General features: G+C 44.4%; 5 protein-coding genes across 9 annotated transcripts in view; 2 read left to right on the top strand and 3 right to left on the bottom strand.

Moving 5' to 3' along the window:
- Positions 1-10,680, bottom strand: part of LOC143362866 (uncharacterized) — an 18,683-nt gene extending 8,003 nt beyond the window's left edge. Inside the window, exon 1 of the mRNA XM_076803365.1 lies at positions 10,532-10,680. Within this exon, the coding sequence (XP_076659480.1) occupies positions 10,532-10,550 (19 nt within the window). The 5' untranslated portion in view covers positions 10,551-10,680. The remainder of the gene's footprint in view (positions 1-10,531) is intronic.
- A 3,751-nt stretch (positions 10,681-14,431) lies between these two features.
- Positions 14,432-16,579, top strand: Pbp49 (proximal sequence element A Pbp49). 2 transcript variants are annotated; one of them, XM_076806272.1, is made up of 5 exons: positions 14,432-15,183; positions 15,253-15,439; positions 15,514-15,783; positions 15,855-16,099; positions 16,164-16,579. In XM_076806272.1, the coding sequence occupies exons 1-5, from the start codon at positions 14,987-14,989 to the stop codon at positions 16,432-16,434; spliced, it is 1,170 nt and encodes a 389-aa protein (XP_076662387.1). In that variant the 5' UTR covers positions 14,432-14,986; the 3' UTR covers positions 16,435-16,579. The 2 variants fall into 2 exon arrangements, with proteins under 2 accessions (XP_076662387.1, XP_076662388.1); XM_076806273.1 differs by having other exon boundaries at positions 15,050-15,183; positions 15,270-15,439.
- On the bottom strand, positions 16,359-20,668 carry LOC143365775 (protein O-mannosyl-transferase Tmtc4). Of its 3 annotated transcripts, none has more exons than XM_076806269.1 (12): positions 20,570-20,668; positions 19,371-19,634; positions 19,065-19,290; positions 18,811-18,994; positions 18,554-18,733; positions 18,010-18,470; positions 17,561-17,941; positions 17,389-17,496; positions 17,132-17,273; positions 16,949-17,063; positions 16,710-16,892; positions 16,359-16,638 (listed from the first exon to the last, which is right to left on the bottom strand). In XM_076806269.1, the coding sequence occupies exons 2-12, from the start codon at positions 19,429-19,431 to the stop codon at positions 16,502-16,504; spliced, it is 2,178 nt and encodes a 725-aa protein (XP_076662384.1). In that variant the 5' UTR covers positions 19,432-19,634; positions 20,570-20,668; the 3' UTR covers positions 16,359-16,501. The 3 variants fall into 3 exon arrangements, with proteins under 3 accessions (XP_076662384.1, XP_076662386.1, XP_076662385.1); XM_076806271.1 differs by lacking the exon at positions 20,570-20,668 and adding an exon at positions 19,738-19,831; XM_076806270.1 differs by lacking the exon at positions 20,570-20,668 and having other exon boundaries at positions 19,371-19,770.
- Positions 20,669-20,912: 244 nt separating this feature from the next.
- LOC143365777 (protein FAM76A) lies at positions 20,913-25,011 on the top strand. Of its 2 annotated transcripts, XM_076806274.1 has the most exons (7): positions 20,914-21,477; positions 22,060-22,124; positions 22,209-22,422; positions 22,489-22,625; positions 22,806-23,052; positions 23,425-23,662; positions 24,286-25,011. In XM_076806274.1, the coding sequence occupies exons 1-6, from the start codon at positions 21,382-21,384 to the stop codon at positions 23,656-23,658; spliced, it is 993 nt and encodes a 330-aa protein (XP_076662389.1). In that variant the 5' UTR covers positions 20,914-21,381; the 3' UTR covers positions 23,659-23,662; positions 24,286-25,011. The 2 variants fall into 2 exon arrangements, with proteins under 2 accessions (XP_076662390.1, XP_076662389.1); XM_076806275.1 differs by lacking the exon at positions 22,060-22,124 and having other exon boundaries at positions 20,913-21,477.
- An 8,335-nt stretch (positions 25,012-33,346) lies between these two features.
- Blimp-1 (PR domain zinc finger protein 1) lies at positions 33,347-47,358 on the bottom strand. The gene is made up of 8 exons (XM_076803356.1): positions 47,301-47,358; positions 45,572-45,742; positions 41,653-41,772; positions 41,096-41,221; positions 40,885-41,011; positions 37,036-38,952; positions 34,225-34,566; positions 33,347-33,718 (listed from the first exon to the last, which is right to left on the bottom strand). The coding sequence occupies exons 2-8, from the start codon at positions 45,734-45,736 to the stop codon at positions 33,558-33,560; spliced, it is 2,958 nt and encodes a 985-aa protein (XP_076659471.1). The 5' UTR covers positions 45,737-45,742; positions 47,301-47,358; the 3' UTR covers positions 33,347-33,557.
- Between the last annotated feature and the right edge of the window lie 22,879 nt (positions 47,359-70,237).

The following is a 70,237-nucleotide window of genomic DNA, read 5'->3' as shown; positions in this document are numbered from 1 at the left end:
TAAAATCGATGGCATAGTTTTCGAGATATTCAGCCGTTACGTGTGCCACCCTGCATAAGCGTGACTGAACCAAGTGCTCAGACGCTTAAATGTAAAATATTTCAAAAAGCCGAGTTAATCGAGTTGGCCACGACAAACATTTCATTCGTGTTACCGCGTTCGCGAGCGTTTAGGATTGAACGATTGCCCGGTTAGCAGGTGGATCGAGCGTTTCGGTGTTCCGTGTCGTCCGATCTTAAAAACCGAATTCCCAGGCAGCGAATTGCCGGGATGATTGGGCGCCGAGGACGAATTAGCGACGAGCAAGAGTTCCGATGTCCCGGGAGGAATCCTCCTTGTGCGTGGCATGTGCGAGAAGACGGTCCACGCACACGAGCTCGCCAGCCCCGTCTCCTCGGTCTTAAATACGTGTATTACACGCGTGTAAAATGACTACACAAGTCGGGCCCTTTGATCTCGGCCATTCATCACCGTGCGCGCCCCGAGAAAAAGTCTAATAATATTGCGTGCACGGCGACGTTTCACGCGTGTGCGTGCGTGAAATGCTGTTCCACGCGACGATCCGCAGATCTATGCGGCCACTCGATCTTCCGGCAACGATTTATTCCTCCTCGATTCGGCGGGATCCGCCGTGGAAACTCGAGAAAGAGCCCGGTGTCCCCGAAGCGGAAGGGAGAGGAACAGCTCTTCGCTTTCCGAGCGGATCAACAGCGGGCGCATTGTGAGAGGATCACCGGCGGACTCCCCGTCACAGACGGTGAATTATGCTCGCGAAATAGCGGGAGTCGGCACGGTGCTCGCGATCCAGATTGATTGCGGTAATTTCACCGTGACGGTAATTGATAACGTTCGGGCCCGCGATGTTGCGAGACGTTTAGCGCGCTTTATGACGAGCGCGCCCCTTTGAGAACGCTGAATCCGCGGAGATTTCCGAAAATTTAAGGCGACAGGTCACGTGCGCTTGCTCTCCTCGTCCCGCGCCGAAACGGACCAAAGACGGAAACGCGTTGATGTCGACCGGTCAGGTCCCAAAGGCGTGATTCTACTATTTTCTGAAATGCTACTACTACGATTTGAAATGCGATCGATAGAAAATTTCGACCAACAAGACTTGATTGTATAGCGAACCGGCGTAATTCGGTGGCTGGAAATCGGCGAAAACGATACCGAGGCGAGGGGCAAAACAAATCGTCGCAGGCAAAAGGACGACGAAGGAAAGGGCCCGGATATAAGTAGAAGAGTGAACGGCGAGGCATCGTCCGAGACGTGGGCGTGCACGGAACGAGTGATGGATGTCAGTGTCACCCTCGAAAACACGTGTTTCACTTACGTAGATGCCCCGAACGCGACCAGTGTTTGTCTACCATTCTCACTCGCTAATTATCGGCCCCTCGGGCACCGTCCCCTTTGTCGGCCTCCTCGCTACTATAGAAACGGATCTTTAATTTAATTTCCGCGGCACCGCGCATATGTCAGTGATTAGTTTGCCGGCGGCGTCGCCGCGTCAGAAATTAAACATTCTTAATTCCTCGCCGCGAACCAGAACTCGGAAGCTAAACGATTCCCGGAACGATCCAGACTAATGTAGCGTTAAACAAAACGCCTGATACCAGATACATCCAGAAACTAAAAGCTTGACTTTTTACCATTTTCAGGAGCGAGATTGATGCTGTTCGTCCGGAGTCACAACCCTTGGTGCCCGGCGGTAATTTAATTTCTCCAAGTGTTGCAATTTTTTGGGGAAACGAGCCATTTTGCCCGCGGTTCCATGGAACGTCCGTGAAAGAATGGTGGCAAGAGGCACCGTTATGGATTTGTGCCACCGTGTATCCACGGCTTCGAAATAGTCCTGTCAAGCTTCATCATTATTTCCAGTAGCCTCGTAAACCTGGGCCCCGGCCAAACGGCCGTTATCTTCCGTCGAAAAGGATTCTTGGCAGCCGGACGCGATTTTTGAACGTTCGCGGCTAAAATCGTACGGAGCCGAGGCTCTCCGAGATTGTGTTATCGCGTGGCCCGACAATGGCCGAGCCACCGCGCGAAAACCTACAATTAATCGAATTCTTTGTACCGCTTCGAAGAAGTTGCCCGGCGATATCGTGGAAAGTGTATGGACGTCTGCCTTTTTCCTTCGATCTCCGATGGATGTATTTATAGCTGCGAAATTTATGCAACTTGACGCAAGAGGAAATTAATTATGCGCTAATCGCGGTACATTTTTCACGATAACCGTCTGACCTCGTTCAATTTCATCGCAACTCCGCCACTTTCCAAGACGCGTCTGCGTGCGGCTCCGACCGCGAATCGAATTCTCTTCTACTACTCCGGAGTATCCGCGCTTTTTCTTTCTGGTGGATTTTTCGTTTTCCAAATCTTTTCCAAAAGGAGGCACGATCGATTTGTTGCGCCCCCGAGTCGCGAAACGTCAGCCGAGCTTTCACCAGCTCGGCCCTCTAATTCTTTCCCCCTTTTTCATCCCCGCGGGCCGCACCTTTCTTCGTGCACCTAAAATACATCCGCGCGAAATTTATCTCGCGCGTATGTGCAGGAGAGAGCGCGCGCGCGAGAGCCCGCTCTCACATCTGGAATACGCGATGACAGTGGGACCGAAATATATCCGATCGACGAACAAAAAACTCGCCCGCGGCGTAAGCGTGCTTCTGCTCTTTTTCGTTTTCGATCCCGGCGAACGACGGTCCCCCCGCGTCTCGCGAAACGACGAAAATCAAAAGCAGAAGCCGATACGAACACCAGTGGTAATAATAGAATCGATCTCGCAGCTCGGGACGCTCGCAAACTTCCGCTTAGGAGGACCGTTCCGGATGAACCAACGTTTCCTGTCCCACCCAAAGAAGAACAAACGCGCCGACGACACGGAACACCGCAAAATTCTTCGCAACCTTGCACAGGTCCGAAAACGTCTGGAACTTCTTAAAAGGTTCTATTTCAAACGTGGAAAGCGTTTCTGAAGCGTGGAGAGCGATTTTTAAAAGCGTTCCTGATCGATGGGATTGCATCAAGACAGATCCTTGTAAGTAAAAGCTTCAATTTTAACGAATCTGACGAATTGAAATGTCCACAGGTGCAGCAAAGCGTTCCTGATCAATAGGATTGGATCAAGACGGATCCTTGTAAGTAAAAGCTTCAATTTTAACGAATCTGACGAATTGAAATATCCACAGGTGCAGCAAAGCGTTCCTGATCAATGGGAATGGATCAAGACAGATCCTTGTAAGTAAAAGCTTCAATTTTAACGAATCTGACGAATTGAAATGTCCACAGGTGCAGCAAAGCGTTCCTGATCAATGGGATTGAATCAAGACTGATCCTTGTAAGTAAAAGCTTGAATTCTAATGAATCTGACGAATGGAAATATCCACAGGTGCAGCGAAGCGTTCCTGATCAATGGGAACGGATCAAGACAGATTCTTCTAAGTAAAAGCTTCAATTTTAATGAATCTGACGAATTGAAATGTCCACAGGTGCAGCGAAGCGTTCCTGATCAATGGGAACGGATCAAGACTGATCCTTGTAAGTAAAAGCTTCAATTTTAATGAATCTGACGAATTGAAATGTCCACAGGTGCAGCAAAGCGTTCCTGATCGATGGGAATGGATCAAGACAGATTCTACTAAGTAAAAGCTTCAATTTTAACGAATCTGACGAATTGAAATGTCCACAGGTGCAGCAAAGCGTTCCTGATCAATAGGATTGGATCAAGACAGATCCATGTAAGTAAAAGCTTCAATCTTAATGAATCTGACGAATGGAAATATCCACAGGTGCAGCAAAGCGTTCCTGATCAATGGGAATGGATCAAGACAGATCCTTGTAAGTAAAAGCTTCAATTTTAACGAATCTGACGAATTGAAATGTCCACAGGTGCAGCAAAGCGTTCCTGATCAATGGGATTGAATCAAGACTGATCCTTGTAAGTAAAAGCTTCAATTCTAATGAATCTGACGAATGGAAATATCCACAGGTGCAGCGAAGCGTTCCTGATCAATGGGAACGGATCAAGACTGATCCTTGTAAGTAAAAGCTTCAATTTTAACGAATCTGACGAATTCAAATGTCCACAGGTGCAGCGAAGCGTTCCTGATCGATGGGAATGGATCAAGACAGATCCTTGTAAGTAAAAGCTTCAATTTTAACGAATCTGACGAATTGAAATGTCCACAGATGCAGCAAAGCGTTCCTGATCGATGGGAATGGATCAAGACAGATTCTACTAGGTAAAAGCTTCAATTTTAACGAATCTGACGAATTGAAATGTCCACAGGTGCAGCGAAGCGTTCCTGATCAATGGGAACGGATCAAGACAGATTCTTCTAAGTAAAAGCTTCAATTTTAATGAATCTGACGAATTGAAATGTCCACAGGTGCAGCGAAGCGTTCCTGATCAATGGGAACGGATCAAGACTGATCCTTGTAAGTAAAAGCTTCAATTTTAATGAATCTGACGAATTGAAATGTCCACAGGTGCAGCAAAGCGTTCCTGATCAATGGGAATGGATCAAGACAGATTCTTGTAAGTAAAAGCTTCAATTTTAACGAATCTGACGAATTGAAATGTCCACAGGTGCAGCAAAGCGTTCCTGATCGATGGGAATGGATCAAGACAGATTCTACTAAGTAAAAGCTTCAATTTTAACGAATCTGACGAATTGAAATGTCCACAGGTGCAGCAAAGCGTTCCTGATCAATAGGATTGGATCAAGACAGATCCATGTAAGTAAAAGCTTCAATCTTAATGAATCTGACGAATGGAAATATCCACAGGTGCAGCAAAGCGTTCCTGATCAATGGGAATGGATCAAGACAGATCCTTGTAAGTAAAAGCTTCAATTTTAACGAATCTGACGAATTGAAATGTCCACAGGTGCAGCAAAGCGTTCCTGATCAATGGGATTGAATCAAGACTGATCCTTGTAAGTAAAAGCTTCAATTCTAATGAATCTGACGAATGGAAATATCCACAGGTGCAGCGAAGCGTTCCTGATCAATGGGAACGGATCAAGACTGATCCTTGTAAGTAAAAGCTTCAATTTTAACGAATCTGACGAATTCAAATGTCCACAGGTGCAGCGAAGCGTTCCTGATCGATGGGAATGGATCAAGACAGATCCTTGTAAGTAAAAGCTTCAATTTTAACGAATCTGACGAATTGAAATGTCCACAGATGCAGCAAAGCGTTCCTGATCGATGGGAATGGATCAAGACAGATTCTACTAGGTAAAAGCTTCAATTTTAACGAATCTGACGAATTGAAATGTCCACAGGTGCAGCGAAGCGTTCCTGATCAATGGGAACGGATCAAGACAGATTCTTCTAAGTAAAAGCTTCAATTTTAATGAATCTGACGAATTGAAATGTCCACAGGTGCAGCGAAGCGTTCCTGATCAATGGGAACGGATCAAGACTGATCCTTGTAAGTAAAAGCTTCAATTTTAATGAATCTGACGAATTGAAATGTCCACAGGTGCAGCAAAGCGTTCCTGATCAATGGGAATGGATCAAGACAGATCCTTGTAAGTAAAAGCTTCAATTTTAACGAATCTGACGAATTGAAATGTCCACAGATGCAGCAAAGCGTTCCTGATCAATGGGAACGGATCAAGACAGATTCTTCTAAGTAAAAGCTTCAATTTTAATGAATCTGACGAATTAAAATGTCCACAGGTGCAGCACACCGTTTGAAGAAAGAACTTCTCAGACTCGGATTTCGATTGGGACGTAGAACCCAATGTTTTGGACACGTGATTTCGGATAGGATTCCGAATTTTTGGGACGCGTTATTAGAAGGTATCCCGATGGCGGTCCGCCAGGTTTCCCCAGTCACGGGACAGGTATGCAGAACTCTACCTCCAAATCGTGCAAGTAATAACTTGTCGACAATACATCTCGGGATCGTCTCGCCGTGGGATCGTTGCCTGTAGACGAAATAGTCCATGCGATACGTTCCACCTTGTCGCGGTCCTCAGCCAACTTCTGTCACGCGATCGCACGCGATCCAACCGCGATCTTCGAAATATCTTCAGCCAGAATGTCCTGTACAGCTTTCAGCTCGGAGCTGATTTACAGCTCGCAGTCGGTCGAAGCCGCCGATAACGCTGCAGACAGTTTTCTTTCACACTAAACCTACCGAGCCTTAAAAGTATCCGATACATGTTGTCTTATAAAAATGACGAGATTGAATTTCCCGCGAAAGCATTTTTATAATTTCAGTAATTGTAGAATAAAAAATCTGGAACCGGTCATTTTGATCGAGCCTGGGAACCATCGAGATTCGGATAACACGTTTTGATCATGAATTTGAATTATGCCAGTATCGACATCGACGGTGTGTAACGAGTAGACTGCGGATGTTATGCATTGCATTATTTTCTACCAGGCTGGAATTTCTTGCAATTGATGCAGAAAATTTTTATTTCGCATTAAGATCCGCAGTCTAGCAATTAGACGTCGTATAACATTGAAAATAAAACGATCGAGCGCATCGGGTAGTTGCTTAACATTGCGATCAACGGATAGATGGTCACCCGCGTTCCTGCATGATTTATGCTCGGCCAACCGCTTCATGCCCTCGGCGATACCGTGTGAGCACAGTTTTAACTATACTTAAACCTATTCTCTTCGTTTCAGGAACGAACCCAGACTTCGGACACCGCCAGAAGACAGAAGAAATATTTGGGATGCCTCCCGGAATAATTAGTAGCTTTCAAATTTATTTAACAAGAGCGCTCGACTCTCCGAGAGACTAACAAAATTAGCGACATCGAATTGTCCTGGACCCTTTTAAAGTTTCGAGAGGTTGTTGGCATGTAACATCGTGAAGAGGAGCAAACGGGCAAACGGCCCGTAGGTAGCTCGGGACTCGAGAGAGAGAGAACTCCAGAAGCTAATACAACTATTTGCGCAGTCCTTTGTCAACCGGACCCTTTAAAAGCCGGCTTCCTTGTTTAGCTGGAACAAACGCTACTAATTGAACGCTAATGAATCTGTAACCGCACATTTCCCGGCACTGTCAACACCGCCTCGTCGTGGAACTTCTGGCCGAGAGTAATCTGATAATCGACTTAAATCGACGGGTAGCAAACCAATAGCCATTTGATTAAAAAACGTCAGAAAGACCTGACGCCAATTATTAGATTGGCAAGAAAGTAATTTCGGTTTTCACTAATCGATGCCTTTATGTTTTGTTTGATTGACTTCTGTTAACGTTGCATTTGTTTTCTTTCTGAAATTTCATAACTGCATCTTTTAGGTTACTTTTGAAGCAAATTGCACGTAATTTTGATTAAAATTGTTAGTTCCGTGTCAATTTGAACATGGAGTGCAAAAACGAACATTATAGGCACATATTGCTTTTTTATTTCCGTAGAGGTAAAAAAGCTGCCGAGGCTCACAAAGATGTATGTGAAGTTTATGGTGTGGATTGCTTTACAGAAAAATTCCGTTCTGGAAATTTCTCACTTGAAGACGACCAACGTTCTGGTCGACCATCCGAAGTTGATGATGACCAAATGAAAGCCATTATTGAATCGGATCTTCGTATAACTGTCCGAAAGATTGCAGACAGGTTAAATGTCTCGCATACAACTATAGAATATCGTTTAAAAAGCCTCGGAATCGTTAAGAAGCTCGATATTTGGGTTCCACACGAATTGAAAGAAATTCACTTAACGCGACGCATCAACATATGCGATATGCATCTCAAACGAAATGAAATCGACCCTTTTCCGAAGCGAATCATCACTGGTGATGAGAAATGGGTTGTTTACAATAACACAACTCGAAAACGATCATGGTCGAAGCGTGACGAATCAGCCCAAACCACGCCGAAAGCTGAATTGCACCAAAAGAAGATCATGTTGTCAGTTTGGTGGGATTACAAAGGTATTGTGTATGTTGAGCTGCTCCCAAGGAACCAAACCATCAATTCAGATGTTTATTGTCGACAACTAACAAAACTGGACATAGCAATCAAAGAAAAACGGGCAGAATTGGCAAATCGCAAAGGAATCGTGTTCCACCATGATAACGCTAGGCCACACACATCTTTGGTAACACGTGAAAAGTTATTGGAGCTTGGTTGGGAAGTGATGCCACATCCACCGTATAGCCCTGACATTGCACCATCAGATTATCATTTATTCCGAAGTTTACAAAACTCTTTGAATGGTAAAACTTTCACTAATGATGATGGTCTGAAATCGCACTTGGATCAGTTTTTCACCGAAAAGGATCAGAAGTTTTATGAGCGCGGAATTATGAAGGTACCAGAAAGATGGCAAAAGATCATAGAACAAGATGGAAAATATTTTATCTATTAAAGTTCATTGCTTTGATAAAAAAAATTGCTTTCTTGCCAATCTAATATTATGCTATCCTCGTGTACGGGAGTTCGCTCGGCATTTTGCGGGTTCGCGTCCCGTTCGCGATCGTCGCAATTCCATGCCGGTTCGTGGAAAATAATGCAGAAACATTAACGTTAATCGGTTCGTTACAATGTGTCGTGACAAATTTTTATTGTCGAGCGTATCTCCCGCCTGGAAGAGTACGATCGGACGGGTTTATCTCGGTGTGTACGTTTCCGATGTATCGCGTTCACATATCAAGGTCTTGAACCGTGCGCGGTTACGGCTGTATTGGTGTCAATGACTCCGAGGGACTGTCAACGTCATCCGAGGGGAATAAAAGAAGTGGAAGAGATCTCGGACGCGGGCCCGATAACGCGAGGCGCGTTTTAAACCGCGAGCGTATTATTTTCACCCGAAGCTCACAATACTCACGGTCGTTCCGCAAAAGTAAATCCGGGGACCACCTCGCTTCCGAACGTTCATTCCCGGACAAAGTTCGGCCGTCCGTTTTTATTCGGACGATAACGGGTCCGTCAGAATTTCTCGAAAGATTATCTGTTCACGCTCGGGTTCAAGGCTCCTGTTCCACGACTCTTTCTTTCTTTTTTCCTCATCGCTTCGATACCCGAAGAGACCCGCTCGATTTCGAATAATTCGTACCGGCGACGCGTGTCCGTCGACCGATTAAGCGTGGCAAAGCCACCGAGAGATTGCCGCTGGGATGACGTTAGATCTGGGTCATCGGCAACGTTTCACGCGTCACAACAAACGTGGCACATCTCCGTGATTAATGATCGCGTTACCAAAATGTAGGTCATGATACGGACTTGCTCCGGCACCGCCATTTCCCAGTTAATGATAACGCCGTTCTTCTTCGCAGGGTGGGCCGAGCTTACGAAAACTCCCGTGCCTTCGGGGGCCGAGCGGATCAACGAATCGCTCCGTTCGTAGAAGATATCGAGGAAGAGTTCGAGGAAGTTTCACCGTAAATGTACCGCGGCCTGCACTGGTCGCTTTCGGAAGTATGGCGAAACTTTCGGGAAGAGTATAAATATACCTTGCTGGCTGGACGCGGGCCGGTGTCCGGCGCATAGATCACGCGAGCCGAGCGTTCTCATCGGAAACCAGCTATGAAACAGGCTCGTTAGACCGGTCAGTTTCGATATTCGTGACATGGTTGTTAAACGATGATCGTTCGGCTGGGCGCACGGTATCGACGTGACGGCACGGGTCCCGTACGGTAGCGCGGTCTTGTCGAGAGTTTCAAGAAAAAAGAAGACGTAAAGCCGGGCGATAAGGGGCGTGATGGCAGAGCGGGGACCCAGCGAGGTCGAAGGTTGCCGGAGAAATGTGAGTGCAGTCGAAACGCTGTCGATTTTCCATGAATGGGAGCTGTGCCCGCGCGTAGGCATAGTCCGCGCGATAGACGATAGTCAGCTTTCCTAACTGTTTTTCCGCCGCAGATTAACCTTCGAGTTCGCTCGAGAGCTGTCACGGTGCGCGAAAGGATCACCGGGCGTCTAATGAATATTCAAACCAGGAAATCGACGCGCGATGCAAGCCGGAGAGACTTTAATGAGACGGTTTATTGCGCGTTCATCGCGCAGAAGGCCGCCGGTGTAGGCTCCGTTAATTGGAAACAAGAAACGACGAGAAAACGGGCGGCGAGCGGATTCTCCACTGTTTCCGTCGATGGTCCGTATCGGGTGATAATAATTGCGCCAGCCTATCCCATTATCGTGCCACGCGAAATTAATAAGTGCGACCGGCCGACGGCGCCACGAGATACATTCGTCCGAGCACCGCGTCTCATTTAATTATAAATTCAATTAGGTCGAAGTTGATTGACACGTACATACACGGCGCGCGCGCGATCGACGGATTCAATCTATCGTCGTAGAAAACGCTGCGAACAAAAAGGAGAAGCCACAATAGATAATCGGGTAACCGTTCGATCGATGTTCACGCTGCTCGTTGCAAGTCGATCACGATGACGCGTTCCGCTTGTTTCGAGTACCGTAGACGTCTGTTATTCAACGTTCGCAACCGGAATCGGCGCCGAGGATCTCCGCGAGCGGATTCTCACAATCGCGTTACATAATCAGGCATCGCTGCAAAATCTGCGGTATTTGCATGGCCGCGTTTCGATACGAAAGAGGATCGCTCACCTAGCACCAAGGGATCCATCGGGAAGAGCAAGCTCGCGGCCGACGGCCACGCGCGACGTTCCCCCGCGATTCCGCGGACCTCGAGCAGCTCGATCCCTTCCGCGGAGCTTGCGATCCAGAAAAATCTTCTCTCGAAGCTGGATCGAACGCCCGAGTCTCCGGGTAACTGTTGTATCGCACCGAGCGGGTCTCCCTCCGTGTCCTCTACACTGTTCTCACGTGGCACCACCGTGTTCCCTCGCGCGCCGGCATCCCCTAACTTTACATTTTTCCGTAGGAGGTGTCGGGCATGATCGTCGGTTCACAATCGCGACGGCAAGAGAACGACGCGTCGCGTCTCGTCGCGACAGCGAAGTGGATATGTACAACGATCGGAAGAGCGCTCCGGAAGCCGCTCGACCGGTTCAACGCGGAAGAAGTCGAGACGCAACCACCAACCGATTCTTCATGTAGCCGGAACGGAACTGTTCTGACACGGGACCGCCGTTAACTCGCGGGACACTCGACGAAAGGATGACTATCGTGGAATAGCCGGGGGTTCACGGGATCGCGGCGTTCATTCAGGCAAGCTGATGAGAGCCACTCGAGGGTGAAACGACGACAATGAAGCGCGATAGTAAATAACCGGTGCAAACGGGGTGCGGTACCATGTCCGTGTACACCGTCTCGTGCTTCTGTAGCGGAGACGGAGAGAAGGAGAGAGAGAGAGAGAGACGTCTCGCGCGTGAGTTGGAGAGAGAAGGAAAAATAGAGGGAGAGAAAGAGAGCGAGGAGAAACACCGGGTAGCGTGAGTGGTGTTTCGAGAGGAGACGAAAAAAGAAGCACGGACACGGTCAATGGTGCGCGGCTCGCCCTTCGCTGCCTCACTGACTGGGGCGACAGATTTACCAGAGCAGAAATAAGAAATCTCCTCTCCGGCTAGCGTGGCCTTAGAACGCGGCCCCCGCCCGCTCCCCGTGGTAGTCGCTTCTTTCCGTCGTGCGTGAGACACACGTACATACGGCCAGAGAGAGCCTATCTCTAGCGGGTGGCGGTGTGTGCGTCAAAGAGGACGCGCGAGTGCCCACCTACTTGCTCCGGCAAGAGTGTGCGACGGTGGAGCGAGAGGAGAACGGGAATCATTGAGGAACGAGCAAGACGGAGGAGAAGAGTCGCTCCGACGCGAGATCGGTTGGCTGAAAGAGGGCATACGATCCGACGCAGAGGGGAATAAGCGAGAAGAGACCAGCCAGAGAGGAACAGCGCCAGCTCGTCTCTCGGGAGGGCTGCAAGTGGTCGAGCCGACCAATCCATAGACCCGGTCACATCGACACGTCGCGCACACTTCTCTGCGCACTTCTAGCGTGAGCCTCCGTCCTCGCCTCCTAGGCCATGGACGCTGCGAGCGTGTGCGTGGGTGTACACTTTGCTGCGCACGCTCGACCAAGCGCGGCTGACAATCACGATACCAGCACCAAGGGGGAAAACTGGCCACGCTTAAGAGGCGGAGCCCCGCGGTCGCACGGACCATTGGCGAGACCACCGCACCGTGAGCCACCGTAGTTTACGCCTCTTCATTGTGCCCTCGTGTCGCCGCGCCGCGCCGCGCCGGCCGGGATCATTGTCTTGTACTACTGCCGTCGGGTGCACTCTTCCCCCAAGTCAGAGTCAGAGCTGTCTAGTCGCTCGGATTTCCAGTCTGCTCCACAAGAGCGTGGACGCGATATCTGTGAAATTTCATACCCGATACAGCAAAGATTGTGCCAGTCCAAACATACAATGTCTCCTCTAATACGCAATAGCCCCAATTCTCTTAGTATCATTACTGTCACCGAGAAGTTCAAGTCATTTCGAGACGAGTGCCGTATACGCTAAACGATCCGAAGCAGTATTCTTGTGCCAGCACCTGAAACGGCCAAAAATGAGTGTTGGAGATGCAGCAAAATATCTGCACGAGTCTCGCGAATTTGTAAGTAAGTGGGTGCAACGTTATAAAGAGACAAATTGCGTCGACGATCTTCCTGATCGAGGTTCGAAGCGAGCTACGACGAAAAGGGATGATGAAGCAATTCTGCAGCTTTTTTCGAAAAATCCGACACTTTCCTTGCGTAAAGCGCAAGCAACGTTAGCGAAAAAGGGCATAAAAATAGGCATGGTAACAATTAAACGTCGGTTGGAAGGAAATAAAGTTGCATGGCGTAGTACACTTTCGAAGCCGTTGCTTTCAACGAAGCACGTCGAAAAACGGTTCGCGTGGGCACATGAAAACGTTTGTCGTGATTGGAACAATGTCCAATCTCGGTCCCCCGATGCCAATCCAATCGAAAACGTTTGGTCTCTCATGAAGTACAAACTCCGAGGAATGCGTATTTTCAAATTGAAGACGCTAGTTCGCCGTATTCGAGAAATATGGAGATCTCTTCCTGTCTGATACGCTGCAAAGCTGGTTCAAAGTATGCCCAGACGTTGTGAAGCAATAATCGCTGATGGTCGTGATTGGACACATTATTAAGCAAGTGCGTATTAGGTCTTTAACACGTTCTCGCCGGCATGTACCACCAGTGGTACGTAGAGGGCTGTACCATGGGACGGCTTGTACCACCAGTGGTACATACACAATTGTCCCATCGGGCGGCATGTACCACCAGTGGTACAAATGAAGCAATCAATCTTATTTGTTTTTCCTTAATAAAAAGAAAAAAAAATTGCAAATGGACTGAATCAAAACAATTCTTTAAATTTAAACGATTTTTACATACAAATATATATAGCCGTCAGATGGCGAGAACTACAAATAAGACCGCCGGCGGGAACGTGTTAAATGTACTTTCGACCTATACAACCTTTTTTACAGAAAAGATTTATTCGCACTCAGATATCGCGTCCACGCTCTTGTGGAACAGACTGTAGCGATAACAGTGTCGCTTCTGTAAATTGTTTTGTTACGGTAGACAGTTGTTGTTGCATCGCCCGCGGTATGTTAGCCATCTATTGCTCTTTTGAACCATTTATGAATACGATGTCTTACTCGGAGAGATTCCAAGTATTTTATTAGTGTAATATAAGGTACAGAAACGAATTTAGTATACGCGGTGTCTCATGGTGGAGGACAAAAGAATTTTCTTGAGGTCACAATTTTCAAAACTTGAATGTAATCAGTGGTCCTTCAATGACCTACGAGACTAGATTTTGGGGATGAAAATGTCCTACGCAATTTCGGAGTTATTAGCGAAAAACACGGACCAATCAGAGCACAGGTCCCGCTGAGCGTGGCGTTGGCATTGGCCGGGCTGAAATCCGTTTGCAGTAGCCGCGCGCTCTGATTGGTCCGCGTTTTTCGTTAATAACAAAGCCGCGGAGGGCATTTTCGCAAAGGAAAAAGTTACTTCGAATCACCTCAGGAATCACCCTTTTTACCAAGTACAACATTTTTGGGACACCCTGTATATTTTCGCAGTTCCTACATAGATGTAAAGGTTCGTCTGCTCTTTGCTTCCTACTAAGAGTCAGTTCGTGTACAGATGGTTGTAATTTGGTCTTGTACATGAAGTCTTTGGTATAATTATTTAACTATAGAAAACGCTTATTATGTAAAAACCTATCTACAGCAGGATAAAAACCGGTGCACCGGTGTTTTCAACATAGTGTAGTCGTTGCCGTGTTTATTAAGCTAGTTTAAGAAATAAGTAGTAGAACTTAATATGATAAAATCAAAGCTAGTAATAATATAAACAGTTCGTAATTCAAGCTGTTTGTTATTTGATTCCTGAAACAAGGTTAAATATTCCATGCACAGAATAAATAGATGTACATCCAGATATCTCTACATGAATCAACATTGTCCTGACATCTGTTGGTTTTTTAAAGAAGTATGCTGTCAATTATTCCTGTCGGTAACACAGAGTACTTATCCAATCATTTCATCTGAATTATTTCTCAAAAAGTTTTCAATTTTCATTTGATGTTATTATTAAACAATTTCTTTCATAATGTACTTGTTTTTAAATATCGTGTACATACTGCTTCGCGGATCATTGGCTGATCCCAAAGCATAAGACTGAATAAGACACAAAAGAAACCAACCAATTAAATGAAAAAACGTTTCGTTTGTATTTACATCTGTTTGGGTCTATAAATATAACAACTTCTGATTCAATTTAATTAGCGCGACATGCTAATAAAACTATCGTACAGATTGAGATAAAGTTTCGTTTATAATTATATATCTGTGTTTACAGTGTAGACACGATTCTAAAACATAGAAAGTGGTAAACAGTTCGGACAATGTGGTGAATTATCGCATCTCAGACGACAAAAACAGTTTATGAACAAAAGAGTGTCATTAATTCTCAAATTATTTAGTAACAGCGCAATGTATTTCTAGCTCTGTAATAACAATATGACGTTAATACATTGTTTTATTGTTCTGTAGAATTTGTAATTGTACGAGTTAGCAGAATTCAAAAACAATAGCAATGGAAGACATATACAAACTTTATAACAGCAATGCTTCTCCGAAGGTTCACATAAAAGAATATTTCAACGAATATCTTAACATGATCGAGTCCACAGAAAACATTATATCGATTAAACAGAATGACTCGAATTTTATGGATCTAATGGGAGTCCAGCTTGGAGAGGAAGAAATGTCTATGCTGGAAAATTATTGCAGGTATTCTTTCTAATTAAATAATATGTATATACAGACATGTAGAACATAAAATACATATTTTGTTATTAGTACTGACAATTTGACAGTTGAAGGAGAGATGCCAAAATTCAAAGACAGTAGGAAGCTCAGGAAAAAGGACACTTTCGCTCCTACAGAACCACCAGACGTGGACTTGCAAACCATCCAAAATCTCAAGAGAAGATTGAAACAAGAAAACAAGCAGCTTTGTTACAAGTACCAAAGCGAATTATTTATAGTAAATGTCTATCCAATACAATACTTGTATAAAAGGAACTATTATATGCAAGCAACTATTGTATTCTGTTTCAGAATTACGAGAAGGATAAAGAAGTAGTTGACAAGATTGCTAGTCCTGGACAAGATATTTTGGTCTTCGTCAGGACTTACCATCCTTTCATGCAACGCCAAAAAAATCCTCTAAAGCAATGCATTTCGATACTCCGATTAAATACCATTATAGCTGTGCTAGGTTCTCAGACTTTGGCACATTTGCGTGACAAAATATCTTGTATAGCCGATTGTACCATTTCTAAAGAATGCAGTGAAGATTTAAAAAATGCGATAGGACCGATGGCAAAAGTAATTCATAACTGTATTTACGCTAAACCTGTGTAGCTGTATTTGTTATTAATTCTTTTTCGTTCTTTCAGGATGTGTACAAATCCGGTTTCTTTTTTATAGAGGACACTTTTTACAATGACTCTAGGTGTCCCAAAAACACTGATTACAGTAAAGTGATTATCGAGTGGGCACAAAGGCGATCGAATTTAGGACCTTTCAAAACTGCCACAATGGAGGATTGTAGAATAGATTCCTTGCTCTTAAGATTCGGTTTCCCATGGGTATACAAACACCAAGGCGGCTGTGAACATTTGATCGTGTTTAGCGACGCAAGGTAATTTCATTAAATCGATAGTAGGTACTTAAATTAATAAATTCGATCATTTAATCGTTTTCAGATTGATCAATAACAACGATGCTTTGGCTGTAACCGCATACCCACGAATTGTGAGACTAAGACCCTTGTCTTCCAAGTATTGCATGATATGTGGCGTGTACAATGCAAAATGGATCACTGTGGAACACGAAAGGATTCCGCATAATCCTTGCTATTTTTGTAATAGTTGTTTCAAGTCTTACAATTACGTCGACGGGGAAAAAGTCGGGAATTTTAAAGCGTTCGCGTATCCGCGTAATGTCGAAGCAGTAAGAAAAGAAAAGAAGAAGTAACATAGTAATTTCGTTTTCACAGAACATGCGACACTGTTGTATAATAGTAATAATTGTAATTATTTAATTATTTTATTGATGACTTTAAGGTGTACAATTTTCTCAAATTTTCCCTGGCACTATTAAATTCTGGTTTGATATCTAATGCCTTCTTGTACATATACTCCGCATCGTCCAGTTTATTCCACCGATGGTACAGTACTCCTGTAATTATAAAATTTAATTTTACACTTGATGATAAATCTTAACCACTTCACTTAAAACGGAACATTCACCTAAGTTCGTATAAAACATCGAATTGGTAGAATCTTTTGATATCGCCTTCTTGAAGTACACTTCTGCTTCCACGAAATTTCCAATTTTACCCAATATATTGGCAATGTTAAAGTGGATTGAAGCGTCGTCGGGTAAAAACTCCAAAGCTCGATATGCTACTTTAAGCGCATCGTTGCGTTTACCTAAAATACAAATGATTATGCTATTTGGTAACACGGTGTTGCCTATTCCCGCGTACCCAAATCATCCAACAGCAGAATCGTGTTTGTCCAAGCTCTTCTATGGTTCTTTCTTTGCTTGATCGCAGAGTCCCAAGCTTTTAAAGCTCTGTCATAATATTTTTGTTCCAGGAACTGCAATCGATAAAGTTCGATTTGGTACGGATAGTTTCATTTTTGTAAATCAATAGCAATTTACTGACCAAAAGACCTAGATTATAGAGACAATCGGGATACTTGGATCTATGAGACAGTGCCGTCAAATAACTTTTCTCAGATTCGTCGTATTTCTTCAGAGCCGACAGGACGATACCTAAATTCATCCATACTGTAGCAAAGTCGTCCCTAAAACTCACAACTCAGTGATATTACATTTCTAATTGGAAAGTATCAAACATGATTCATTCACTCTTCCATTTTTCACATGGCATCTTAAATAGTCGGTTGTAAACAGACTTACTGGAGCTCTATAGCCCGTTTAAACAATGTCTCTGCTTCTATATACTTTCCCTGATCTTTGAGCAAGTTACCAAGATTGTTCATTGCTTGAGCATAGTTGGGATTCAGTCTATTAAACAAATTAAATTAATCAACGGGATTATATTTTCCAGGTATTTTCTACGTTTTTATACCTTAGAGCTTCTTTGTATTCGTATAACGCTAACGTAATATTCCCGACATCAGCGGCGTTCTTAGCAATATTATAGTGAACTTTTGCATTTAGCGGACAAACGTGCAACGCTGATCTGAAAAGCGTAGTTTCGGTTTTCCACTGCTCACTCCTCATCCAAGATCTTGCGAAGAACAACGAAACGAGAACTATGTAAGCTAATAGGATAGATTGCACAGAAACACGATTACAAAGCTTTTGTAATCCTATGACGAACAAGAGGCAATAGCCAGCAGAGGGAATGTATAGAGTTCTCTCTGCTAAGACAAACCCGACAGTAAAAAAGATGTTGCTAGCTGGTAGAAATGGAATGATCAGTAATGCTAGTCCCATAATCGAGGATCTAAAAAGAGAAAGAAAATTTATATAGAAGGGCTTCGCAGCTGTAATACCTCAGGCTAATGCTATTACCTTAAAAACATGTCTTCACGGTGGATAAAGGTACATATAATCATTGCACTAAGTATCAACCAAAAAATAATTACAATAAGTATTCTACTGTCATAACTGGTGATCAGAGGTACACATCCCATGGACCAATCAAAGCACAACCATTCTGGACATATTAGCAACCATATGGTTAAGCAATAAATATAACTATAATTCAGTACTCGTAGGAATATATTATCCATGAACGATGCTGGATTATCCACAGATTGAAATGTTGGTGCTTTAAATCCCATAACACTGAATCTTAGGACTATCAGCAATAAGCCAGATATCAAGAGTATAGAAAGTCTAGTTATGAGCTTCTGTTTTAGTTTCATGAATTCTTTTGTCTCTATGTAAGAAAACTTTGTCTTCATGAATCTGATTACATCGGATGGGAATATTTTATTTACCACTATGATATCATATATACTGCAAATTCCCTGTAGAAAATTTCAATTAGTCTATGAACACAAAAGAATTAGAGGAATATGCACTCTTATTAAAACTGTATTATTTTTCTTACAATTGCAGTGATGCCTGTCTCTTTGCACAACATTGCAATAGCAATGGATGCGATGCAACCACACATGCTGCACCACCTATAGAATAGTCTACTTGCATTTATCGATTGATAATACAAAAGGATGGATAGCCACATAAATAGAGCACATAACAACTCTGCTCTACCCACAATGCCTGAAACCTAAAATCCAAAACACTATTAGACATGATTAGCTACGTGTAGATGCAAAGAATAATTTTAATGCATGTACAACATACAGCTTCTGTGTGTATAGGATGAACAGCAAACAATGCTGTTGCATAAAATGCAGTATTTGTTCCTTTTGAACCCAAAATTACAATAAATACAGCCAGTAAGAGGATACTGACAATTGTATGTAGAATAATGTTGATTAGATGATAGTCTTGGGCAACCAGACTACCACGAAACCAGAAATTCAGTCTAAAAACAATGTTAAATAATTAATAATTACGTATGAATATACTATTTTTGTTTGGTAAAAAATTCTTACCTGAAAGTTAGAATTGTGATAGGTCTGTACGATCTATGACTTTGTTTGTTGGTCAACTTAGCACCCCAGAAATCATTTTCGAACAAATTTTTTAGAGGAGTACTTTGTACATCTTCGTTATTAACGATTGCTTCAGAATCATCAAATACGAAATCACCATCGTAACTATTTGCGAAACACAGCGACAATAGGGTAATTATAAACAAAGAAAGTCGCAGTGGAACAGCTGCAAGTATAAAATTATTAATTGAAAAGTTATTCCTGTACATAACATCAATATACTGCATCGGAAATGAATTTATTTACCAGGCAATTCAGAATTTGCCTTAGATAACATCATTTTGTTTTGAGTAACAGACAATGTCATTGAATGTTTACACTGAACTTTCACACGTTATATATCGCAGGATCAACCGAACAAATTTGTAAGTCGCAAATTTAAACAATTTATTGCTGTAGTGCACATATTTATATAATGACAACGAAAGTTTCTTTCGTTTGTTAAAAGGATAAATAGAACTGCCGGCTTACACCATTCCATGAACATTAGAATTGGATATGTTCGAATAGCTGGAGGGTGGAATTAAAAACACAGAGGGACTGTTAAAATAAACATTATTTCAGCAGTTAACTAACAAGAAAAAACATTATTTGGTTTATTAAATACATGTACCAGAGAGGAGATTAGAGCTCTCACGCCCGGGGTTTTTATCAGTTTTTATGCCTCCGATATAATGCTGCCCCCGCACAAAATTCTAGCTTGGATCAGATCCCCCCGACGAGGTATCTGTTCCATGCTAAAAGTTGTCCAGGTTCTGTTCCATGCTAAAAATGAGTAGGGGTCAGCACCGTATCGGGAACGCCGAAACCCCGGGCGTGAGCGCTCTCATATCCTCTTTGCTTGAGGCATCACCCCTTCTAAGGAAGTACAACTTTTTTGGGACACCCTGTATATACTTTTTGCTACAATTTTACAAAAATATACCTGTATGTATGGGCAAATAGAGCTCCGGCTCTCCAACGCCATCTCTATGTATAATAGAGTAAAGAATAAACCAACTAACCTGTATGTAGGGTGTTTAGAATCGAGTTGAAAAAATTCAGGGGATGATTCGTCAAAACAATGTAAGAGGATATCGTAATATGAATTCTCGTCTTACATTGTCCTACAGAATCAGCGTTGTTTTTAATTAAAACGGTTTATTTATTTAAAAATTAGAGAAGAAAAGTGGATGTTCATGGCGAGCGAACTTAAGGTAGTGATGGGCATTATCGACTAAATTCAACTATCGACTAATTACTATTCAGTTACTACATACTATCGAATATTTAGTCGATAGTTTTTAGTCGACTGAAATTTCGTTTTAGTGGTTACGTCTAGATTGCGGGCTATAGTCTATGCCTACGTATATCACATATATAGTTTATACCGCATAAATAGCAATAAGATTTTAACATGAAATATCTATTACATGTATTTCTATACATAATCATGTATTTCTAACCTTTTCGTTTCATCGTGTGACACTGACATTTGAAATTTCAAGATGGCGACATGTAAAACAGTCGACTGAAAATAGTAACCCAACCACTACTAAATTCAGTGGATAGTTTAAAAAATCAGTCGACTGAAAATAGTAGTTGGCTACTATCGATTTAGTCGATAGTTTTTAGTCGATGGTGCCCATCACTAGCTTGAGGACGCATGCGCAGTGAAAACTAGTCTTCAGAGTTTCGTCTTTGTAAGAATATTCCGTAGCGGAGATTCTTTCAACGAATCGGCGAACGACGACCGTTGATTGGCCAGTGGCAACCTGTAAAGGTCAAAAAGGACAAGTTCTACGAACACTCGCGGTGTCGTAGCGGCGATAACGGTTTAACCAATTGTCGCTTGATTCTTTCGGTTTGAAAAATGCCGATTGGTTTGCGGCGCGTGCATCGTTGCACTGGACGCGAACGGAAGCGACATCTGCTCGGTGTCGGTCACCAGCGAAAAACGTTTCTCCCGTAAGAAGTCACGGACAGCCGTCTGAAATCAACAACCGGTGCAGGTGAACGAGAGTGAAGTGACGCGGTTATGTACGCAAAACAATCGCGTCGAACGCGCAAAACCTCCTGAAACATGTAAGGAGTTGTTACCTGTCAGTGCTGCCGTCGCCTTCAAATTTTCCGTTCCTTTTTGTTCCGCCGTTAGCATCGAAAACGAAAAACGTCCGCTCGGCTTCTGGCTGCGAGAACTTCACGAATCGATATTTATCACATCGGTGACGTACGGTTTTGTTAAGTGCCGAGGCCAAACACGAGTCGACGCACGACGATGAGCGCGAACAATGTGCAGGCAATGTTCGCGTGCTCCAGATGCTTTTCGAGGCATCCGTTCGAGGAGCTATCCCCGGGACAACAGTTGTGCAAGGTATCGTTCTCCGTGTCTTCCCCGTGCTTTTCCCCAAACCGAGAAATTCTCTTTACACGATACACCAACAATTCCCACGCGAGCGTCGTTTTTCTCGTTCGCGAAACACCACGCTAATAATAGAACTTTCAATTGAAACGCGCGTTTCGCCCTTAACCGATGATGCTCTTCCCGTCACGTTCGAAATTCCGGCAAAGAAATTAGTCCTGGGAATTCTTATTAATCGCCGGACCGAGCACAGAATATACATTCCAGGACTAATTTACAGGAACCGGAAATTTGTTCGCTTTGCTAACGCGTCGCGTACGGCGCTCGAATTTTCTGCATCTCACACAAATATCGTTTTTATTTAATTCGCTGTAGAGAATTATGTCTACACTACAAGCACGTAACCTCTGTAGTCTGTTTAATGTTTACATACACTCTCTGTCGCAACCAAATTTTTCAAACACGGTTTTCTCGATCTCTTCTTCCTTTACGCTATGCATTTTGTATAATAGCACCCACACATTGTGCGAACACTGAGACTTTTATGTGTACATTTTCTTTAGAAACTTTCTCTATATTGTGTTGCTTATTTAGGAGTGCAGAGGTGCATTTCCAGTGGTGAAATGTACGTATTGTAGGTCAGAATTCCAGCAAACAATGTAAGCACTCTTAACTCTTGCTTTCTATTTATTACGATCGGATCGGTGGGTTGGTCACGAATAACTTTGTTCCTCTTTTTGCAGAAAGGGTAACACGAGCACTATATGTAAAAAATGCGAGCAGAACGTGAAATCCTACGGTAAGCCATCGGCCTGCGAATACTGCAACACGATAGCTGCGTTTATCGGCAGCAAATGCCAACGATGTACCAATTCCGAGAAACGATACGGACCTCCGGTTACTTGCGAGCAATGCAAACAGAAGTGTGCCTTTGATAGACAGGACGAAGATAAAAAGGTAACGCGAAAGAAACCCGTAATATCTTCATTTATCTAAGATAACCGAGTCATGATTTTGTTGAAGGTCGATGGAAAATTATTATGTTGGCTGTGCACGTTGTCTTACAAACGAGCACTGGCGAAAACAAAACAGTCGGACGCGGAAAGGAGGGCGCATTTGAAATTAGCGCAGCAGCGGGCAGCGAAGCACAAAGAACAAAAGTAATTATCCATATACGTACTGCGTGTGACAAGGTAACTTTGTGCTTGGTAGTTTTAATTGTGTTTCTGCACAATTTCAGTATCGCTTCGATGAAAAGCGAAGAACCGGTAACGTTTCCACGTGCGAACCTCTTGACTCTGTTTAATTTCAGCGGCCTTATTTCGTTCGTTCTGCTTCAGACTGAAAGGTCACAATAAGAGACCGCACAGAGTAGACGTGACGAAGCTGCCACCACCTCAGTCCGAGGGTGGTGACACGAATGGACCTACGCCGGTCAAAGCAGCCAGGATGGTGGGCGTGCACGATCCCCACGATCCAAACAGCTCGGATCACGTGGTCGCGGTCACGCAACTCAAAGAGAAGATAGCCCACCTTCAGAAGCAAATCTCCATCAAGGATAGCCAACTACTCGCCAAGGATAGACAGGTAATTTTGATCCTTCGTAAGACATATGAGGTTGTGCGCCAGTCTTTTTGGAATTGCTTTCACAACATTTCGCAAGCTTTGCAGCTAGATCAGTGGTTGGAAGATACACTGATGCATCGAAGCGTTGGGAAATAATTCCAAAAGGACACGTCTGAAAGCCTGAACAGTCAGGAGTGTAAGATCATTGTGTAAGTAATGTAAATTTGCTTTCATATTTTTGAAAGATTGTCTTCGGACGCAAATGTCTTCAGACTAAGAGGGAAGATAAAATCGGCAACGATTTTCTAAACGATGTCTTTATAAAACTGTAACATGATCTTTCTGCGAAGTCAGCCTCCGGAAAATAATGAGAACGACCCTTTCTGTCGGCAGATTACCGAGTTGAAGGCGAAGAACTTCACGTCCGAGACGGAGCTGCGCAACAAGATGAAGGCAACGGAGAAAGAGTACGAGACGAAAATCTCGACGATGCAGCTCAAGATCTCTAGCTTATTGAAAGAAGTCGCTTCCTTGTCGAAGAGTTCAAAGCGTGGCGACAGAGTGGCCGCGACGAAAACGGAAGCTGGGACCAACAGCGGAAGCGGAACAGACAGTCCTGTACCTTGATAAGGTAGGACATTATTTCACAATCCTCATTTATTCGTTCGCCGATTAATGTCCGGACGATATCTATATTACATTTATCATTTTTCAATTGGTCGCCGTAACATATCCTTTACGATAATAATAAAATGTTTTACAATCGACTTGTACGAGTATTTAGCGTTTGACTTGACGATCTTTCGTTCCGGAGCGAAAAAAGAGAAAGAAACTTATCGAGAACGATTCCGTTGTAGATTTGTTCTGCTTTTAGTCGCGATCCAGCGTTTCGCAAGTACGCGTATGGTAATAACAGTATATATTATTTTTGCTACCTCGATGCTATTGTTCTATTCGAGAGGGACGAGTCCTTCCGAAGTTTTCGGGGGAAAGCGACAGCGATCCGCGAGCGCCAAAGCGGTTTTCGAAAGTTTCATTCGGGTTTCAGCTTTGTTCGTCTCTGTCTTTCTTCCTCGTTATCGGTGCTACGCGATTTTCCACTCGAGGAGATCGCGCGCGCGCGCGCGTATATTCTAAACGAGTGTCCGTTCCTATGAGAGAAAGAAAAAAAAACGAGACACGAAAAGAAAGTAGTTGATGAACGTGTGAGATTTGTCCGGGAGATGAAAGACTTTTTCTTAACATTGTTTTCAGGGACTTGGTTAGCTGTGACAACATACTCGAATGTCCATACCCGCATAAATCATGTGGTACATTACGTATAGCTAATTGTTTCCATTAACAAGGCAAAATCTGTATTATTTTTCTAATTAATATAGGAATATGTATATTGTTCTGAACGCGTGTAGACGTGTGATCTTACGCATTTTTCTTACGTCCGGGGGATGAGGATGCGAGTGGCTGAGAATACAAAACAGAGAAAACAAAAGAAAAAGCAAACAGAACAAGGAAAAACGAAAAAAAAAACACACAAACACACTAACTGTTAATTTTCTCGTAAGTTAGGTAGCTTCTCCCAGTATCCCCGTTGTTCCGTTTCGATTCGTCTCGATTTCCACGGGCCGCGAGCAACCGAGGAAATTCGTTTCGAAGTGTCCTTTGAATTGTACAATAAACTAAGAATCGGCGATCATGCCGTTCAATCCGAAATAGAAAAATAATCAATTCGACGAGAAGTCTGATAAAGTCTGAAAAATTTGATCAATTGAAAACTTACGGACACGAACCTCGATATCCGTGAGGCAAACGAAATAGACTTTTTGCGTATGTGCAGACACGTACACGAACATACACACACTATGATAACTGAGCAATAGTGCTGCTGTAACATGTCATTCTTTTCTTTTCCCTATTTATAAACGACGAAGATGTAAACGAATGGTGATTGTAGATCAATTTACAATAAAAGGTTGAAAACGACATGCCTCGCCTTCTAAGTTTCAAACATATCCTTGGACTCACATCCTGCCAGTGGGATTCCGTTTCCTCTGTCCACGTTATCGGTCTCTATTCTATCACGATAACGCGGGTAGACGCGAGGACAACGTTGTCGCGCGTTTAAGGGTGTACAGGACTATTGAGTACTTAGGGAAATCGATTTTGGTCACTTCGTTCTTCGAGAATGTTCAGGTAGAAAATCATAGAGATGCTTGAACAGTTACTTGGAAGTTATACATAGGTATGGCAGCTGTGTATCTATGGATTAGGCCTCGTACGAGATAAGAGAGAAACCAGGTTTCGTAGCTGAAGAAAGCTTTGCGTCAACCAGCAATCGTGAAAAGATTATCTACAGATTTTTTAAATTATATGTTGGAAGAAACATCGCTTCAAACTTTAATCTCTTAAGCACGGCGCGCTCGTCCGCAACTCTGTTTCCCAGGTACGGCGCGTCTGGCCGCGGATGGCACAAAAGCCACTATAGTGGCGTTACTGTTCGAACTGATGCTTTCCACGGAAACCACTATAGTGGTTCATACAGTTCAAACTGATGCTTTCCATAGAAACCACTATAGTGGCGTACCGTTCAAACTAATGCTTTCTACGGAGACCACTATAGTGGCGTTACCGTTCGAACTGATGCTTTCCATAGAAACCACTATAGTGGTTCGTACCATTCAAAGTGATGTTTCCCACGGAAACCACTATAGTGGTTCGTACCATTCAAAGTGATGCTTTCCACGGAAACCACTATAGTGGCGTACAGTGCTTAAGAGGTTAAAGCTCTGTTTATCCGAAAACTGGACTCTCGAGCACGGTGTGCGATTCGCGAAAGGAGGAATCACTTTCGCTTGAAATGTTAACTGCGTAGAGTGCACTATTCTCCATGGAGCGAAGCCGAGACATCTTCGTGCTTCCATGTTTCTGAGAACATTCTGCCCAATCTATACGAATATATTAGCAAAGCGATCCAACTCGACTCGAGCCATTGATTTTTGCGATCCAATAGTCCCGTAGCTCCTTAACGGACGGACAGACGTCCGACCAGAAACGCGTCGTACCCCTGGATCTCCCGTCCCATTCTAGTGTTCCTGATTTCTCAACATTTTTCATTTCTCGAGAAATGAGAAATAAGACTATATGTCTCGAAAATTCTCGAGAGTTTTTAATAAAATCAAAAAATATTGGGAAACTTATAATAGTTGGAATATCGGTAATAATATTTATCGAAAGAGCAAAAAACTTTAACTCGGTGTTTATTCCTGTTCAATATGTACATAAAAACAAGGAACAAATAGACGCTGAATGTAACCGATAAATTTATTTCTTTAAAACCAAACTTTTATAAAGTGAAACGTTACGCTTTTTTTTTTTTAAATGACTTCTTAAGAAGCGTAATGTGTCTAATGTAGAATCAGACAATCCACTTCTTTTTTTTTTTTGTAACAAAATTTGTAGTTGTAGAAAAATTTCTTTCATTTTGTGTGGATGTTTGGCTTTATCGTATACAGAACATCCAAAATCCGCATTCGCAACAATTATTATAAATTTTCACATTGCAAACATGCATACGTAGGCATTGATACGCTGCCTGTGGATATGCTTATACGTACGCCATTGATTAGCAATATGCAATTTGAGTTAACCGAAAATTCATTTCCGAAAATATGTTATAAAATAAACGAGATTCATAAGAATTTTCCTAGATTGAAATTTCCCGAGAAATACTGGAATTTCTCGAGAAATGAGAAATGATCAATTATAAAATTTCCCGAGAAATTCTCGAGAAGGAACACTAGTCCCATCGTTCCGCGAGCAGTCGCCGAACATGAACGGGTTTCGAAAATCGAAATGAAAACCGTGTAATTGTTCTACGGGGCCGCGTGCCGCCGCGGCGGCTAGGTGCGAAATGATAGGTAGTGATATGTGCAATATAAATATCCAACAGCCATATATTTATTCTTTATTTTAAGAAACAAATGCTAATTGAGCATTACCTATTCAATAATTGTAATGATAATAAATGCGTAACAATTTTACTATATACGAAGTGTAAGGATAATTAACATTTAATTTATAGTCGTTTAAATACGTTTACGAGCGTTGTACACGCGTGTACAGTACAGAGTTTGGAGTTATCGTTTAATTATTACGAGATGGTAAGAACTAAATATTGCTTGTTGTTTGTTGTCGAGGCGGTTAGTCGCTTGCTTCCTTCGATCATTCTACTTTCAGCGGTATTTACACGATCTTCTTCCCCCCCTCTCTCTTTCTGGTTTTACCCCTCTTCTCCCTTTCTCTACACCGTTCGTTCTCGTTTCTGCTCTTTCCTTCGCAGTTTAATTCTTACTTGCTAGGTGTAACTCATTCTCTCCCTTTCTTTCACCCTTTCTCTCCATTTTGCCACGTATACTCACGCATTCTCTCTCTCTCTCTCTCTCTCTCTCTCTCTCTCTCTCTCTCTCACACCGTCTTTCTCACGCGATCTCTTCGTCTCGTTATCTCTAATGAAGTGCGTTTAATGCAGGCAAGGTAGGGAATCGAGGCAACGTACGGAATGTCGATCGACGAAACGTCACTGGAAACTATCGCCCGCGATTCCAGATTGCAAATAGCGTTATAAAAAAATATATTCGGCGTCGATCGATCCGGCCGTTCAACGCTTTCGCGACGATCGACGACGTCCGTCTCGGCGACGCCTGTGTGGTTCGGTTTCGGTTCTCGGTTTCGGTTCTCGGTTTCAGTTCTCGGTTCTCGGTTTCGGCTCGCGGGAAAAGCATTCACAAGCTCTACCATCGGAAAATCCCCGTCCGATCTCCTCCTCGGTTAGAAAAAACGAATGCGTTGCCTGGGCGGGTTGCGCATCGTACGAACGAACTGTTGAATTTCCTGTCGGCCCGCAGGTCCGCGTTTCCAGTGTCGTTTTCTCGCGGACTCGCTACCGGAAGCGACACGATCGCTTCGAGTTCCTGCTTCTTCGAGGGACACACGCCCCGTCTTGTCGCGTCCCTTTTGCTCGTCCAATCGCAAGTTGCAACGCAAGACGCAGGAAAAAAGTCTCCCGTCTTTGCGTTGCAACTTATGGCTGGCGCAAGCAGAAGAGACCGCAAGATGGCGCGTGCGCGGCGACCTTGACGTGTCAGCAGTCGAACCTATCCACGTGGAACCGGTCACGAAGCTCCACGCGCGTCCACCGAATTTGGAATAAAATTAACAGAGACTCTGAATGTTGTAACAAATTCGCCTCGAATTTAGCAACTGCGCGAAGAACTTCGTGAAGATTCTCTTCGTCCTCGACGAAGACGACTCGATGTTGTTCGTCGCAGCGGTGACATACAGTGAATTCTCGATATATGTCAGCAACACGGGTCTTGCCAGTTATGTTTACACTCCTCGGCGTCGTTTATCGTCCAGGCCTTGGCGACATATATACAGAAATCACTGTATTTCTCTCTCTCTCTCTCTGTCTGTCTTTCGAGCGACGAATACAGTTAGGTAAAATCTTCCAGCTTGTCTGCTGAACGCCTTACGAATCGTCTTCGATTTCCTATCTCCTCTTGCCATTTCTCGTCGGATCTTTTCGCTGTATCTGCCGCCGCGGTGTGTAAAGAAAAAATTGCCCTCTCTCACTCTCTCTCTCACTCTCTCTTTGTCTGTTTAAAGCTGCCTCAAACGTACGACGCCGGCGAAGTATCGTTTCCCGGATAGGGCCGCGCGAAAGCGGTAAAGAGGGGCGCAGCGAAACGGAAGAGACCACAACTAAACGCGATAATTCGGTTCCCCTGTCCGTTAGAAATCCTACGACGAGCACCATGAACATTTGCGGGAACCATCGGAGTTGTCGCGTTCCAAGCTAAACGGATAGACGGTGGATGCGTGTGTGTGCACGTTATCGATCAGCGATCGGGAGCTTTACGAGGCTTTGATCGTCGAGAAACTGTGAAGAGCTTCGATAAACGGAAGAAGTTCGCCGTTATCTCTTCTAGAACGCGGTGTCTGTGTGTTCGAGATCTTCTCTCTCGTTCCTGTCTATCGGGGCCGTTCGCTCTTGGAATTCGAAACGTGATGCACGTAATTTCTCGCTCTCTCTCTCTCTCTTTCGCACACGCTTTGTCTCTCGCTCGTACATTCGTTCTCTCTCTCTCTCTCTCACACACACACTCTCTCTTTCTCTCTCTCTCTCTCTCTCTCTCTCTCTCTCTCTCTCTCTCTCTCTCTCTGTCTGTCTCGCGCTCGTAGACAATCGATAACCGTGCGTATATCAGTCTGCGATACATCGTGATGTGCTGTCACGATCGGTCAGTGTTTCGTTCCGATAAAAATCCCGCTTGGAAGGCGCGCGCGCGCGTGAATCACCGACCGACGACGACCATTATCGTTTCGCATTTAATGGTAGGCTGCGCTTTCTCGCGGCGCGACGAAAATCAGAGTGGAAGTATCGAAAACGCGACGACATACCCGCGATACCAATGGAAGATGCAGTTTTGTCTGTTGAGGCTTTCGGGTGTGAGCCGTGTCCAAATTTCCCAACGTTTCGCAAGCATTGCGGCTAGCTTCATCGGGGGGTCAGAAGACACAGTGATACTAATTAGTATTAGTATTAGCTAGCTGCAACGCTTGCGAAACGTTGGGAAATTTCTTCCTTCAGCCTTTTCGGGTGTAAGCCGTGTCCTAAAGGAAGAAATTTCCCAACGTTTCGCAAGCATTGCGGCTAGCTTCATCGGGGGGTCAGAAGACACAGTGATACTAATTAGTATTAGTATTAGCTAGCTGCAACGCTTGCGAAACGTTGGGAAATTTCTTCCTTCAGCCTTTTCGGGTGCAAGCCGTGTCCTAAAGGAAGAAATTTCCCAACGTTTCGCAAGCATTGCGGCTAGCTTCATCGGGGGGTCAGAAGACACAGTGATACTAATTAGTATTAGTATTAGCTAGCTGCAACGCTTGCGAAACGTTGGGAAATTTCTTCCTTCAACCTCAACAGACAAAACTGTATGACGCCGGGCCGTGAAAGTCTGAAATCTCCAATGGAAGATGGGAAGAACAAGGGAGAAGGGAGGGATCCCTTTCGATCAAGGATATCGATTCCTCCCTCCTCGTCTCGGTTTTCTCGCGTCGATCGCGATCACTTCTCCCCGGAAACGCAAATTGGATCCGACTCGTTTCCGAATCCGGCGTTCGAGGGAAGGCTCGGCCCGATCTCGTTTAAATTACGTTACGAAATAGCCGCGGGACGCAACGGTGCGTTCGTATCTTTTTGACTAGAATTTTTCCTCCCGCCCCTGGTTACACGCGATCGTTTCAATTCACTCTCCCGCGTCGCGAGAGAATCTGCTACCCGTGTTAATGTGCGCTTTCGATTTGTTCCCGGATTTGGCAGATCGCCGCCGAGTCTTCGTCCCGAACGTGGAATCTCGTTCGCGAGCGAGAAAAAAATCGCCTAACTACTCCGTGGATCGTTCGTCGTTGATCGGGGGATTGTTTGTGCGCGCGATCACGATAAAAAAAGATCACGGGATAGATAGATAACGCGAAGAAACTCTCGGCTAATAGTTTCTAGGCTTTCGACGAGGAGGAAAGACGGGACAAATGGAAAGTCTTTTCCAGACGGAAATGAAAAGATCGGTTGGACCGAGAGACGATGCTTTCCGTTCGCGAAAATTTCACGACAAAAGGGCGCCTAAAAAATATATATATGCATGCGTGTATATATATATATATATGTGTGTGTGTATGTGTGTGTGTATAGGAGCGCGTATAAATACAGGTGTATAAGAGTACTCGAAAGCTTGTTTTCCTTGTCTCGTACCGAAAATGATCGAACGTGTCCGAGAGAAAAAAAAAAAAAGAAAAAGAAAGAAAGAAAGGGTTGTTTCGTCCCGGTGCGTATCGGGGTGTGTCGTGGAGCGCAGCCTACCGTTTCCCGCCAACCGACGACGATGTATACATATACATAATTATATAAAGGTATTCATAAATTAGAGCTCCTTATAATTTACCTTTTAAATTAGATCGAATAATTAATAGTAATGTTAGTATATACAGGTACAGGTCTCGTATAGTTTGCAGTCGTGTCGTCACTGGTTGCTGTTCGTTCGATCGTCGCGTCGCTCTCGCTCGTTGTGGTTCTTGGAATTTCTCCGGCGAGCGGACGCCGACCAAGTCCGCCGCCATTTTTCTAGCACGGGACGCGTAGAAAATGGTACCGTCGCGCCGTCGGACCGAGGACGTCGCGTCGGGACGAAAATAATTGCACGTCGCGTTATCGACCAACCACGAGGACGGAGGCCGGTTTCGATCGTCTGGACCATCGCGTCCCGCGTCGCGATAACGCGGCGCGGACTCCGCCTGTGCCATTCGGAGCCGAGAAATTCGCAGTCGAGACGTTACGGGGGGCGAGAAAGAGAGAGAGAGAGAGAGAGATCGTTCTGCTCGCCCCGCCTTTCCACCACCCTTTCCCCAATAGGGGAGCGCGCGCGTTTTATTTCGTCTCTGTCCTACAAGCTTGCTCCGCCAAACTTGAGCCAATCACGGCCGACTGCCATTTTCTCGGCCACCGACAGTACACCGCGGTCTCGTATCGTGACGCTGCGCGATCGCGATAGTTCTCGTTTAGGTCACGCGTCCTGTCGTTTCTCAACTTTCTGTTCTGTTTACGCCATATTCTTGTCGGAACCATTTCCTGTTCTTGCGAGTCTAGAATTTCCGAAACGCACGGAAATGTTTGTATAAACTGCGGATTTCACAACGGAAATGTGTACGTCGAACGCAGGAGACTAGAACCGTTTCAAGAATGTAAAAATTCTACGGCATTCTTTCTCAATCGATTCGAACGATTAACCCTTTGCACTCGAGTGGTCACTCTGAAGCACCGCTAGAAATTGTTGTGGTATTATTTCAAAGAAATTACAAAAGAAAATGGATTACTGAACATTTAAATATTGTATGCAGAAATCGGATCAGTTTCGTATCGTGATCAGTTCGTCGAACTTTAGTTTCAGATTGAAAATAGCGCCGAGTGCAAAGGGTTGAGTAAAGAAATGTGGCTCCTGCATCCGTGCAATAAATGCGGAAAATTTTACTAAAAAATACACAGTGGGATAAAAATCCAGGCATGTTGCCATAAAAATCGCATAAAAATCCACAGTGTGTGTAACGCGTACGGAGAACGTGTCTCCAAATTCATGATCGAAAAGTTGACCGGTACGTGGAAGCACGTTAGCGTCGGGAAACGACAGGACTTATGGTCTGATCTAGTGTTTCGATCCCGTTCGTTGACGCGTTCAGGACAGCTTCGCGTCGAACCGAGCTTCGAGATAAAATAGATAAAAAATAAAAAAGGTTGAAGAATCGGTCCTGAGAGTATCAACAAACCGGCGAATCGCAAAGATAGCAATCGCGCAGCGTGAACGTTGCGGGATCGCGTGCGCCGGGTCTCGGATGGAAAGGGGGAAACTTTGGAATCGCTCCGATCGATTGTTGAATTGCGCGCGAGGTGAGAACGAGAGTGTTTTCGAAGAGCATGTCGGCAAATCGAGGGAGAAAATTTGTAGAGAATGCTCGATTTTCCCGTGGCCGAGCGATTCCAAAATCGAGTTTCGGCTGGACGACGGAAGTTATTCGTGGAAGCGTAGCGATTTGTATTTGTATACGAGTAGAAAAAGGGAACGGCACGGATTCGTCCTTGCGGTTACGGTACCGTTTTCTATGCGTCGCTGAGGCATGCACCGTGGAAGGATAATCGAGATGCTCGAACGACTTTGTTGCATTCATTTCTCTTCTCTCTTTCTTTCTCTCTCTCTCTCTTTTTCTCGATTTTGTCCCGCGAATGACAGCGTGCAACAAACTCGAGAGTATCGAGTTCGCGATCAACGATCCTATATCGGTTCTTTTCCGTGTCGATCCCCGTTGTACCGCGTTCGTCGTGAATCGGATTCGGATTCAGATTCGTGTTCGTTGGTCGGGCGCTACCATAGAAAAAATATAGAAACGAGTATTTACAAGGAAGGAACTTTGTTACGCTCGTGTATGCAGATGGGAATCCCGTCCTACCCGAATAAGACAACGCCGGTCCACCGACAAAGTATAATCAGCTTTCGGGAATGCAGTGTGTCTACTAAAAGCTTCGATTCAAGCAACAATGTATATTCAACAATCTCGGGTCGCTTCTCGGTACGCGTGAACACCGCTCGTTTTCTCTCTGTCTCTCTCTCTCTCTCTTTCGATCTCGAAGCGTCTCTTTCACACGATATTCTCCTACGGTGTTTTTCTCGTATTAACCCCCCCTCCCTTCCTACCCCCAAACAAAAATTCCCACACCCACCCTCACCGTACTTTATACACACAGAGTTCGTGATCATTACACACGCTGCTGCTTACAACGAATGAAATTTCAGGAAATTATTACAGTTCCGGGAATAGCTCTCGAAAGGGAAGCAGGGGTACGAGTACGTTTCGTCTGTCGTGAGCAACTCGTTTACTATTCCACGGCTAGGTTCTGCGCTGGAGCGAAAGGGCTCATACCCCCGTTCTTAGGTGCACTCGATTATGTGAGGCTGGGAGGTCTCTATGACGCTCGGTCTGCCCACGGAGTTCTCCAGGTTGTGGAGTGACGTGGAGTGCGGCCCGTGCGTCGATCCGTGCCTCTCGTAGTTCTCGATGTGCTCCAGTTCGCATTCCTTCGGCATGTTTCCTGCAACCGAAAACGAACAAACGTTCCCCTATCAAACTAGCCTAGTCTGCTCATCCTCTACGGTGAACACCTCGGGGGAGCCGCGTCCACGGCTCGCGACAAGGACAGTTTCAAAATCGACAACGATTCTTCGACTCTTCACGTTTCTATTGTCGCCTGTGAATCGATCGATCCTCCGGGATCTGACGAACCTAATGACCCGACGCTCTATCAGCTTACCGAGAAAGTGACACGGACATGAAAGCGAGCTTGCGTATGCTTGAACGAAAGCTTGTTCTGATCCGATTTAACTGAGCAACCATTTATATAGGATCGACGAGTTTAACGAAACGTCACACGGGAGTTGAAACGCTAGTTTCATACCGGAAGCAAAAAGTTTTATTTGAAAAAGGAGTAGAAAAGGAGCCAAATTTGTTTTCGATGATTGATCACAATTGGGAATTTTCAGGTTCGTGGAGGAGGGGTTCGATTGTTTTGTTTAATATTTGTAGGTTTCGTTCACTCACCGACATTCATGTCAGGCCCGTACTCGTAGTAGGTCGGCGAGCCAACGGCCGCGGCCAGAGCGAGCTCGTCCTCGATGTTGTTCGGCCTGCAGCTGGTCGTCTTCCAGTGGGTCCTAAGGCCGCTCGCGCTTATGTACTTCTTGTCGCAGCCCTGGCAGGTGTAGGGCCTCTCGTTCGTGTGTAACCTCTTATGCAGCTTCAGGTGAACGAATTGAGTGAACTTCGCGGGGCATAGGTCGCAGGCGTACGGCTTTTGACCCGAGTGCAGTCTCAGGTGCGTCTTCAGGTTCGAGGTCGAGCTGAACCTCTTCTTGCAGATCTCGCATTGGTGCGGCTTCTCACCTGCGAAGATTCCGTCGTTAAATCTCTTTTCTTATACAGTCTGCTCCACAAGAGCGTGGGCGCGATATCTGTGTGATACCCAATACAGCAAAGATTGTGCCAATTCAAACATGCAATGTCTCCTCTAATACGCAATAGCCCCGATTCTCTTAGTATCATTTCTGTCACCGAGAGGTTCAAGTCGTTTCGAGACGAGTGCCGTATACGCTAAACGATTCGAAGCAGTATTCTTGTGCCAGCACCCGAAACGGCCAAAAATGAGTGTTGGAAATGCAGCAAAATATCTGCACGAGTCTCGCGAATTTGTAAATAAGTGGGCGCAACGTTACAAAGAGACAAATTGCGTCGACGATCTCCCTGATCGAGGTTCGAAGCGAGCTACGACGAAAAGGGACGATGAAGCAATTCTGCAGCTTTTTTCGAAAAATCCGACACTTTCCTTACGCAAAGCGCGAGCAATGTTAGCGAAAAAGGGCATAAAAATAGGCATGGTAACGATTAAACGTCGGTTGGAAGAAAATAAAGTTGCACGGCGTAGTACACTTTCGAAGCCGTTGCTTTCAACAAAGCGCGTCGAAAAACGGTCGGCGTGGGCACATGAAAACGTTTGTCGTGATTGGAACAATGTCCAATCTCGGTCCCCCGATGCCAATCCAATCGAAAACGTTTGGTCTCTCCTGAAGTACAAACTCCGAGGAAAGCGAATTTTCAAATTGAAGACGCTAGTTCGCCGTTTTCGAGAAGTATGGAGATCTCTTCCTGTCCGATACGCTGCAAAGCTGGTTCAAAGTATGCCCAGACGTTGCGAAGCAATAATCGCTGATGGTGGTGATTGGACACATTATTAAGCAAGTGTGTATTAGTTCTTTAAATGCACTTTCGACCTATACAACCTTTTTTACAGAAAAGATTATGCACTCAGATATCGCGTCCACGCTCTTGTGGAACAGCCTGTAGATATCCTACACTACTGCGCTAGATCTTTAGGCATTTATTCACATTTGTAGACTGCGGATGCATTTATGACGAGAATGAATTGTTGAAGTACACGATCGCGAAGACAGTAGAAGAACTTTTACTACATTATTTTCGACGTATTAACCCTTTGAGCGCTGAGTTTGAGTGTGCTGTTGCCCGCCTACTTTTTACGACGAAGCGCATGCTGGGATGATTAAAATTTCATTGCAAAATATGTTGATTGTGGCTGAAATAATTTGAGCAGTGACCGCGAAAAACCTTAACAGAACCGTTGACTTCATTAAGCAATAATAACATGAACAATATAAAAAAAAAATAAATGGCCCAAATTGTTCATTAAATTATTTCATTAAGCAATAATAACATGAACAATATAAAAAAATAAAAGGCCCAAATTGAATGGCTGTGTGAAAACCTATGTATGTGTCCATGGCCCAAATTGAATGGCTGTGTGAAAACCCATATATGTGTTCATGGCCCAAATTGAATGGCTGTGTGAAAACCCATGTATGCGTTCATAGCGCTCAAAGGGTTAACACGATAAAAAATCTTGGTTCTGACAATCGACTCTGGAGTTTTGCGCAAAGTCTCCCAATCCGAACATTTGGACCAGCACCTAGGTTGTATGCAATTTATAGTAGCCAGCGGTACTGGTGATAATACTGCAAATGTTCTTCTTCCAAAGCACAATTCTTAATCAACTAGTATCACAAATGCTACCGCAAGTACATACTCTTCTTCCGTAAGATACATACAGGCTGAACGTAGGCCTATCTTAGGCTACCTTTCCTCGCAAGGACATTCTACTTGACCGTCCCCACAAGAAATAATCCTAATCAACGAAACAAATTCTCCGGTTCGAATATTTCTGTGACAATTACCGTAAAGGTCCACAACCCTTTTCTTCAACAACAACAACAGCTCAGAGCAGGCTCTCGGCTAAGCAATGTGGTGTCGCGTCGATCCCGGAATTGGGAAAATCGGATCGCGGCTAGGTAGGCTGACGTCGAATGATTGTAGGGTCAAACTCCGAAGAACATGAATCTTTATTGCTAGATGCAAGACTTGGCTTGCCGTTGGAAGTTCGGAAACAGTTCTGATCTTGCTATAATCGTATAGAAATTAGGGAAGCTCGGAGGTAGGTGTGGTCTTAGGAAGTTGTCTATGATCGGTTGAAGGGTGTGTTTTCGAAGGTGTTGGAAGTGGTGGAAAATTAGGAAGAGTAGTCGTAGAGGTACATTTCGTTAGAGGCGACTACGGCTATAAAACCATAAATTTCGGTACTCCAACGGTTCGCAGTTCAGCATGAGCTGGTCAGCTGAGGTTCATTCGGAATTTGTACTACTCTAAACTATGCTAGGTTCTCCATGTCGGTCATGGTCGTTATGCGGCGGGTGTCTAGTCTAGTCGACCTTCGCGGTCATGCAGATGTCCCTTCTCAGAGGGTTTTCACGCCGGAGGAAGCAAAGTGGCATCGTTCGAAAGACTCACCGGTGTGAACGAGATGGTGTTTCTGGAGATGCGCCAGTTGCGTGAAGCTCTTGGTGCAGACGTTGCACTTGAACGGCCTTTCGCCGGAGTGCGTCCTCAGGTGTACCTTGAGGTTGGACAGCTGGCCGAAGGTTTTGCAGCAAACGTTGCACTCGTAGTGCATCTTGCCGTCCTTCTTCTTGAGCGGGTAGGGTAGGGACCTGTATCCCCTGGATCCCTGGGAGTTCGGGCTGAGGGAGCCGCTCTGGGAGCAGCCGTGGTCGTCCGGTGATAGGGAGCTCGCGGGCGAGTACCGGTTCAACGAGGAGGAGTTCGCGTGTATGGTGAGGCCGGGATGGTGTCCTAGGTGTAGATTGTGCGTGCCGGCGATCAACGCCTGGTTGGTGTCGATCTGCATGGTGGAGGAGGTGGGTAGCTGATGACTGCTGGTCACTGCCTCGAGCCTCCTGCCGTCCGACCTCTCGTAGACGACGTTCCCGCTCGGGGTCGGCGAGTAGGCGGTGCAGTTGATCGACAACGGGGCGACGTTGTGGTGCAACGAGCTGTTCTGATGGTAGATGCCGTACGGGTAGGAGGACGGCGACTGGATCGGCGAGATGGACACGCTCTGGTTGGCGCTGGCGGCGGAGTTAGGGTAGACCGGGCTCGACTCGATCTGACAGCCGCCGGAGCTCGAGTAGAGGATCGTGGAGGTCGTCGCGGCACCCTGGCCCGTCCCCGACGGCGACGGAGATTTGCTCTTCCTCTTGGTCGGACAGCTACCACCTCCGACGCCGACGCCGACGCCGCTACTGGTCGCCGGGGACGTGTGTATGCCGGTGCTCGACGTCAGTATCGTGCTCGAGGACAACACGCTCCCGCTCGAGTGGTGATTGCTCGGATTGCTGGACGAATGGATGCTCCCCGGATGGGACTGCAGGCCCGTGTTCCCCGGGCCGGTGCTCGAGTGCAAGTTGCTCGTCGGACTCTGCATCGGGAGCGCGCTGTTCCCGCTGGTGGTCGAGTTCACGCACGTGTCCGCTTGCATCGGCAGGTTCGAGCTCGAGTCCGGGCTGCACGGGAGAATGTTCCCGTAACGATGAGACTTCTTGTACGAGTAGGCCATCTCCGTTGGGCTGGACGGAGGAGGAGTCACCGAGTCCACGTGGGTCTGATGGTGGATCTGATGATGCGGTTGTTGTTGCTGCTGCTGCTGTTGTTGTTGCTGCTGATGATGCTGCATGGCAGCGGGGTTATGGTGATGCACGTGGCTGTGGCTGTTGTTGTTGTTGTTGTCGGTGTTGCTGCGCAGCAGGATGTTCTCGAGGATGGAACTGCTGGGACTGGCCAGGTAGGCCGGCCTCCCGGAACCGGGCATGTTACCCTTGACCTCCGGCTCGTAGAAAGGTTTCGCGTTCTTCTCGTGGATCTCGTCCTCGTTCACCGTCGAGAGCACCACCGCGTTCTTCTGCAACAGCATCGGCGGCGTTACCGATTTCTGCAACTCGGGCGTCACCGCTCTGCTCGACAACTCCTGCTGCTGCTCCTTGTCCTTCACGGCGCCGTCCAGCCCGGTCTTCGACGCCTGGAAGTTCCCGTAGGTCTTTGTGATCTTGATCTTGACCTTCCTGTACTCGTTCTTCGCGGCCGCGTTGTCCTGCTTGTCGAGCACCTCGTTGCTGCACACCGACGTCTTCGAGTTCTTGCTGAAGTCCAGCACGTAGTTGTTCTCCGAGTCGGACTCGCTGCTCTCCTCAGGGGGCGTGAGCACCTCGTCGTGGTAGCCGTTCGAGTGGTAGCCCTCGTCGGATCGCACCGATCCATCGGTCGGCGTCATCTGCGATCGTCTCTCGTAGATCGACGCGTCCTTCAGCGGCGAGACCGAGTCCACGCTCGGCGGCAGCTCGTTCGGCAACGCCGATTGTTGTACTTGTTGTCCTGGAAACGAGAGAAATCCGTGTCTTAGCGTAAAATTCTTAGCGTTCCTGGTTTCTCGACATTTTTCGTTTCTCGAGAAATGAGAAATAAGACTTGTACAGGACGGTCCGTGCAATTGTTTCAAGTCATAACTCCGTTGTTATTGCATTTACGAAAAAAATGATACAGGAGAAAGATAAACGGTTCGAGGAGCATTACATCTGTAGGCCTTTAAATTCTTTTTTTAGATGCAGCAGTGCATGTGCGATTAACGATTGCATCATTTCTTTAAATAGAAATGCATATTTTTGTTTTGCACAGATCGATTCTTCCGTTCATTCTACGTAAAAAATGATTAGGGTAGCATGGCAAAAGAATTATTAGATCTCGAGATATTTTCGAAAAATGTCTTCATTGAAGAAGATACTCGAACACTTCATGGCTATGTTGTGAAGGTAAACACCCTTTCGACATCGTTATCATAACAGACACCGATTTGTACGAGTAAGCATTTCATCATTCAGTATCGTAACTCGAGTACGAAAACTAAAATTTTGAAAAAGTGTAGCTGTATTTCACTAAATACAAGAAAATGTATGACATTTTTTGAAAATATCTCGAGATCTAATTTTTTTGCCATGCTACCCTAATTATTTTTTACTTTATCTTTCTCCTTTATCATTTTCTCGTAAATGCAATAATAACGGAGTTATGACTTGTAACAATTGCGTGGACCACCCTGTATTTCTCGAAAATTCTCGAGAATTTTTAATAAAATAAACAAATATTCGGAAACTTGTAATATTTGGAATATCGTTAATAATATTTATCGAAAGGGCAACAAACTTTAACTCGGTGTTTATTCCTGTTCTATATGTACATGAAAACAAGGAAAAAATAGACGCTGAATGTAACCGATGAATTTATTTATTTGAAACCAAACTTTTATAAAGTGGAACGTTACGCTTTTCTATTGAACAAAATCTGTAGCCGTAGAAAAATTGTAGGGGACTGAAAAACTAAGACAAAAAGAAAATCGCAAAAATTCAATATCTCGTTGTCAGTTGCTCTCTTGAGTAGTATACACTTGTATTTTTGATTGTTTTGACATTGTTGTGTGAGTTGTGACAGTGAGATACGTAAACACTTGTAGTTATCCTTTACATTCTTTCGTTTGTTTACATTCTTGCTTTCTTTTATGATTCCTTAATCAGTCTTTAGTCAGTTAGATATTTTGGAGTGAATAACTTCAGCCACAATGCCGCGTACATATTCTACTGTTGAATAAGCAACGATATAGTTTTAACTGATATAATTTATCAAGTCAGTGCTAGATGTAATGCTTGCATTGCTGCAAGAGGGCAACATTTTGAACAGTATCCACATTAAATAGATGATAACGTAAATAAAATGTAAATAAATAAGTACAAAAATGAAAACTTGTTCTGTTTCTATTTTTGCGATTTTCTCCAAAACGAAGCAAAAACGAGCAAATCTCGTCAAAGTTTTGCCATTTAAATTCGGGATACCCTGTATAGAAGGGAAATATTCTAGGTCGGAAGAAATGTTCCGTTTTGGAATTAAACTAGTTTCGTGTGCAAAGGGTTAAGATATACAATTTACAAACATAACATAATGCAGAACTTGGGAGGGAGTCACTCAAAAAAGGGAGTGACCAGGGAGTCACTCAAAAAATGCTATAACACAGAATTCAGTAGAATCGAATACGATTTTTCTTTGTTTTGGATCCACAGAGGCCGTTCCCATGAAAAATAGGGTTTTCTTTCGTTCGATTTCCTTAAGATTGGTCTACAAACAAATTGCACAAACATCCTAACGATAAGAAAACGAATTTTCAGAAAGACTTGAGTTGTAAAAGGGCAGACCTACAGAAGGATTAATATCGAGTGGAAAACCGGTATAGATCGGTAACAATTCCTCGAGCATACTCACGTATTCTTTGAAGCATCAGCTCGCCAGTTAACGGGTAATTCAGCCTCTCCGCGAACTCTCTGCAGTACCAGACCAACAGCTCTTGGTTCGGTAGTATCGGCTTGATCGTGTAAAAATAAATGTTCATCTGCAACGAGAAACAACAAGGTCTTCGGTGTCGGTGTCGAGACAGCGTACACTGATCAGGATGACGGAGCGTCGTCCGACTCACCTTATACTGGCATGCTATTAGGTTCTGCGATTCGGACGAATAAGCCGGGTTTACGTAACGCATCCAATTCGATTTCTGGACGTCATAACCGTCGATGTAATAGAACAGCTCGTTGTTCTTGTACACCTGTCGATCAGAAACGGAGACTGTATTCCACGGTTCTACGTGTCCGCGAACACGCCGGCGATCGAAGTTGATTCTCGCGGTGGTTATCGCAGAGCGGCTGGGAAACGTCGACGATTTAGCAGGGAGGATCGAGAGGGAATCCGAGTTCCCTATCGTAACTCATCAATTCGTTACGAGGCATCAATGGCTTCGCGGGTTTCGCTTTAAGGCTCGCATAGATCGGTTCAAACCAGTTTCTGGTCTTAGCCGGCTTCTCTCTCTCTCTCTTTCTCTCTCTCTCTCTATCCTCTCCGTTTCCCTTTTCGCTCCCTCTGCGCCTTTTTCCGATTACCGATCCCGCGAGAGACCGGGCCCCCGACCACCGATAACAACACGCTCGCGTCCTCGGATCACCGAGAATTTTCGTGTCCGGTCAGAATTGGTGTCCTTACCCTCCAGAAGTATTTCCGGTTCGCGTCGGCCGGCACCGAGTCCTTGGTGTACACTTGGCCCACCAGCGGACCGAACCGGGTCCCCTTCGGTATGTAACTCGTGCTCCAAACTCCCAACACCTGCGCACACACGGAACCTTTCGATTAGCCATCGTCGACAAAGCTAAGGCAAGCTCGTTTTGCTCCCGCGAGAAAGTCGTTCAATTGTTTGATCCCTGCGTCGATGCTCTATGGGTGTGTCCGCGTTCGAGTTGTCTTTCTTTACGAAAAAGAAAATCGTTTCTACTCTTAGCCTTCCGAGGACGATCGTTAGTTCCTTTACTGTACGATATTGGGAATGTCACCGTAATTTGTTGGTGATTATAGACTTTTTGATATTTCTCACTGCTAAGTGCAAATTCGAGGAAGCAAACGATTATAATTTGACCACGTGTAATCGATTTTTGAATATTCGTCGGAGTCGGTGCGGTGTACTGTAATTCATTTGCATCATTAGCGTGCACGTACCCTCAATTTTCCTGGTCACTGTCACCGTATGTATGCGGTCAATTTATTTTTTCTTATAATGCTGAAATATGAAGTTCTTATACTTGTAGTCATTCTTGTACTTAACCCTTACCGCTCCAAGTGTGCCTCTGAGGCACCACCGATGTGCGACCGATTAATATAAATATTGTAATCAAAATTATATTACTCCCGAGATGAATAAAGATTGTTTTGAATGCCTTTGATATTATTATTCATACGTCATTGTATCATTTTAAGTGTCGGATTTAAACTTGCGAGTCGAAGTATGATGAGTAGACTGCGGATCTTCGTGCAAAATAAAAATTTTCTACCCGAATTGCAACAGACTGGAGTGAAATAGAAATTTATTTTCTTTCTTAATATGTTTAATAGGTTGAAAATGATGTAACAGTATTTTAAAAGTTTTCTAATGTTTCTACTGTTTTAAAATACGTCTATCCATTTTTGTCATAAATGCATAAGATCCGCAGTCCAATGATGAGAATAAGTTGGAGTTGCCGGTATATACACAATTCAAAGTCGGAGCGTTAAGGGTTAAATATAATAAAACAAAAGTTTGGTGATAAAGGCGTTCTCTTCATATTTCCTTATGATGCAAATGGGTTGAACGCGGTTTGGTTATTACGATTTTGAGTACCGACGCAAGGATCGATCTTTCGAGGTATCGTTTCGATTCCTTAGGACCGCTGCCACGAATTCTCGCACACGAATCTTTCGTCTGACCCTCGCGCGACCTCAGACACCGTCCGCGCCGTTCTACGATATAAAATATCGTCGGTCGTAGAGGGTGTAACGAGGAGATCGATGCATCCCGGTGCAGAGAATAGATGCCGAAGAATTGATAAGCGAGGATCTGAATGGGCTTGGCCACCGGCTAGCATAAATTCGTGAAAAACGTCCGCCTTCGGAGCGTTAATAATAATCCGGACGGTCGGATAAAAACGGAATGCTTTCTCCCGAGCTCGAAACGTCGAGCTTCCAGCAGACTGCCGAACCGAAATACTCGGCGAGGAACGATCGTCGATTCGGGTCGTCGTCGGAATAGACGTCATATTCAACAGTTTTATCCAAGGAATATTTTTAGAGACCCGCGACCGTCTATTTCCGCGGCGCAAACGATTCCTCGCGCCTACGAGCAATCAAAAGCTGGGGAGAAGGTGCGCGGAGAACTCTATCGGGCTGTTACACCTTCTTCAGGTTCGAGGCGAACGTTCTTCGAGTCGTCTAACGCGCCTATACGATTTCGCGAATGTTCAACTTCGCCGTTGTACGGCAAAAGTATCAGGTTGGCAAGAAAGTAATTTCGGTATTTTTAGGTGAAATAAAAACCAATTTTTCTATCAAAGCAATGAATTTTAATCGATAAAATATTTTCCATCTTGTTCTATGATCTTTTGCCATCTTTCTGGTAGCTTCATAATTCCGCGCTCATAAAACTTCTGATCCTTTTCGGTGAAGAACTGATCCAAGTGCGATTTCAGACCATCATCATTAGTGAAAGTTTTACCATTCAAAGAGTTTTGTAAACTTCGGAATAAATGATAATCTGATGGTGCAATGTCAGGACTATACGGTGGATGTGACATCACTTCCCAACCAAGCTCCAATAACTTTTCACGTGTTACCAAAGATGTGTGTGGCCTAGCGTTATCATGGTGGAACACGATTCCTTTGCGATTTGCCAACTCTGGCCGTTTTTCTTTGATTGCTATGTCCAGTTTTGTTAGTTGTCGGCAATAAACATCTGAATTGATGGTTTGGTTCCTTGGGAGCAGCTCAACATACACAATACCTTTGTAATCCCACCAAACTGACAACATGATCTTCTTTTGGTGCAATTCAGCTTTCGGCGTGGTTTGGGCTGATTCGTCACGCTTCGACCATGATCGTTTTCGAGTTGTGTTATTGCAAACAACCCATTTCTCGTCACCAGTGACGATTCGCTTCGGAAAAGGGTCGATTTCATTTCGTTTGAGATGCATATCGCATATGTTGATGCGTCGCGTTAAGTGAATTTCTTTCAATTCGTGTGAAACCCAAATATCGAGCTTCTGAACGATTCCGAGACTTTTTGAACGATATTCTATAGTTGTATGCGAGACATTTAACCTGTCTGCAATCTCTCGGACAGTTATACGACGATCCGATTGAATAATGGCTTTCATTTGGTCATCATCAACTTCGGATGGTCGACCAGAACGTTGGTCGTCTTCAAGTGAGAAATTTCCAGAACGGAATTTTTTCAACCAATTCTGGCACGTGCGTTCTGTTAAGCAATCCACGCCATAAACTTCACATATATCTTTGTGAGCCTCGGCAGATTTTTTACCTCTACGGAAATAAAAAAGCAATATGTGCCTATAATGTTCGTTCTTGCACTCCATGTTCAAATTGACACGGAACTAACAATTTTAATCAAAATTACGTGCAATTTGCTTCAGAAGTAACCTAAGAGATGCAGTTATGAAATGTCAGAAGGAAAACAAACGCAACGTTAACAGAAATCAATCGAACAAAACATAAAGCTATCTATTAGTGAAAACCGAAATTACTTTCTTGCCAACCTAATAATTCGAAAGTAATCGAAATTGGAAACACGCCGGTTATCGGAATCGAAGTATCGCGTAGGAGACATCAAAAGCTGGGAAAAACAGTTACACCTTATATTCCAGGTTCGAAGCAAACGTTCTTCGAATCGATTAACGCGCCTATACGATTTCGCGAATGTTCAACTTCGCCGTTGCACGGCAAAAGTAATTCGAAAGTAATCGAAATTGGAAGAACGCCGGTTATCGGAATCGAAGTATCGCGTAGGAGAGATCAAAAGCCGGGAAAAAACAGTTACACCTTCGTTCTTCTCCGAATCGCGTGTCTATAATTTTGAAAATGCTCCACGTTTCTTGTTGTACGCGAGTTGACGAGACTAATGGAAATTTCAATGGGAAAACGCCGGTCTAGCGTGAACCATCGACTGGAAAATCGCGCTTCCGGCGAAGCGATCCGGAGACATTGAACCGGTAGCAGCGGGTATCGGACGCGTATCAGTTACGCCCGAGCCCGATACGTGCGAGAATCGTGCAGCTATCGTCCTCTCTCTTCGTCGCTCGATCGCTGTCACCGAGGAAAGTGTGACGATTGACTTGGACTGTAGGTCACGACGCTCGCTAAGTTAATTAGCTCGACGGAGCCGGATCGGTATCCGAATCGTTCAACTTGACCGACCCGACACGACCCGACGCAAAACAATTTTCCAAGGGTTTCCTACGTGTCGATCCTAATCGAGCCGAAATCGATCGAGGAAAGGGAGATTCGTGCGTGAGCTTGTAAGAGGGTCTCTCGCGACTCTCACCGAGGAGGTCTCGAGAAATGATTCTTTGGCGGAGGAACGTACATCGTGGAGGGCCTGAGAAGGCTTGAGGACCAAATTTCTCGGCAGGGACGCTTCCGCGCGGTTCGCGTCGCCTGGCGACGCCCCCACGTCCGGTACCAAATACACGGCATGCTGCTCGAATTCCTCTTCCCTCAAGGTCGCGTGATCCCACTCGCTGGCCTCCATCCTTCACTGCACAGAGAAACACACAAGAAAAAAAAAGGTGACGTTAGTTTGGGTTCGTTGGACTCTTAACGCCGGCTAAAAACAGAAGAAACCGCCGGAGAAACGGCGGTGTATGTATTCGCGATGTATGTATTCGATGCATGTATACTCTTTGCGAGGCGGCGGTGTGTACCGAGCAAAGTTCGTGATCGACCGGCGCGGTTGTTCGACCGTACACCTCGGGAACCCGGCGATTCGATACGCATCTAGGTACCGTTATAACCGCGAGTTGTTTACTAAAAGTTTAGCACATATCCAGGCGCCGTTATGTTCTAGTCCCGGCGCGAGCGTCTTCGATCGACTTTCTCGCTTGTTCCGAACAACGCGACTGGTACGCATAGATCAGAGAGATAGACAGAGAGAGAGAGAGAGAGAGAGAGAGAGAGAAAAACAGAGACGTTTCGCGAATTTGCAAGCATTGTGCGCGAGGGTCGCCGACTGTTTTCCGCGTGGCAAAAAAGAATAATAATTCGCGCGTAATGACGGCCGGCGCGAGCGCTGCCCGTTATAAATAGTTTCGATTCCCTCCGGCCCGGTGAATCGATGCGATCGATAATCCTCGAAACGTTTCGAAAGTGTCACCCGGTTGATAACGCGGATCGTGGTTCGTCGAAAAAAAAAAGAAGAAACGCATCGGGGAACGTTGCGCCCTAACCGGAAAAACAGTCCACGCGAATCCTGTCCCATTGAGACGTAGTCACGTGCTGCGCGAAAATCGCATTTTTTTTCCTTCCACTGAATCGGCGGCGGTGCAACACTTTAACACCGCGAAAGTGAAACCCGTCCACGCATTGATCGACTGCAGGGGTGAGAGGGAGGGGGCCGGGACGGGGCATAAACTCCGAAGTCCACCCCCGTCCCCGTCCCCTCCTTTCGCCCCGTTTCACCCCCTTTCAACCCCTCGCGCGACCCCGCACGCCCGCGCGCTCGGGGGTTTTCGCTACTCGTTGAATTTCCATTTCCGTGGAAATCGCGCACTATCAGCCCCGTTCACTATTCGTTAACTTTCCGCGTAACTTTTTGCCACCCTCGTGCCTCCACCCCCTCGCGCCCGACCCGCTCGTTTCAACCCTTTTCCCTTCGCTCTCTAGAGTCTCGGCGTTCTTTTCCACGAACGACGAGAAGCCTCCTCTCTCTCTCTCTCTCTCTCTCGCTTTCTCCCTCCCTCTCTATTACTCCCACGTTCACTTTGCCCTTAGGACGCGTTCCCTTTCTTTCTCGCGTCTTTGGAAAACGCATCGACGGTGCTCCACCGATCAATGTTCCTGCTCGGCGACGATCGAGCCGTTCTCGCATCCCTGTGACCGCGGGCCGAACGTTGCACCAACTTTTTTCTGGTGAACGACCCAACCCGTTCCCGATGGGAAAATCTCGGGGACAGCCCGGAGGATCGTTGCCTCGAGATCGAGATCGAGTTCGAGTTCGAAGTCGCACGATCCCTCCGCGCGTTCCAAGAGACGAGATACGATCACGGTGGTACCCGATGATCGGAGAGTGGCGGTGCACCGTTAGGCACGTTACTCACGCCTTTTGACGCATCGGTTCGCGACCTGCGAGAGTCGACGAATCCCCTGCGATCCTTGGCCCCTGTGGCTGCGCTCGGTGCTTTTCCGTGCTCTGGTCGCGTATCGGATCTCGCTCGAGATCGGTGTGCCGTTTATCACAGAGGAGAGACTAAACGCTCCTGGCGAACCGGTATCTTTACGTGATCCTGTGATTCTTAAGGGAGATCGGCATCCCGACGACTCTCGGCAGACTCGGGAGCCTGGAGTAGCAGCGGCCTCGCGTCGAGGGACGAAACGCGCCGGTGTTGTTCAACATTTATTTGAAAATGTCCGAAGCCAAGGCGAAATCTCTTTCTCTCTCGACGTCGATAAGGCCGATCGCTGCCGACCTAGGCGGTCCTCTGCCACCTATACGACACGCTTATCGATTATCAGGACATCGAGGAAAAGTAGTTGTTGGGATCGCGGGGTGCTGCTGCTGCCGTTGCACCCGACTCTCGATCAAACCACTCGCACTCTCTTCGTTCACGTTGTTTGTCAACAACTATGCTGCTCGCGGAAGGACTCTCTTCTGCGTGTCGGCCGCTCTTTCCGATCGGGATCGTAACGAAGATCGTCGGGATCGTTCCGGTACCGGAGAGGAAAATCGTCCGGGTTGGCACACGCTTCTTCGCCACTCTCTCCTTCTCTTCTCGAATGCACACACTCGCGCGCACACGCTCACACACGCACACACACACACACACACACACACGCGAGAGAACGAACCACTTGGACGTGCTTCACCTCTTTCCGTCTCGCACCCCCTCCTCCGGCCCTATTTTACTTTCCCAGGTGTAACAACCGGGACGGGAAACCGCTCGAACTCGGACGGGGGTGAGCCGGTCGATCGGGTTCGCAGTTGACGAGCAACGGCGAACTATGCACCGGAAACGGAGTAAATCGGTGAATCGGTTGACCGATCGACGACACGATGTTTCTCTGGTCGAACCAGAGACGAAACCACGACGGATATCGAGGACGAGCGAGAGTCGCGAGAGCACACTGTGCACGCTTTGCGCCGATAACGCCGGGACAAAACTCGGCTCGCGACGCAGATTTCCGTCGAGCACCAGACGCAGAATTACACGGAATTACGCGCGGAACCGGCGCGCACAACAACTATAATCGACGAGGATACACCGGACACGCGTTTTCCCCGTGAGTACCGTCGCGTATCAACCCTTTTTTTCGAGGGTGGTCTCCGCCTTCGGGGTCTCTCTTTGGATGGCACACGCAGAGAGCAGTGTGTGGAACTCGGGTAGACCTGACCTAGCCCAACGCGAGTCGGCTTGGCTCGTCCTCCCCCTGCGTCGGTATTGGTCGCTGGCTATCCCTCTCTCTCTCTCTGTTTCTCTCTCCCTCGATCCCTCTCCGCTACGTCGTTCTCCGTTTCTCTCGCCCTCTCGTTCTCTCTCTCTCTCTCTCTCTCTCTCTCTCTCTCTCTCTCTCTCGAACGCGGACGCGGTGGTGTGCCAGCAAAGCTGCCAGACCAGAGCAGAGGTGGTGCATTTCTCTGCGCTGCGCTTTCGATCGACCCGTTGCCAGAGGTTCTCCCACCCCCTGCCCCTCTCACTCACCCACCCTCCCTCGCCCACCCTGCTGTGCTACCGCTCTCGGTCTTTTCCTTCTCTTCCAACCTCCCTCTTTCTCTCTTTCTCTCTCTCTCTCTCTTTCTCCCTGCTGTCCGGGTCTCTCTTTCTCCTTCTTTCTCCGTTCGATCATTCCGCCCTCGTTCCCCTTCCCGTTCTATCTTTGTTCCTCTTTTTCCTCCCACCCTCCTTCGCCCGTCGTGCATTTCCCTCTTCCGTCCTGCTCGGTGCACCGCGCGCGTTTCATCCCCTCTTCGTCGGACGCGCTCTCGTTACCCCTTTCAACCCCTCCAACTCTACTTCAGCGCGTGCAGCCGTGTCTCTCCCTCTCTCTCTCTCTCTCTCTCTCTGGCTTTCTCTCTTCCCTTCTTCTCCCTCGAACTGCCGCTTCTTTTCCCTATCTGTCTATCGTCACCCTCCCTCCCTCCCTCCCTCCCTCCCTCCCTCGGTCTCTCGCTTTTTCCCTCGTCCTCGGATTTTCCATTCTGTCGGCTCTGTGTCTCTGTTCGTCGATGCCGACAGGGTGCATGCGCCGATCGCCGCTGCTAAGTTTAATTCTTCGGATAACTTCTCTCGCGACCGTAACGCTCGCTCGCACCGATGCGTTCCAAATGAAACCGAAGACGCGCGGATCGACGCGGTGCACCATGGGATCCGTCAGCCACCGACGCTCGACGTCGCGACAAGACGCGACGCGTCTCGTTGGTCCAGCGTTCCTTTAACGATTCGGCAACGGTCCTTTTGAGAGTTAGAGCAGCCTCTTCGTACATCCCCGACTCGAGGAGAATTCGAATGGAGCCCCGCGAGAGGATTCGGGGTTTTGTAACGCCGGGGGTGGTTTATGTAACGCTCGGAGATCGATACGTGGGCGAATGATCTAAGGAACCGGCGGAGCCTCGTGCAGGATCGACGAGCAGGCCAGCGTCCTCGAGAGACAACGAGATAGGATTCTATAGCAACCCCTCGCACTGGGAAGTCTAGATGCGACGAACGTTTGACGAGTTTAACCCCTTAACGCACAGTTTTTTTTTTTTGAAAAAGAACCGGCCAAAAAAGATCAATTTTTGATATACTGCGCTTTTGTTCCACGGAAAAAGGCTATATTTGAATAAATAAGTGTTACAGCTTACAATCCCATGTAAATGATAAATATCGATGAAACGATTTTTTTTTCTTTGCTCTCACATTGTTATTTTCAATTCTCGATTATATTCGAGCGTGATAAATCGTAGCAGCATAAAACACAACTCGAATTATCTCGAGTGTGCACAGTTTCGCCTGTTCAGCGCGCTCGGATTAACTCGAGCGTACAAGTTAAGGGGTTAATTACAAAAACTCAAGGTTGTATAAAATTAAATGAATACAAATTGGCTTTAAAATTTGAGTGGTACAGCATTCATGTCGTTTTGCATCACTACGAAAATGAATGCTACAGCATTCACCTCCGCGAACGTGTTAAGTGGCTCCAGTTTTCTTTCGCATAAAGATTCAATCCTTGAATTCAATCTTCGATTGATTGGAAAGTGCCAATCCGTGTTTGCTTGACTTGTCCTTCAGGCCATTTGATGTTTAACCCCTTAACGCACAGTTTTTTTAAAAAAAAAACCGGCCAAAAAAAGATCAATTTTTTATATACTGCGCTTTTGTTCCTCAGAAAAAGGCTGTATTTTATTCTTGAATAAATAAGTGTTACAGCTTACAATCCCATGTAAATGATAAATACCAATAAAACGATGTTCTTTCTCTGCTCTCACATTGTCATTTTCAATTCTCGATTATATTCGAGTGTGAGCTTTCACATTGTCATTTTCAATTCTCGATTATACTCGAGTGTGAAAAATCGTAGCAGCATGAAATACAACTCGAATTATCTCGAGTGTGCACAGTTTGGCCTGTTCAGCGCGCTCGGATTACCTCGAGCGTACAAGTTAAGGGGTTAATCGTCTTCGCGTACAAACGACGCGATAACTTTCTCGAAAATTGAAATCGCACGCTTCGGGTCAGCCGGATCGCGTCGGCGAAGCGATCGTTGCGGGATCGAGGTACGATCCCTTCTGGTCTGGTAAATTTTCAAGCCAGACGACCGTCTACAAAAATCCTACGGTGTTTTTCTCCCCGTCCTTGTTCGCCGTGTGCTCGAGCGAGCGGTTTTTCTATGGCGCGTCCCTCTCGCACGGTCTCTCCTCGTCCGTTGTCCTCCAGCAACCCCTTTACGGGGACGTGCATTTAACCCCAGCGCGCCACCCTTTGCCCACCCCCGACACGCTCTCTTCCCATTCACGGGTCGGTGCATACACCGATCACGTACGAGCCGCGTGAATGTAAATCGGCCGAAATCGATCGAGACTGGTCTGGAATCTAAAAGCTCGAACGATTTTCTTTCCGAAACGTTTTTCCCCGCGGCGGGTGTAAACCGCCGGGCGACAATAGACGTCGCGATTCACGGGCCGAGTCGAGCCGATAATCCGATAAGAATAGTCACTACAATAAAAATTCTCTCGTTACCTGCTTCCCACGAATCTCTCTACCCCCTCCCTCCCCCGATCCTCGAGGAAATTGTTTCTTTTGTTTGGGGAACGCGCACTCAGTTCACGGAATCGTCGAATCGAATTTGGATCAAGATCCGAGATCGGTAACGTTCGTCGGACAAAACGACGAAAATGTCGATCGATGCGCGCGACTCTTTTTTTCGTCCACCTAGACGCAGACTCCTCTCTCGCAATCAGTCGAGCGACGCAGGTCGACGAACCTACTCGGATCCTAATCCCGAAGACCGGTCTCGATTCCATCTGCAAGGTTACGTGAACGAAATCTGCCTCGCGCACGCGCGAATCACCGATTCCCGTCTCGAGATAATACCGCCGCGCCGTTCGTTGCGAGACTGTTCTCTGCGAGTACAACCCCTTGTCTTGTAAGTGGACCGCAGGTTTTATGCGTTTATAATAAACATGTATGGGACAGACGCGAAACGGTGTAAGCATTGGAAGAGTTCAGAACTGTTCTTGTATTATTCTGAACCGACTAAACTTATTTTAATCAGTGTTAAAAATCCCCCACAGTGTGCGGAATTAAAATGAAGCAACGACGTTCATATGCGTCGAACGCAAGGCAAAATGGTCCCATTATAAATTTTTTTCTATTTTTCTATTTTTTTTTAGTTTTACTTTTTGGTGGTCTTATTTTATAATAATTTTCTTATTGTATTTTATTAAAATTTCGAGTTTTTGTAGTCGATAGTAATTTTATATTTTTCACGACGAGTATACACGTCGAACGCATGGCAAAATGGTCCCATTGTAAATTTTTTTCTATTTTTCTATTTTTTTTTTAGTTTTACTTTTTGGTGGTCTTATTTTATAATAATTTTCTTATTGTATTTTATTAAAATTTCGAGTTTTTGTAGTCGATGATAATTTTATATTTTTCACAACGAGTATACACGTCGAACACAAGGCAAAATGGTCCCATTATAAATTTTTTTCTATTTTTTTTAATTTTACTTTTTGGTGGTCTTATTTTATAATAATATTCTTATTGTATTTTATTAAAATTTCGAGTTTTTGTAGTCGATGGTAATTTTATATTTTTCACGACGAGTATACACGTCGAACGCAAGGCAAAATGGTCCTATTATAAATTTTTTTCTATTTTTCTATTTTTTTAATTTTATTTTTTAGTGGTCCTATTTTATAATAATATTCTTATTGTATCTTATTGAAATTTCTAGTTTTTATAGTCGATGGTAATTTTATATTTTTCAGGACGAGTATACACGTCGAACGCACCGTAATAGAGATTTGGTTTGACGTGTATACACGTCGAAGACGCTTAACTGGTTGATGGGATTGGATTTAAATTTAAATTATTAATTAATTTGATACATTAATTAATTCTTGCTTTACCGATACAAGTTTGCGGCACCCAGCTTCAGAATTTCATTATTTTCTTATAAACGGAAAAAATTTGCCGGTCGCGAATGCGTTTAGAAGAGAAATCAATTTTTATCCTGCTCCAGATTATTGGAATTGAAGCTGAGAATTTTTATCTTGCGTAAAGATCTACGTATAAAATTCAGTCAGGTTCTTAAAGATTTCCAAAAGAGAAAAAACTGCTAAACGCGTATTATTTTCCTGTGGATATTTGGAGGACAGTGAGATTCAAATCAATTTACCCGTATCATAAATCATAGTGCGAGGGGGGTTAATCGGTGAGAGGGCGATTTGAGGTAACATTTATTTCCAGCGACGATTGTCCGAAGCGTACAAAGATCTTCGAAACCTTTGAAAACGTGCAAGAATCGATAGAATAGAACGAGTTCGATACGAGATTAGTGCAACTTCTCGGAACTTGTCTATACACGTGTAAATTCCTGCGATCCCTCTCCAACTCTGCTGGGTTCATTGGATCTTTTTCAACCCGTTTACATCTTTATTTCCTTAATACCACTGGTTATTAAAGCCAGTTAAATTTCAACTTCGTAATCTTAGAATAAAATAAGAATTTTTTAATTTTGGTTGATGTAGCTTGTTTTCTTCTAAAAAAATAAATTTGACTTTGACGTTTCCCTGCCCACCATTCGAGTCCACAAAAACAATTACTACTGGTTATTAAAGCCAGTTAAATTTCAACTTCGTAATCTTAGAATAAAATAAGAATTTTTTAATTTTGGTTGATGTAGCTTGTTTTCTTCTAAAAAAATAAATTTGACTTTGACGTTTCCCTGCCCACCATTCGAGTCCACAAAAACAATTACTACTGTTTATTAAAGCCAGTTAAATTTTAACTTCGTAATCTTAGAATAAAATAAGAATTTTTTAATTTTGGTTGATGTAGCATGTTTTCTTCTAATAAATAAATTTGACTTTGACGTTTCCCTGCCCACCATTCGAGTCCTGAAAAAACAATTACACCATACGATTGTTCCCTTCGTACCGAACAATTTTTGTGAACTAATGTTTTTCGCAACTTCAGTGCGTCACGAGATATTTCCGTTCTCAGAGAAACGAAACACCCCGTATATCTCCGCGTTCATTCGCACTTGTTGTGCTCGAGTAAAAGTTCTCTGTTCAAAAAAAAAAAAAAACGAATTCGATAGAACGCGGATCGGTCCGCGCGCAGCAATGAAAGAAATAAAAATGTAATGATAGACCCCGACGGAAGTAGAACAAGATGCGCGTACCATGGAAATTTTCTACAGCGCACTGTGGTCTGAAAGTCAGTTCTAGCGCGAATGAATTCAAAAAAATACCAACTAACGTAAATCTGTTAAAATTGATACTTGTATGATAGTTCGATATGTATACTACAATAGCAGAAGCAAAATTAGTAAATCACATCATTATTGTTGGCAAGACTGTCGACATTCCAGTAACCACATTTGGTTTTTCTGCGTTAGACAAGTGTTACAAATTACAACCTCAAAATATCGAGTCCTTTCTTGAAGCGTGCATAAATTAGTATCTTGTTATACATGATAAAATCAGTACGGCTGTAACTGGAAATGGTAGGTTTACGTTTCACACACTTTACGGTATATTTTCTGAACTGATACTTTTTAAGAAAAGTTATTAGAATGTCGTAAGTTTTACAAAATTTGCACGCGTTGCGAAGTATTTCATTTGAAGGCTCACTTCATCTCCATAAACGGCAAAGAGAAAAAGCGATCCCCCGCAATCCCATTATCATTTCAACCCTTTGCACTCAAGTGGTGACTCTGAAGCACCATTAGAAATTGTTGTGGCATGACTTCAATGAACTTACAAAAAATATTACAATATATTTGTTACATTACGAAACTTGTATTCAACAGATCACTAAACATTTAAATATTATATGTGGAAGTCGGATCAGTTTCGTATAAATAAAATGAAAATATTCTAAGACGGAAGAAAAATTTCGTTTTAGAATGCAAATAGCGCCGAGCGCAAAGGGTTAATATTTTAGTGAACGTATTTACGATCACCCGCTTAGAGTTCGAAGAATGGTTCAAATTGAAGAATTTGAAACTTTCAAAACTTGAAACTGAAAATTTTGATTTTGAAACTTTGAAAATTTTGATTTTGAAACTTTGAAAATTTTGATTTTGAAACTTTGAAAATTTAAGTATTGCGTTGGTGGATTACCAGAGGCTATTTTTACCGGACGGAATGTGAGCGGACACAATATTGAAGGAATTTTAGAGAAAAAAATTAAAAAAAAATTTTTTTTAATTGAAATTTTTTCGTAAATTATGTTTCATTTACTTTACTAAAATATAATAATAATAACAATAATAATATTGCTTTATTCAGCTTTACAGCCAAGAATTGGACTCGGTTTACAATATCCTATAATTACAACAAAATAAAACTATCCACGCATTCTCTCTCTCTCTCTCTCTCTCTCTCTCTCTCTCTCTCTCTCTGACTGACTCATCCACTTTACTCAAATATTTAAAATTAATTTCAAGATAAAATGTCAATTTTTTCCTCGCGCAATAATTGATTCGCACTAGAACTGACTTCTAGACCAGCGTGCGGCGCGTTCGATGACCCGAAGAAAAATATTTACGTCGGGCCGCGCGATTCTATTCGACCCGTCGCGATATTCGTCGGGACTCGTTTGGGATGCGACGCGATGCGGCGACGTGGCCGGGATCGGTGTGTATCGACTCCCAATAATTCACTCGGCGGTGTTCCTGAAATTAATAGAATATCACGGGGGGGGGGGGGCGGAACGGTGATTTATTCGTAATTCCACGGAAATGCCTCCGCTGGTGGAATCAAATTTATAGTGGTAATTGCGCTTTATCGGTGGCCAGCCTCTGTTCGCGTGTCCCGCCTCTTTCGCGCCGCACCGCGCCGCATCGTCGGGAATAAAATAATTTCGTTTAATCCGGGCGCGCGTGCGAAATTTAACGGCAGCGGGTCGCTTTTAATCCGACCGGGGCGACTACTTTCCCCGGAAATTCGAAAATAATTCGATTTGACCGCGCGCGCGTAAACATGGCGTCTCCGTAGACTTGAGGAACGGTCGAGGGCCCGAGCCACCGCGAAGCGCTGAAAATTGCAAAATAACACATCACTCGATAAGTCTCCGGTCTAACTAGGAGAAACAAATTTTTTTTTAGAAATTCCACTTTATTCATCAACGTACTCTCCTTCAAGAGTGATACATTCATTCCAACGCTCCTCTAACTTTTCGATGCCCTTTATGCAAAACGATTTGTCTTTGCTCTCAAGATAAGCCTTAGTCTCGGCGATCGCTTCTTCATTTCAGCCAAATTTCTTTCAGGCGTGTAGTGGTGGATCCATGTTTCATCCATTGTCACACACCGACGCAAGAAATCCTTTTTATTTCGCTTGAACAGCTCGAAACAGCGCTCTGAATCGTCGACGCGTTGTTGTTTCTGGTCCGGTGTGAGCAAACGCGGCACCCACTTCGAAAGCAACTTGCGCATGCCCAAATTTTCATGTAAAATTGTAAAGACACTACCTTCTGATATCTTCAAGGTGTCGGCTATCTCACGCAACTTCATTTTATGATCTTTTAAAACTATTTTGTTGGCATTTTTTATGTTTTCCGGAACAACTGCCGATTTTGGGCGACCAGAGCGTTCTGCGTCATCGGTGCTTGTACGACCGCGTTTAAATTCAGCATACCAGTCAATAATAGTTGATTTCCCTGGCGCAGAGTCCCCATAATGCTTATCAAGCCACTGTTTGGCTCCAACAGTATTTTTCCCCATCAAAAAACAGTGTTCAATCAACACACGAAATTCCTTTCTATCCATTGTCTTGAAAATGACAAAACTGGGGTCAATGAAACGACTGTAACCTCTAAACTAACGGTCAGAACGCCATGAAATTTTGACACGTACTGTTCGAAGGTTAGTACTACCCGGAATTCACGTGGGTCTGTCAACAATGTTGCCATATATGTGTCCGACCGGGGACTTATTCAGTGATGTGTTATTTTCATTTCAGTCGGCGGAAAAAGCTCTTCGGGATTTCGGCGATACGACCACCGAAAGAGAGTGGGCTATGTGGGCGAGGTCGACGACCCGACCGAAACCGTGTGACGAAATTTCGTCGCCACGCGGCGTGGCCCGGGCCGGGCCGGGCCGGGCCGAGTCTCGGCCGAAATTTCACTTTTCGAGGGACACACGCTCGCTCGGTTGTACACGCCGATTCACCTCTCGCGGATTTCCACGACGCCGAGGCCTCCTAGCGAGAGAAGTTTCCGCGTGAATCGCCGACGACTACTAACCCAGATACGTTCCCCGGGTCGTCGATCTTTTCCCTCCTCGGTGGAACGACTGTACCAGATATATTAATTTCCTTCGGCTCGAGCGCTCCTCGCGAGAGATTCTCGCCGTGATTTTCGGCGTGTCCCTTCGTGTCACGTGGACGATACAACGCGAATTTCCTCGCGTCGATCAGCCCCGAATGGGATCCCGAATGGGAGCAAACGTTTCATTTTCTTAACCCCTTGACATAGAAATAAAATGCGCGTCGAAGCGTCCGTAGGATACCATTTAATTTGGCTCAATTCCCCGGTGTTCAGAAGACAGTTCTCCGACGTCTCGGAGACGTCACAGTCTACAATGGCACACGAAATGAATGACGTCTCCGAGACGTCATTGTATGTCAAGGGGTTAAAATTTTTAATTTAAAGGGGGACACCTTTTCGAGCGGAATAACTTTTTAAAAATTGGTCCAAATGGCTTGAATCTTTTTTAGATGTGAGATCAACTAGTTTGCTAGAGAATGACTAAAGAAACATTTTTTTAGATTGCAATTGGTTGCAATGATAAAAAAAAAATGAAAAAACTAGGATTTTTCAACCTTTTTATCTGAGCCTATAACGATAATTTTAAAAATGCGTTTTGTTGATTTCCGTAACTTGCATACTGAAAATTTCATTGAAATCGGTCAACGTTCCAATGAGCTACAAACGTTTCAAGATGAGAGTTTAAGTATTTGGACACCTTTTCGAGCGGAATAACTTTTTTAAAATTGGTCCAAATGACTTGAATCATTTTTAGATGTTAGACCAACTAGTATATATATAAAATAACCGTAATTCATTCAGCGAGGTAAACGTGAAAACACTGAACTCGCATTTTGCAGATCTTCCAACCGAATTCGCTACACTGAATACAATAATGGGAAAACTCATTTTCGACGAATAATTCTGTCTGCCAAGAGTTTAAACATACTATAACATTACTTTCAATCTGGTAAACAGAGTAAGAAAGAAAATAGATTGCTGTTTCCCTCCAGTTTGTTGCAATTCAGGTGTACTTATCAGTAGACTGCAGATCTCTATGCATTTAGAACAAAATTGGGTAGATAAAATTCGAAATTGTAGGAAAATTTAAAAAATTTCGAATGTCAATACACTATTTCTCATCTGTTAAAATTGACAAGTGAAGTAATAATAGTCTGCTTAGTTTTTGTAATCGATGCAGACAATTTTTATTTCTAGTCTGCTTATCAGTTAACCCTGATGATCACTTTTGAGGGTCCAAGAGAAGATTGCCGACTTCCTGTCAAATCTTGTTTAAACAGTTCATTCATGCAATCATTTCAAACATCATTGCATCGTATTGCATTTTATGCCGGCAGAAGTTTCGTCAATATTCTATTTCTCATCTGTTAAAATTGGCAATTGAAGTAATAATATTCTACTAATTTTTTATAATCGATGCAGACAATTTTTATTTCTAGTCTGCCTATCAGTTTACCCTGATCACTTTTGGGGGACCAAGAGAATATTGCCGACTTCCCGTCAAACCTCGTTTAAACAATTCATTCATGCAATCATTTCAAACATCATTGCATCGTATTGCATTTTATGCCGGTAGAAGTTTCGTGAATATATTTCTCATCTGTTAAAATTGGCAAGTGAAGTAATAATATTCTGCTTAGTTTTTATTTTTTGTAATCGATGCACACAGTTTTTATTTTTAGTCTGCTTATCACTTTCGAGGGGCCAAGAGAAGATTGCCGACTTCCCGTCAAACCTCGTTTAAACAGTTCATTCATGCAATCACTTCAAACATCATTGCATCGTATTGCATTTTATGCCGGTAAAAGTTAAAATTGGGAAGTGAAGTAATAATATTCTGCTTAGTTTTTGTAATCGATGCAGACAATTTTTATTTCTAGTCCGCTTATCAGTTAACCCTGATCACTTTTGAGGGAACAAGAAAAGATTGCCGACTTCCCGTCAAACCTCGTTTAAACAGTTCATTCATGGAATCATTTCAAACATCATTTTATGCCGGTAGAAGTTTCGTGAAAATTGTGAGCGACTCGGAAGCCGTGCTTCCGCATTCCCGGAGCGAGTGATCGGGACTAGACCGTAGCCGAAGTAAAATCGAAAAGCGAGGGGTGGAAACAGGGGCAAAGACGAGTGAAAAATTCGACCCGATTCGTATCGAAAGGTTAATCGATTCGTCGAATCCGGCAGGAACGAGTTTAGTCGAGGTTTCCCCCGATCGAAACAAACCGTCAGGGGGTGGGGAGGGGAGGGGAGGGGAGGGGAGGGGTGCGACGCTCTCCGTCGTTTTATCGATCCGGCTGCGTCGAGTGGCTTTTTCGTCCCGACGAAAGGGAAATTAAAGCTCCTCGGTCCTTGGTGCACGCCGGCGCGCCGTTGCTGCGGGTCATCAACGCGCGGCGGAATAAAAGCGGAATAACGCGCGGGCGCGCGCGCGCGCTCGCTCGCGTGCACAGCAAGGGCCGTGAAGTTTCTAATCAGACGCGGCGCGTAACACCGTCCGCGAATAGAAAACCGAATGTGAACCGGAAATACCGTTTCCATGGAACCCATTCGAATCGAACCGCGCTCCTATGGTGTACGCAAGGTGCTTTACCTCTCTCGCGGCCACACTCTCGTAACTGTTACTTTAGAGGATAACGGGCCGGGCGAACGTTCGCTCGCACGCCTGCATGCGATTGCGTGCGTACACGCGCAGACACACGAACCGGCGCGCAGAACACGGGCACAACAGTTCTCGGTAGTAACGGGCTGAAATTTGTCTAAAACGATGATGGCCGCCGGGGCTGTTCGCGAATTTCATGGTCGCGCCTGCGAATTTTCGACGGTTCAACGAACTCCGCTCTCGGCTCTCCCAAAGTTCTCGGAATCCACGAATTTTCCCGCGGAAAGTTTGTCAACAATGGAAAATGCAGCGTCCCTAACCCTTTCAAGACGGTACGAACAGAACGGGCGCCACGTTAAGCGCGATCGACGTGTACACACGTTAATGGATTGTTAATTTCTTCTCGAATAAAAATGTAATTCTGTCTCGTTTTGTTTCACTGTTTTCGTAATATATGCCGGGTGTCCCGGGTTTGAATGGACAAACTTGGGCAGCATATCCTACAAGTGGAAATAAGAGAAAAATGTTATTTGAAGCTTGCTCGGAAACGCTTTATTGCAATGTTATAAGCAAGTAAAGTTAGACTTGATGACGGCGGATTTTACTTTACTGAACATTGAAAGGTCGAACGTGTTTATCTCATTTGTCTATTCATGTCATGTTTACTATTTTGATATGATTTGCTGTTAGCGTTAACGACCAGGCATGTTTGCTGTTAGTCTTGAGGACGACATTTTGAAATGATCCGATAAACACGTTCGACCTTTCAATGTTCAATAAAGTCGAATCCACCGTCATCAATTCTAACTTTATTTGTTTAGCACTTTGTAATAAAGCCTTTCTGAGCAAGTAACATTTTTTTCTTATTTCCACTTGTAGGATATGCTCCTGGGGGACACCCTGTATAATAGACGCATTTCGCCTGTGTTCGACGCGTGTATTATCATTGCTTGATTTTCATTCCGCAGGGATTTTTTAAATTAAATTCCACACTTAAAATATATGCAAAACAGAAGAGTCAGTCTTTTTCAAAGCACTGATGGCGCACACAGTAAGGAGCAAAACTGATTACACACTATTTGAGACAGCATAACTTTTTTCAAATTAGTCCAAATTACTTTAACGATTAAAAGTGGGAAAATTGCCATTGTTCACGATTCTCGACTTAAAATCGTTTACAACTCGTGAACGAAGTAACCAATGTCGGTGAAATTTTCAGCATGGATATAATTTATCCGAGCGAATCAAACACATTCTTGAAATTTTCGATACAGGCTCAGATAAAAAAGCTGAAGAAACCAACTTTTACTATTTCTTTCGCGATTCCGAACAATTCAAATTTTTGTCAAAAACTTTTTACATCTCGTCTGACACGTTGAATGCCACGTCACCCATACGTAGGTGACGGAATTATTTGTGCAGGTTTGAAAATGACTTTTTACCTTGATATATTCATTGTATCTAGCTTGATTAGGATCTGTAATGAGGACTACTCGGTATCATATATTTAATTTTTTTTAAATTTTCATGTCATTAAATAACTTACATTGATCTGATGGAATTTTGGGGGTTTCTAGTTTGGCGATCAAAGTGCTAATAAACCTTCTAACTTCTCAAAAACAGTAAAGTTATTCGGACTAATTTGAAAAAAGTTGTGCTGTTTCAGATAGTGTGTGATCAGTTTTGCTCCTTACGGGCAGCAATCGGCTCGAAAGGGTTAAAGAGGGAAAGGCGCCGGAAACCGTCGAATCCATCGGTTAAGAAAGGTCTGGACGGGCCCGTAAGAAGGTCGACGGTTCACCGAGCCAGCGGAGTCGACGACCCTTAAGACTTTGAACCGGGACATGTTGCGTTTCAAGCGTTTTTGTAGAAAGCGCTGTCTGCGTTGCTGGCGCGAACGTCGCGCGACTACGGCCATTGTTTCCGCGACGGCGACAAAAAACCACCACTAATTTTTCTTACGAACAGCTCGCCGCCGTCCGGGCAAAAAGAGAGAAACGAACTCGGAGAAGCCGGGAGTCCGTTCCGTTAGCCGATTTGAATTTTCATGAGCGAGAACCACCCCGGCCGAAAATAATTTGCGCAGCGCTCGCTGCTTCTGGGAACTTCGGAAACCAGTTCTTTCGACCGAGTATAGATTGTCGACGGTCCTCGAATATTTCGACACTCCGTTCGACCGAGAGCAGCGAAACGTTTTCGGCGAAGGATACCCCCTTGGTTTTCTTAAGGTGACGTTGCGGTGACGTCCTGGCTTTCGAATACCAACCTCCACTCTTTTAATGCGTTCGCTACCAGCATTTGTTGCGCTGTCTATTTCTACTGTTCAAATCTTTCATTGAACCGTCTTTTAGGAAACCGAACATTACGTTCGAGTATGTAATTCGACTATCTTCAAGTACCGTGTTAACCCTTAACACTAGGTTTACGGAGCATTAACAGTGAGTATTTTACGTTACTTTATAAAAATAAGGGGGGTGTGTCTATCCAAGTTTTCAGCCATTTTTTAAATAATATGTACCTAAGGATGGATCTTCACAATCTGAATAATCGTGAATTAAAAATATTAGAACCCGTCGTTTTGACGGGTCCCGTAAACCTAGTGTTAACGGACCGGAAGTGTTTCAAGTTTACTTCCCACCGGGCATTTTTCATACGAGGAGAAACTGTGGACTCAATATTTTTAGATCAAGTGTGGAAAGGAAAATATTTATATTTTCTTTCTTTTTAATTTTTGCATGGCATCGGACCCAGTAAATAAAGTACCATGCCGCTTATATGGTACATTAACCAGTCAACCGTGGAAGTTTAATTTGAAAAATCCCTCACGGCGCGGAATTCGAATCGAGCAATGAGGAATGTATACGTCGAACGCGGGCCGAATGCCGCTATTATACAGGGTGTCCCGGGTTTTAATGGACAAACTTGGGGAGCATATCCTACAAGTGGAAATAAGAGAAAAATGTTATCTGAAGTTTGCTCAGAAACGCTTTATTACAAAGTGATAAACAAACAAAGTTAGAATTGATGACGGTGGATTTTACTTTACTGGACATTGAAAGGTCGAACGTGTTTATTGGATTATTTCAAAATGTCGTCCTTGACACTAACAGCAAGTCATATCAAAATAGTAAACATGACATGAATAGACAAATAAGATTAATAAGATCCCCAAGTTTGTCCATTAAAACTCGGGACACGCAGTGTATATTACGAAAACAGTAAAACAAAATGAGAAAGAGTTACGTGTTTATTCGAGAAGAAATTGACAATTCATTAACGTTAACCGCACCGCAATAGTGTTTCGGATTCACCTGTATACACGTCGAACGCGCTTAACTGGTTAAGGGTTAATCTTTCAAAACGTTCCGTCTTTTACAAAACACCAAAACAATTTAGCAGGAGGAAGGTCACGATTCTCCGAACATTATGTTGGAGTATGTAACTCGACTATCTTCAAGTAACGTGTTAACCGTTAACGGTCCGGAAGTATTTCAAGTTTACTTCCCACCAGCCATTTTTCATACGAAGAGAAACTGTGGACTCAATATTTTTAGATCAAGTATAGAGAGAAGAATATTTATATTTTCTTTGTTTTTCATTTTTGCATGGCATTGGACACAGTAAGTAAAAGTGCCATGCCGCTTGTATGGCGACATTGGTCCGTTAAGGGTTAATCTTTCATCGAACGATTGAAATTGTCTTTCACGAAACACCAAAACAATTTAGCAAAAAGGTCACGATTCTCCGAACATTACGTTCGAGTATGTAACTCGACTATCTTCAAGGAACGTGTTAACCCTTTGCACTCGGCGCTATATTCATTCTAAAACTAAATTTTTCTTCCGTCTTAGAATATTTTCATTTTATTCGTACGAAACTGATCCGATTTCCACATATAATATTTAAATGTTTAGTGATCTGTTGAATAGAAATTTTGTAATGTAACAAAGATTTTGTACAATTTCTCGTAATTTCTTTGAAATAATGCCGCAATAATTTCTAGTGGTGCTTCAGTGTCACCACTCGAGTGCGAAGGGTTAACCCTTAACGGTCCGGAAGTATTTCAAGTTTACTTCTCACCAGCCATTTTTCATACGAGGAGAAACTGTGGACTCAATATTTTTAGATCAAGTATAGAGAGAAGAATATTTATATTTTCTTTGTTTTTCATTTTTGCATGGCATCATCGGACCCAGCGAGTAAAAGTGCCATGCCGCTGATATGGCGACGTTGATCCGTTAAGGGTTAATCTTTCAAAACGCACCGTCTTTTACGGAACACCAAAAGGTCACGATTCTCCGAACATTACGTTCGAGTATGTCCCTCGACTGTCTTCAAGTAATGTGTTATTCGATTGTCTCCGGTTGCGCGGGTAGAGCGTCGCGAAATAATAGACACGCGTCGGCGTGGAATGTCGGGATGAAATTGCAAGGGGCTAATTCACCCTGAAGCGGGTAGCAGGCGTTTGCATCGGCATCGAGATCGGCGAGTCGAGACGGTCGGGGCCCCCCTTGAAAATCAAAGTCCCGTTTGACGGCGTTTCACGAGCCAGAGGCCTAGAGCCGACTAGAGCTGGTCTTTAAAGGCCGACGTACTCTCGGCTGGTAGCAAAATGTAAACCGGAAAAGCAACGAGCAAGTGAATTAGCGAAGTGAGTTCGCGATCGCCCCTCCATTCCCCTCCGAGCGGTTTTCTGTGCCGCCGTCGTCTCCTCCTCGCTTGCTCGCTTGCTCGCTTGCTCGCTTGCTCGCTCGACCGCTTCGTCCTTGTTTCTCTCCTCGTTCACCGACCACCTTCCATTCTCTCTCGCCACGGATCTGAAAGAAGGTCTCTGCCGGTCATTGTCCCACTTGGAGGTCTACTTGGACTTGGACTTGGACCACACCATAGGCATGGTGCGCTGAGTAACGAGGTTCCGATACCCCCATAGGGGACCCCCTTTTACGCCTATATATTCTATACGCAACACGTACGCGACCGTTCGCGAACCGAGACAGGGACGGACGGGGACAGTGTTCACGCCAGCGGTGAACGAACTTTAAACGTCCTCATGCTCTCCCGAGCCTCTTCTTGCTCCTGCGAAAATCCTCCGAAACCAACGACCTTCTCTCCCTTCGATCATCTCCTCCCATTTTCTTCTTGTTCTTGTTGTTCGTGGCTCTGTCGATCTACGGAATCCTACGATCTCTTTTCGACAATCGCTCGGAAGCTAGGGAAAATCGTGTAAAAGTCGTTGTTGGTACCGTTCAACTATTTCCGAAGTCTTCGAGAACGTTCGACGGCAACCAGCGCTTGTTAACGACGCGTGAAAGTCAATCCTAGTTTTATTATTAGACTGCGGAGCTTTAGGCGAGAGACAAATCTTGTGCATCGACTGCAACGCATAGGCGTTGCATAGAAATTTATAATCACTTCTACTCTAATCACTTCGACAAGTCGATGATACAGGTAACCCTCCTATAACACGGTGGATAGGTTCCTAGACAATGCCGTGTTGTATCAGACCCAGAGCAAGTACAAAAAGGGGGGTCACGATCCGAAAACTTATTAAAAACAAATATTTTTTTTCATTCTACATGAACAACTTAATTTTTGTTACAAATATAAATGTATGTACGAAACAAAAAATATTATTTTAATTTAACGCAACTTTAATTTAATTGTAGCCGTGTTGTAGGAGGGTTCCCGCAATTTATGAATCGTGTTATAAGATGCCGTGTTGTAGGAGGGCTACCTGTGTGTCACTATGGTATTCTTAGATTCTTCTGTTTTCACGGTTTCAAGCTTCGACTACTAATTTCGATTATAAATGCATAAAATCAGATTTCAACCCTCGCAAGAGAGACTGCTCTATAATTTTTAGAATTTTTAGATTTAATCTAGATTTTAGATTTAGATTTTTATTTTTGGATTTCTGTAACTTTCAGATTTTAGCCAATTTTTCTTCAAACACGAGATGAGAGTTCCTCGAAATACTTAACCAGTCGAAGCTAGGAAAAAACAAGTCATCGCAAGTTCAATGCGCAAGAGAGGAACGCACAGTTTTCAGAATTTTGCAACCGTTGTAAATCCGTAACACTGGAGACGTTATTCAACTCGTGACCGCAACGCGATTCCGCGCTCTTTCTTCCTGTCGGGAGCCGTAACGTGCAATTAATTGAGTCGAAACCTGGCCAAAAAAAAAAATAGCGTGAAGCCTTTCGGGCGAAGAGGGGGAAAAAATTGGTTGAGGAGCAAAGGAGACGTCTTTTATTAGGACATACATCAAATTAGGACAAAATCGGATTCAAAATCAAGGAACTTTCGATAGGAATGCGGTAGAGCGATGAAATTTTTTTAAAATGAAAGCTGCAACTTTGTAGAATATGGGAAAAATAGAGAGATTGTGGTACGAACGTTTTTTAACCTCGAGAAAATTCGTAAAACGCGCACAAATTCAAGAAAATTTTAGTTTTTCCAATACCACGCGCGGAAAAAATTTTTTACATCATTTCCCATAGATTTTTTCACGCTGATTTCGAATCTGGTCTCAAAATTTGTCCACGAACTCAGGATTTTGCAAGAAATAGATTTTTCTGACAAAAACTACTGAAGTCATTTATTCGTCGAAATGATTGGATGGTAATGATCTCCCTATTTTTCCCATATTCTACAAAGTTTCTCATTTCTATCGAAAGTTCTTTGATTTTGAATCCGACTTCGTCCAAATTGCCCATTGTGCGCCGCCCCTGCGTATCGTCGCGCGTTCCGACGCGGAGCGGACAGGAGCGGAGCAGCGTCGAAACCGAACCGCGTCACTCGCCTAACTGTACATACAGCTTGTGTATACCGAGGTACCGTACAGGTAGGACGCGACCAAACGGTCGTAAAACCATGAATACGTGAAGAGGTTTACACGTGGGCCACTATGCACGCGTGTTGTCTGCGCCATTGTCCGTCGCTGTTGTTGTGCGCCGTCGTCGTCGACGTCGGCGTCGACGACGACGTCTATGCGTGCAGTACAGGTGCGTAAAAGCACCGTTGCCCCGGCCACGGCTGTGCGGCGAAGGCGCGGCCAAAAGTAAAACCGAATTCGTTTTCGGTAGGAGTCCACCGTGCTCTTCCTTCATCTCTCTTTCCTTCACTTTTCCTCCCGTCCACCGCGTTCACCTTTGCATTTTCTCTTTCTCTTCCTGATCAATATATATTTTTTTTTTCACCCTCCGCGCGCCCGCTCAATTCGCTCGCGATAGCAGAGGCATAAATTGGTAAAAATACCAAATTGGTTAAAAATATCCACCAATGATCTCGACACCATCAAAATAGTACCACGAAGTCCCAGCAATTTCTTTAACAAGTTGACTGCCATGTCACCCATATGTGGGAATTATTTGTCCATGTTTTAAAATGAATTTTTACGTTAATACAGGAGGGGGCATTAACTATGTCCAGTTTGAGTATTGCCGTTATTTGTAATAATATGAAGAAATGCTATATTGAAAACTTACACGGTATAGAGGGGGACATATTGTGACAGAAACATTTTCTGCGTGGGTGGAGGCATAGAGGAGATTTCAAGGTCAACTCTATTTTTTTTTAATGGAATGCTATGCTTTTTTTATCGCGATGCGATAGCCAGTGTTGAGACGAATTCAGCGAGTTGTCGTTGAAGGTCATGCAAGGTCAAATATGGTAGTAAAAGAAACTTTATTACATTACGGGGGATGCTCGAATTTTGCAAAGATTGCAAAGTTGCAATCTTCGTATGCTTGCATCACGTGCATGTCTTATCGTTTCTGAACTTATTCCAGCACATGCTGCAATTATCCGTTGTTTCGTATTTTCTGGTGTAGTGGGTACTTCTTGAAAAACAGCATTTTTCAATGCTCCACCCGCGCAGAAAATGTTTGTGTCACAATATGTCCCCCTGTATACCGTGTAAGTTTTCTACATAACATTTTTTCATATTATTACAAATAACGGCAATATTCAAACTGGACATAGTTATTGCCCCACACTGTATATTCGTTGTGCCTGATTTGATCAGGATCTGTCAAATTCAAGAAAGTTCGAGGACTACTCGGTATCATACATTGAATTTTTTTCAATTTTTATTTCATTTAATAACTTACTTTGATTTTATGGAATATTTGGGGTTTCTAGTTTGCCAGTCAAAGTGTTAACGGAAGAAAAATTCTAAATCGATTATGGCTCTCGACCCCTTGCCCTCCGGAAGTCGGACGCGGGACTCGATGGAATTTTGCAAATTCGATCCTCTTCGTTTTAACTTAATCTCGAAAAAAATGATAGGAATCAGGTGATCGGCTAAATTTTGCAACTCATAAATTCAATAACAAACCCCCTATGGGGAGTTACATTTAAGCTCAATAATAATAAAAAAAAAAATGTAACTGTTTCGTTTCGTGCGTTTTTTACTCTGGCACTTCATTTTCCGAACCAAATTCACTACACTACACACGACTATGTGTTTTCAGTCAAAACGTGTCAAATTGACATAAGAGACGGGCAAGAATGAAACTGGTAGGCCTCCGAGTGCAAAAGGTCACTGTTGCACTCGAGACAAAAACGAGTCGGTGCAATTTAACACTTTGATCGCCAAACTAGAAACCTCAAAAATCCCATAAAATCAAAGCAAGTTATTTAATGAAATAAAAATTTTCAAAAAATTAAATCTATGATACCGAGTAGTCCTCCAACTTTCTTGCACGTTACAGATCCTAATCGGTACAATGAATACATCACCGTAAACATATGGGTGACGTGTTAAAACAGTCCAAGGCCGTCGATATATTATTTTCCAATTTACTAGGATCACTTAAAAATCAAAAATTTAATATCTCCCGCTTCTAGCAATCGATCGAAATAATTTTTATTTTACACGCAACGGTTAATTGTCCGGTGTAGGTACACAGCGGGCCCTAGGAAATCAGAGGACTAGAAGGACACGGAGCACCCTGCACCTTCTTCGGGTCGTTTCGCGTCTCGAAATCGGTTAGGGTAAAAACTATCGGCGAACCGTTGGCAGTGTTCAAGTTCGTCGCGTTGGGACTCGATGCCGTGAATAGGCTAATCGTGTGCCGGGAGGAAAATGCGTCCTAGGAGAGGAACGAGTTGGTAAGTGGTCGTCGCCGCTGAGAATCAAATTTTCCGCGGGCAACGAGGGCGATCGATAATTTAGCTAATAGCGTGCATTAACGTGAGGAGAGCGCGAGAGCGAGCGCCGTAAAAGGTAACGCCGCATCCTCCGGCAGTTACGTAACCGTCAGGCGAGAGACGAATCGAGTGTCAGGTCAGAGACATCGTGTCCTGGCCGTGTTCTCGAGCCTGGTCCAGGACCTCGAACCCTCCTCGAGCAGATCCGAAGAGTAAGAGGCGAGCATCGACGTGCAACGGCCGAAGCGTAAAACGTTCCGCGGATCGTGATTAGCCGATCGAACCGGGCGGCCCTGAATTCCCCGGTATCTTTTCATCGATCTCGACAGGACAATGACAGTCGAGGGCGGCCGGGATTGTTCTTCGTCGTCGGCGAAGTCACGAACCAACCGTGACCGAATCGAGGCTTTTCTTCGTGGCCGATTCGATTCCTCGCCGATTCGTCGGCACTCGAGTATTCGCTCGGACCGTCGCAAACTGCCAGTCAGGATGCTCCTCGACGAAAACGGTAACCTACATCCAGACGGAGAAATCTACGGGCTCTACGGGTTTTCGGAGAAGTAGAAGCGCGAGATAAAAAGGGGAACAATTGATGAAGGTGTAGCAGTGAGAACGCGTTTTCACTTGGAAAAATTTTTTCGGGATACGATCTATTCGAACTCGTCGCAAAGGGAAAGCTTCCCTCCACGATGACACGTAGAAACGATTCGCGGAAACAATTCTTCGATGTTCGCAGATCCGATTGAACGTACCGAATGTTTCAGAACAAAAGCCAACTTCAGATTTTTACTAGAAGATTAACGTAGATTTTAATAGAAAGGTGTCTTCGAAAAATCCGATTCCGAGGGGTGAAAGTAGGGGCTTCTGGGTAGACGATCGTGCGATTTTTCCCCCGCAAAGCTACAGTTCAATGATCCGTATTTTTGATGAACGTTTAGAGATCCTTTTACTTTGTCTTTCCTTTTACTTTAAACTTTAAACTTTGAATTCTCATCCATTGACATCCTTTAGAAAATTTTATATGGTTCGATGAGATGAAACAAGAGTATTTCATATCAACAAAATTTTTGGAGGTCGCGATTTTTAAAAGGGTAAAGAATTCTAACGGGGAAACAATAAATTGGTTAAAAATATGCTGGATACGTTTTTTGAGAGATGAACTATATAAAATTTTCTATAAGATATCAAGGGATGAGAATGGAAAGTTTAAAATCCTGGATTTAATACCACGTGGGGAAGAAAGATTGAAAATATTGTATCGACACGTCTTTATAAAAATATAAGACGAATTACAACAGCGATA

The sequence above is a fragment of the Halictus rubicundus genome, chromosome 2 (assembly GCF_050948215.1).
Source record: "Halictus rubicundus isolate RS-2024b chromosome 2, iyHalRubi1_principal, whole genome shotgun sequence".
Classification (NCBI taxonomy): domain Eukaryota; kingdom Metazoa; phylum Arthropoda; class Insecta; order Hymenoptera; family Halictidae; genus Halictus; species Halictus rubicundus.
Note: the sequence above shows the minus strand (reverse complement) of the source record. Positions and strands in the feature narration are given on the sequence as shown.

Excerpts from the sequence above, each read along its gene's own strand:
- Pbp49 (XM_076806272.1), top strand. The coding sequence starts at position 14,987 with ATGGAAGACATATACAAACTTTATAACAGCAATGCTTCTCCGAAGGTT. Across the intron at positions 15,184-15,252 it reads ATGCTGGAAAATTATTGCAG|TACTGACAATTTGACAGTTG; the intron begins GTATTCTTTCTA and ends TTTTGTTATTAG. Across the intron at positions 16,100-16,163 it reads ATCGTGTTTAGCGACGCAAG|ATTGATCAATAACAACGATG; the intron begins GTAATTTCATTA and ends AATCGTTTTCAG.
- LOC143365775 (XM_076806269.1), bottom strand. The coding sequence starts at position 19,431 with ATGACATTGTCTGTTACTCAAAACAAAATGATGTTATCTAAGGCAAAT. Across the intron at positions 17,497-17,560 it reads GAATACAAAGAAGCTCTAAG|ACTGAATCCCAACTATGCTC; the intron begins GTATAAAAACGT and ends TTTGTTTAATAG. Across the intron at positions 16,893-16,948 it reads TCTGCTGTTGGATGATTTGG|GTAAACGCAACGATGCGCTT; the intron begins GTACGCGGGAAT and ends TTTGTATTTTAG.
- LOC143365777 (XM_076806274.1), top strand. The coding sequence starts at position 21,382 with ATGAGCGCGAACAATGTGCAGGCAATGTTCGCGTGCTCCAGATGCTTT. Across the intron at positions 22,423-22,488 it reads GACAGGACGAAGATAAAAAG|GTCGATGGAAAATTATTATG; the intron begins GTAACGCGAAAG and ends ATTTTGTTGAAG. Across the intron at positions 22,626-22,805 it reads GCGAAGCACAAAGAACAAAA|ACTGAAAGGTCACAATAAGA; the intron begins GTAATTATCCAT and ends GTTCTGCTTCAG.
- Blimp-1 (XM_076803356.1), bottom strand. The coding sequence starts at position 45,736 with ATGGAGGCCAGCGAGTGGGATCACGCGACCTTGAGGGAAGAGGAATTC. Across the intron at positions 38,953-40,884 it reads GCTGATGCTTCAAAGAATAC|GACAACAAGTACAACAATCG; the intron begins GTGAGTATGCTC and ends TCTCGTTTCCAG. Across the intron at positions 34,567-37,035 it reads ACACCATCTCGTTCACACCG|GTGAGAAGCCGCACCAATGC; the intron begins GTGAGTCTTTCG and ends GAATCTTCGCAG.